General features: G+C 41.1%; 1 protein-coding gene and 1 non-coding gene across 2 annotated transcripts; one reads left to right on the plus strand and one right to left on the minus strand.

Moving 5' to 3' along the window:
* Positions 1-14,577: 14,577 nt before the first annotated feature.
* On the plus strand, positions 14,578-15,341 carry LOC141607135 (uncharacterized). Its single transcript, XM_074426495.1, has 2 exons — positions 14,578-14,923; positions 15,016-15,341. Exons 1-2 carry the CDS (start codon positions 14,578-14,580, stop codon positions 15,339-15,341), a joined length of 672 nt encoding a protein of 223 aa, XP_074282596.1.
* Positions 15,342-25,864: 10,523 nt separating this feature from the next.
* Positions 25,865-25,971, minus strand: LOC141610296 (small nucleolar RNA R71). Its single transcript, XR_012528198.1, has one exon. It is a non-coding gene; the product is annotated as a small nucleolar RNA R71 (small nucleolar RNA).
* Positions 25,972-72,089: the final 46,118 nt, after the last annotated feature.

The following is a 72,089-nucleotide window of genomic DNA, read 5'->3' on the forward strand; positions in this document are numbered from 1 at the left end:
TTTCAAAAGATGGTTTGAGTTGAAATCGCGGCGGCTCTGAAAACAATGTGTTGTTTCTTAAGACGGTTTTTTTTTTAAATTCCGAATCATGGATTATAAAATCGAGAATCGAATAATTTGGAATCGTCATCACAATGGCCATGAAAACGGTTAAGTTTGTTCAAAGGATTTAAAATTGGGTTGAAGATATGAAAACGGTTAGATTTGTTTTCAAACAATTTGGAATCGGATTGAAATTTGAAAACGGTTAAATTTGTTTTCAAAGATTTGATTTTGAATTGAAATTAGAAAACGGTTAGATTTGTTTTCGAACATTTGAAATTGGATTTGAAATTTGAAAACGGTTAGATTTGTTTTCAAATATTTGAATTTTTATTTGGATTTTGAAAACGGTTAAAGTTGTTTTCAATATTTGATTTTGAAATGAAATTTGAAAACGGTTAGATTTGTTTTCAAAGATTTGATTTTGAATTGAAATTTGAAAACGGTTAAATTTGTTTTCAAACATTGAGTTTTGATTTGAAATTTGAAAACGGTTAAATTTGTTCTCAAATGATTTGAGTTTTGATTTGAAATCTGAAAACGGTTAAATTTGTTTTCAAAGATTTGACTTTGAATTGAAATTTGAAAACGGTTAAATTAGTTTTCAAATATTTGATTTTGAATTGAAATTTGAAAACGATTAAATTTGTTTTCAAATGATTTGAAGTTGGATTTGAAATTTGAAAACGGTCAGATTTGTTTTCAAAGATTTAAGTTTGAATTGAAATTTGAAAACGGTTAAATTTGTTTTCAAAGAATTTGAAATAGGATTTGAAATTTGAAAACAGTTAAATTAGTTTTCAAATATTTGATTTTGAATTGAAATTTGAAAACGGTTAAATTTGTTTTCAAAGAATTTGAAATATGATCTGAAATTTGAAAACAGTTAAATTAGTTTTCAAAGATTTGAAATTGAATTGAAATTTGAAAACGGTTAAATTAGTTTTCAAATATTTGAAATTTGAAATTGTGAGGATTGAATTCGTCATTAGGACGGGTTAGAAAACCATTTTAACCTTTGAAAGACGGTATGCAAATCGAAAATTGTGAGAATTGAAATCGTCATTACGACGGCTTAGAAAAGCCAAATTTGATTTCGAAAACGAGATTTGAAATTTGGAAAGTTCCACGGGTTGAAATCGTTATTACGACGGTTTGAAAATGTTTTTGTTTAAAAATTGATTTCGAATTTTGAAAATTCGAAGGTAGAATTCGTCATTACGACGGCGTAAAAGGCTGATTTGAGAATGCAACGGTTAGTGGTAGACCGAGTTTTGAAACGGCCATTATGACGACGTAAAAGGGGATTTTGAAATGGTTTGTGAAAACCAAGGTTTGAAATCGTCATTACAACGGTATAAAAAAGTCTATTTGAAATAGTTATAAAAACCGGGTTTTGAAATGGCCATTATAACGGCCTAGAAAGTTGTTTAGAAACGGTTGTAAAAACCGAGTTTGAAAATTATCATTACGACGGCCTAGAAAGGCGTGTTGAAATGGTTATAAAAAACCGGATTTGAAAATCGTCATTACGACGGCCTAGAAAGGCGTGTTGAAATGGTTATAAAAACCGGGTTTGAAAATCGTCATTACGACGGCCCAGAAAGGCGTGTTAAAATGCAACGGTCGGCAAAAGACCGAGGTTTGAAACGGCCATTATAACGGCACAAAATAGGTTTTTTGAAAGTTTGAAAATGACATGGAAGGACTTATGATCAAGTAGCACATAAGCACTCACAGTTCATTATATTATGCATAATGCTGACACGGGTTTTGGCTTAAAAGGGTGGGTTACACACCAAGCAATCAAACCCCGATTTGCGAGAGGGATACCAATCCAAACAAAATGTGTAAGGAGGGTGCCCTAGCCTCGTGCTCGAAAGTGATGAAAGCTTTTTGACGAAACAGAAATGTGTAACGTCAGTGGTATGCTTGACTCAATCGGGATTCGAAACGCGGGAATGAGAAAACTCACACCGACGGAACGAGCCAATTGGTCGATAAAGGTTAGGTTGTGGGCCCGGACAAGGTACCCGACTTATGACCGTAATATCAATTAATGCACTTTAACCACGACCTCGTTCGAGTTTCACCTCTAAGGATCACAAAGACACAAGTGTCCTAGTTATCCCCAGCGGAGTCGCCAAACTGTGGACATGGGCCACGTCTCGGTCCGTGGATTTGAGGGTCCACCTACCGGTCCGTAGTCACGGGCCACCTGCACGCCCAACCAATCTGTGGACATGCAGCGGTCTTTTGAAAGCCACGCTCGGCGGCGTAAAAATGCTTTCGACCGGATCGCTTTAGATCGGTCGGTTTCGTCTCGGTAAAGGTCTCGAAACGATTAGAGATGTTCGGAGTCGCCACCAAGCATTTGTGGGATGCTTGGAACCCGTTCGAATCCACTTTATACCTAGGTCAACCAAGGCAAAAAGCGGTGTTTGACATAGGTACTAAAGATAAGGAATCGTCCCCCTTTTAGCATTCTATGCCTAAAATGACTCTCGTGCGCCCTGGATAAGGCCATCCACTATCCAAAGGTTTTGAGTAAGAGGTGAGGGTACGTATTGGGAAGCCCTTTAATCGGACACCCAATCCCGCCCGCGTCAACGGCCTCTACTGATCGATCGTGGTTGTTTAAGTGCAAAAGTTGATAGAACGGTGTAAATGCATGAATGCACATCCAAAAGTTTTAACCTAACATGTGAGCTTTCTAAGTCGGTTTGTTAATCCAAATATCAAGCATAAGATTTCAAGTTGGATTTAGATTGATTTGCATGTGAGAACGGAAATTAAACATCCATTTACCAAATTCGGTTTATGATGCTTAACACGATCCATTTATTGAAAAAGGGTGTCAAATGACAAAGTGTAAAAAACGTAAGCTTGTCAATCTGATCCGTCATGTATTCGGATTAACCGTAATCGGGATCGTCCTAGACAAGTGCTAAAAACGAGGCAGAACAGTGTCAGGCAGCCCTGTTAAGGCGCGAGCCTATTGGCGATGTAAGAGGCTCTACCCAGGTTTTGAAATATGAAAGCAGAGGGCCTCTTGGGGCGCGAGCCATGGGGCGAACCAAGGGGCGTCTCCTGGTTGTTAAAAAGGTCGTTTGAAACCGTTTTTTGTGATTAATGATTTGTAAGCATGATTTGCAAGACTCGGAATAATTACTATTATATTAGTAATATTCGTTGTCGGATTTGCATGTTTTAAAAGTATAGTTTACAAATAAAAGTGTAAAATGTTTGATTTGAACTAATTATGTTAAGTTCAATTATTTGTAATTAGTCAAGTTAATCATTGCACTCGGATTAAACCGACATGGTATAAAGAACCAGGGATGATTATGAATTATGACTAATATATTTGCAAATGTAAACAAATGAGAAAAATGGTAAATAAAAGAAAAGGATTTCTTTTTAAAATGTAATTAACTAATTAATATCACCGAGTCACGGATTAAACCGTCATGGTATAAGGAACCAAGGGTGATTATGATTTATGGTTAAAAAGGTTTGTCATAGAAATGATTTGAAACATTTGAAACGGTAAAAAAATCGATTACAAATAAGAAATGGAATAAAGAGGAAAGACGAGAACAAACACGGTTGAGTCTGACCCGATAACCCACATGAGGCGTGAGCCTCTTTTCATACCAAAGGGCTTCTGTCTCGGGCCAAAACTCGGTTTTGGCTTGTCTAACCTATATTTGAATCGTGTTAGGCATTTTTCATGCATGTAAACTCATGAAAACAGTAAGGACATGAAATAAAGTGAGTTGTTTACACCCTCAAACTTACGTGTATTGATATTTTGCGACGTAGACGACTTTAGAGACAAGTTTTCTCGTAGCGACTACTCACGATCAAGAAGTTTAAAAAGAGTGCCTTAAAAAAGGATTTTGCTTTGAAATTGAGTTGAAAATATGTTAATTAAAACATGTTGATTGATTAGTTGAGTTAGTCGAATGGGTCGGTCGAATGCACGGCGACGGTACCAAACAATATGTGTAAGGCTTGTGTTTACGATCGGTAGGTCGTAAACACGTGTCGATTTTGTGACTTAGGAAGTCGAGTATAGAAGTTTAAGGGAGATGTGAGGGGGCGGACTCTCGCGTGAAGATTGTGTCGTGTGATGGTGGGTATTTATAGAGAAACGTGGGATGGTAGGTCGGTTGATTTTACTTGGAGGCTAAGGAGACACCCCATTGAGGCGCGAGCCACCCCGTGACTCAATGGGGTGTACTGTCCCTTTCAATTTGGACGTGGCCTATTCTCCATCCATTGTTGATATGTGGTAATCCAATAGGATGTCGTGTAACAATATGGGCATCTAATAAGATGATTTTGGGTGTTACTTGAGGTAGGTGTTTTGTGTGCTTGACTCGGGTTTAACCCGTGTGAGTCGGGATTTGAATTTCGAGTCGGTTTTTGGCCCGGTGTCGGTTTTGACTCTAATTAGGGTCATTTTAATGGAAATGACATGATGAAAACATTCATGGTATTATTTTTGACATTCGAGATTTGGGTTGACTCGGGTTGACTCAGGTTGACTCGAGTTGCGGGTTTCTGAGTCGGTTTTGGGTCCGAAGACAGTTTTGACTCTAATTAGGGTCATTTTAATGGAAATTACATGATGAAAACATTCATGACATTATTTTCGACATTCGAGATTTGGGTCGACTCGGGTTGACTAAGGTTGACTCGAGTTGCGGGTTTCTGAGTCGGTTTTGGGTCCGAAGACGGTTTTAACTCTAAATAGTGTTATTTTAATGCAAATGAAGTTAGAAACTTTTGAAATCATTTTTTATATTCGAGTAGTGCATTAAACCGTCTCATGCATAGCCAATCCACGCACGCATATCAAAAACACGTTATAGTCCGATCATCATCGGGTGGTTTTTGGAAGGTGCGAATCTTTGGTATCTACACGATGAAAGGTAGGAGCGATGATCCGATTTTTGTTTAAGCGGGTACAACCAAATGTAACGAGTAAAGTGATCAATGAAGACGACATAGTATTCAAACGATTCAATAGAATTTAATGGTGAGGTCCATACATCAGAATATATTAAATCAAGAGGAGCGGAAGAGATAAGAGTATTAGTTGCAAACGGTAATTTGTGACTTTTATTAATTTCGGAAGAGTTGGAAGGACGACAAAAAGCGGAACTAACAATTAAATTTTGACGACAAATAGTAGAAAATATAGTAGTTGATGGATGGCCAAGACGATGATGCCACACCAAGGAAGAAGAAGCAAGACCGACATGAGCCTGAGGAATGGAAGGTGTCCATTCATAGATGCCAAGATTAATTGGACCTTGGAGGAGTGGTGTGGCCAGGGAGGGAACCTTCATACAAAAAGAAGTAGAGAAAAATTCAAGTGAGATGTCGTTATCTTTACAAAGGCACGAGATTGAAATGATTTTACGAGAAATTAAGGGAACATAAAGAACGTTATTAAATTGTAAAGTAATAGACGGGGAGAGTTGAATAGAGAAAGAACCTATATGAGAAATTGGCTAGGAGAAGCCATCACCAATAATGAGCTCATCATTACCATCATATGGAGTGTGGAGGGTAAGAGTGATGAGATCATTAGTGATATGGTGAGTGACACCGCTATCAAGCAAGTATGAGGACGGAGAGGCAGAAGGTGCAGCAGTAGCAGTGTGTGCTTGGGGACGCTACTGACGAGCACGAGGAGGCGGGGGTTGGGGAAAGACAACATTGGGGAATTTGTTTTTTTGAAATCGGTACAATTAGACAAGTAGTCACCCGTGTAGCGACACCATTGACATGTGCCACAAAAATTAGTGGAAGGAGAGGGAGTAGGGAGAATACCAGTAGATTTAGAGGGGACATTGAAGGGAACCATGGTGCGATTTTGAGAGGGACGATAGGTGGAGGCGTGAAAAGATGCAGGCAGAGAGACAAGGACAGAAGTTTGAGCGACAAGAAGCTCATGGTTCAGCAGCTTCTCGTGAAGGGCTTCTAAGGTGATTGGAGTGTCACGAGCCCGGACCGCTTCAATGACAGGACGATATGTGTTAAGGTGAAGGCCTTTAGGGACCCTGTCGATAACATCTTCAATATCCATCGTCATGCCAAGAAGAGAGAGTTCAGTGACACAAGATGTGATATCTTGAATAAATTCAGAGATAGGACGGTCACCTTTGACAATATTGTCAAAAGCGTTGTTTGATTTGGAGACTATGACCCCGAGAGGGGTTAGCATAAGTCGTCTCAAGAATAATCCAGACCTCACGAGAAGTGGTGGCCTTGACTACGAGAGGTGAGACATCAGGGTGAAAGGTACCAAGAAGCGAGTGTTTGAGAAGACTATCTTGGCGTTTCCAGGATTCGTATTTGGGATTAGGTTTGGTTTTGGAGTCGGCAGTGATGGTGGCGGCGGGACAATGGTGGGTACCATTGACAAATTTCAGTAGGTCGAAGCCAAAGAGCAGATCAGCAACCTGCGTTTTCTAGGTCCGGTAATTTTTTGAGGTAAGTTGTGTGCAAGAGGTAAAATTAATGAGAATGAAGGGAGAGAAGAAGGTTCATGAGGATTAGGGAACGAAACACCCGAATTAGCCATGGGAATTCCGCAATTTGTGAGCAGGAAAAAAAAGAGAGATAACGGCCTAGGAAGCAAGGCTCTGATACCATGTAGGAAAAGTATTATGAATTGGATGATTATTATTAACACAATAAGACGATATTTATACAAAGGAGTGCAAACCCTATGCCTTGCTAGTCAAGCTAATAATAATACCTAATAAGGAAAACCTAAACAAAATATCTAGAAGATTATGAAAATAATTACAACAGGAAATACTAACAAAATAATATTTACGTATCTTTAACAGATATCTTGTTTTCATTTTTTTAAAGAGGAAGGGTAGGATTGGAATAATAGGACAAAGTATGCGGAATTTAACAAATACGTAAAAATTATACATTCATATCTTAGTTTAGACAAAGATAGAGCAAGATCGATAAAAAAATCTTAAAACTTACTAAATGTATAGTATTTAGGTCAAAAATACGAAAGACGATGCTAAAAATATAATATTGCAAGGTAAAAAGGAGATGCTAAATCCCGCGCATAATTTTACTAAATCCCGCGCATTTTTACGTCTCATTCCGACTTTACCCCTTTCATTTCTCACAAGCCACACCTACCAAGAGAGACACAAATCAACAACCAAAAAAAAAATTCCCAAACCGATGGACCACCACGCCCCATCTGGAAACCGACCGATGACGAAGAGAGGGGAAGAGCACGTCGGCGATGGTGATTGACAACGTTCGTGGGTATCTCTGACAACAATAACAACACTGAAGTCTGTTATGTCCCTTATTCAAACTTTGCACGGCGGGGTTTGTTAGCATGGAAGAGTGGCTGTGATTTTCCAATTGTTATCACATCATGGTTTTGAAATTTTCAGAATAATCAAACATGTTTTCATTACTGATTTCTGATTTCTTGTAACGCATTCATTTGTTTATTCCAATTTGTTAGTCATAATTAATCAAGTCCTAATTATTCAGAACCAATTAGGTTTGTAATTAAACCCTAATTGTAAAAAAAAGCTCTCTTTTTGGGAAAAAAAATCAATTAGTAATAAAATCGTTGATAAAACGGAGAAATTATGTGTGATATGTGCGAGTTATGATAGATAATTGTCGAACTATTAACGAATTGGTTGATTTTGAGAGAGAAGGGGGAGAAAACTATTTTAATTTTTTTTAAGATTAAGGGCATTAATGGAATATTAGGAGCAAAGTGCGCGGGATATAGTAAACTTGTGCGCAGGATTTGACTTAGCATAACTTCATCTCATTTTTCGGTTTAAGCTAGCATTACTCTTCCTTATTAGAAAAAAAAAAAAAAAAATAGAAACGAGCCGTGCTCGAGTTTCTCGCAAACAGTCTCGTCTCATTAGCGCTTTTTAGGCGAGGGGAGCGAAGCAATACCCATAGTGACAATCATCCAAATTACAAGAGAGTACGTAAACACTATGATAAATTTAAGACAGGATATAGAAGTTAACAATTACAAGTTACAACCACTTACATTACCAAAGTTTTCGCCGAGAGTTGGTGTGCCCTGAGCCCATGAACTAAGTACGGGATACATCAATACATGATTAAAACTCAAAACTAACAAATATTTTTTCATAGTTGTACGTAATATTACTTTCATAAATTTTCAAATTTAATTAACAATAAGTCAATAATAGATTTCACCTTGCACTTAAATGTCTTTCTTTTTTAGGTTCTCAAATTTGTCCGATTGATACACTTCAAACGCAAATGGGATGAGTTGAGATATTTTTTTAATTCTTTATAAAAATAAAAAAGGGACAAAACTATATTTAGGCAAGTACAGGGTACATTTAGGAAATGCTTAAAATTGATACATACGTAATTTGATTACAAGTACGTGTTACTATAAGTCTATAATCGAGTTGTACTGAATCCGAGTAATATTGAATGCATAGAGTATTAGAGTCATCTCATTTCCCGTTTAAGCATTACTCTTTCTTAGAAGAAAAAAAGATGGGAAGAAAAGCGAATATAATTAGGTGCAAATTACAAGAGAGTACAAAAATAACTAAAATCCCAAAGGTATAAGAAATTAAAACATAACAAAAACAAGAAGTAAATGCAAAGTTCTGGCAAGCAACTATTATAAAAAAAAAGAAACAAAAGGAAAATAACGAAGAGATGACATAATAATAAGAAGCAGAGAACTTAATTTGAAAGTGCATGGTTTAGATAGGCCTTAATTAGTAGAGAATATGAAAGTTGTGTAGTTATTATTAATATGTTATCAAGTGGGTTTGGTAATGTTTCCTGAAATAGTTACGGTGTCAGCCACGGTGACGGTGCCTTTAGGTGTTGGCGTCAAAGTGCCACATCCCTTTATTACGTGGCCGATGGCTCCACAATAACTTACTTTATCAGTGTTTAGGTCTCCTGATACAACGGTGTTTCCGATGGTGATATTGGAATCTGGATTTGATGTTATATTGCCGCAACCGCTTATATTAGCGCCCAAGTTTCCGCAGAGAGTTGGTGTGCCCGTGGTTGTGCCATTCAGTGAGATGATTGGTTTGTTGTCATTGGAGACTCCAATTGCCACCAGAATAGCAGCCAATGCCAACCACAACATGCTCGACTTGCTCATCATCATCATATTTACCATTTTCGTGCGTAACTATTAAAATAGAATAAAGTTAATAAAGTAATTTATGATTATGTATATGTTTGAAGTATGTACTAAGGATGTGTGCGTGTCTATATATACTAATATAGATAAGCATCGGAGTAGTGGCTCGGTTGTCGCCATGAAAGTATATATTTGTTGTCGGAATATTGTTATTTGATTTGATTGTGTTGTTGTGATTTTATGTTAGTATTTACGATTATTTGTACGTGCTTTCAACTTCTTAAGAAAACCAAAACCAATAATAGATAGATGCTCCATATCAATAGGAAAGTCCACTATGACCATTTCGTATACATAATTCACGCACGTCCATATTATGCTCTCTTGCCATTTTTTATTAAGATTAATCTAAACACATATATTTTTGTTTTATTACTAGTAGATTGTCGTTATTATGCTCTCAGAGTCTCAGCTACTCTGTATTTACTGTTAGATTTTCAATACTTCGCTCTATGTCATTTGCAATTTGTTGTTAGGATGACTCCAATTTTAGATTTTGGTTTCGCGTACATTTTAATATCATGCTACATATATTCCATGTTTTACTAGGATGAATCCAAATATATATTGGTGCATTCTTTGTAAGAGTGCAAATGAAACACATTGTTGGGACTAAAAATTGCATTTTTACCAGGGCCACGTGTCAAGCAGCGAATGGAGGAAATAATTGGGCTGAGATTGATTACATGGCAAATAGAAGTCCGTTGGGCCACAACAAAGAAACACACTATTGAAAGATATAGTGGTTGGCAGTCAAAGGGGGAGAGGAGGTCAAACCATTGACTCCTAAAAAAGTGATAACAACTCCTAGAAGCCAGGAGGTTGTTTCTAAAAACCTGGCAGAAACTAACCCTAGAGGAGAAGACTATAAAAAGGAAGGAAGCTCAATCAGAAGGGACAACGCAGAAGAGCACAAATAATAGCTACAAAACCTAGCCATCTACCACACGAAAAATCTCTGTGGTTATCATTCGTTGGAGCTTCTCCCATTGTATTCCCTTACTTGCAAATTTATTCCGATCATAGTGCAAATCTTGGTGGGACTCAGATTCCCCCCGCGGTTGTTCCCACAACGGGTTTTCCGCGTCACCAAAATCCCCTCGTGTTGATTTTTCTTTACCGTTTTGCATTTTGCTTTTCGCACCGTAATTTGTTACTTCACTCGCAACCACAAACGATCACTTTGACCCACTTAACGTAAAACGACTAACTGGTAATATTTTACCAAAACAATTTGGCGCCCACCGTGGGGCCTCAGTGATCAACTCTCATAAAACCGAAATTAAGCAATCCGTCTGTCACCATGTCTGGAGCCAGCGCAAGTTCGTCCAGCACCCAGGGGGTGTCCTCCCAAACTTCTGGGGGAAGACCTCTACCAGCGAGCACGGGATCAATCACTGCTCCGTCAGCAGCCAGTCAGATGGCCCCGGTCAGCACCTCCCCGAAAGCCATGCCACCGCCTTTCAAGCCACCCCAAGCGCCCAAGACATCAGCAGCACCCGTTGTTACGAGATCCAGCAGGGAAAGCAGCCCCGAGATCCGTTTCGAGAGACGCATCAGGAGGAGTCCTGAAGAAGTCAGGAGCCTCGTCACCAGACCCGATGCGAGTGGTGCTGGAAGGAATGGATACCTTGCACCGAGCCATCGAAAGCCTGAGGAGGGACAACCAGGACCTCAGGAGCCAGATCGCAACAGTAACCAAGACCTCACCAGCCGCGCTGCCTCCACCTTCCGAGGTCCCAGTTTCAGTCACCAGCGCAGGCCCAGACAGATCCCATCAGAGCTGATCACTAGACTGGACCTTGAAGGGGTACCACCCAGAGGAGCCATCGAGCCCAGTGGATTAGGGTTCCTGTCTTTTGATCGACCATTCAGCTTGCAGCCAACCCCAGGTAGTGCTCTGTCTAATAGCCAGCCGGGAACTAACTCGCAACTTTTTGCAGGAACACCCCTCCAGCAGGTGGCAGGATGGAATCCAGGACCCAGCATCGGCATGAGGAACCCAGCAAGCGGACATTTCTCAGGGGGAACCTGGGTGGGAGGAACCTCTCCTCAACAGGCACCAGAGTGGCAACCAGGAACCATCATCCACGCCACACCTTTAGCAAGTCAGCCAGGCAGTCAATTCCCAGGAGGAGCCTGGTTGGGAGGTACATCTGTTGGCTCCTTTCCGCCTGTCTCTAACCCTCTTGCAGGAACAGGTAGCTTGCTGGAACAGCAATACCAGGAGCTGAGGGACCTGATGTACAGGATTCCTGGAGTAGCGAGACCCCTGGAGAAGGTGACACGAGATAGCTACGCAGATTCCCCTTTCGTGGATGACATCGCCCTTGTCGGTGTCCCAAAAGGATGCGTGCCGCCAGCCATGACGCTCTACGACGGAACCACGGATCCTCTTGACCATATCAACCACTACAAACAAAAGATGATGGTGATCACCGCGACAGGCTCCTTGAAGGAAGCCTGTATGTGTAAAGGGTTCGGATCTACCCTATCCGGAGCAGCCTTACAATGGTTCGTCAGCCTGCCAAACAGAAGTATAACCTGCTTCGCCGACTTAGTCAATGCCTTCCACCAGCAGTTTGCCAGCAGCCGCAGACCAGAAAAACAAACCAGTGATCTGTACCGGATAGTGCAGGGACCTGAGGAAGCCACCCGAGATTTCCTGAACAGGTTCAACAGGGAGAAGGTGGCAATCCCTCGGTGCGACATAGCCACAGCCATAGAAGCATTCCGCCAGGGGCTCCGCCAGGAGTCAGACTTGTATAAAGATTTGACCAAGTACCCATGCACTACCTTCGAGGAGGTGCAGACAAAGGCAATTGCAGTCATGCGGCTGGAAGAAGACTCAGGGCCCAGGAGGGCATCTTACGGCACAGATTCTACATCCAGAAAGGCACCTGTGGAAAAGCAGAATGAAAGAGCCAAACCCTACAGCAAACCCGTGAATAAAGTATCGGAGGGCCCAGGAGGAAAGAACAACTCAGAGCCACTTCCGAAAGTAAGTGAGTATAAATTCTCAACCAATCTTGCAGGTGTACTCAAGGCCCTAAAGGAGATCCGAGGAGTCAGATGGCCCAGGAAGCGGACTGACGAGCGTCCTAACGACAAGAGAGACTCCAGTAAAAGGTGCGAATACCATGATGACATCGGCCATGACACCGACGAATGCTACACCTTGAGAAAGGAAGTCAAATTCCAATACGATCGAGGAAACCTGGACCACCTACTGCCAGGAGGCTCCACCAAAGTTCATTCCACTAACCAGGTTCTGCCTACTCCTCCACCTGTGTGCACTAGAATTGTAAATGTTATTACAGGAGGCTCGGAATTGTGCGGCCTGACCTATTCAGCAGCCAAAAGACACGCCACGCAAACCAAAGGAGATAAGCCAGAGTTTTCCTGCAGAGTCAGCCGCCAGGACCTCCCTGCAGTCACCTTTGATGAAACAGACGCACAAAATGCTCCGGAACAACACCACGACGCTTTGATCATCACCCTCCCCATAGGAAACTGCGAGGTACGGAAGATCCTGGTGGACACAGGGAGCTCCGTAAACCTGATTATGTTGGAAACACTGAAGGTCATGGGGTTCAGCGATAAGGACTTGGCAACAAAAGAGGTACCTCTAGTCGGTTTTAGTGGCGAAACGAAGCACTCTCTGGGAGAAATCGTCATCCCGACCTATGCCAAAGGAGTCAACAAGCAGGTAAGATACTTGGTTATTGATGGGCCCTCTACTTACAATGTGATTCTTGGCAGGCCCTGGATCCACGAAATGAAGGCGGTACCCTCAACTTACCACCAATGCCTAAAATTCCCAACACCTTGGGGAGTGCAAGAGATACGTGGGGATCAGGAGGAAGCCAAGAATTGCTACAAGATAGCCCTAAAACCAACAGCCAGACCGCCAGCATAGCAATTACAGAGCCAGAGCATCCAGGAAGAATACGTCGAGCCACCTCAGGCAGAGCTGGACGAGATCAGCCTGGATGAGCTGCAACCAGAACGAACCATACTCATCGGGTCAGAATGCACAGGTAAAGTCCGTCAGGAACTTGTTCAATTATTGAGAGCTAACATGGATTGCTTTGCCTGGTCCCACAATGACATGGTAGGTATAGATCCAAGTATCATAACACACAAGCTGAGTGTGGACCCAAGATATAAGCCTATCCAGCAGAAGAGGAGGAAGATTGCTCGAGAGAGGAACCAGGTTATAAACCGGGAGGTAGACAACCTGCTCATTTCTTTGGAAAAATCGGGGAAGTAAAGTACCCGAATGGTCATCAAATGTGGTGGTAGTTCCGAAAAAGAATGGCAAGTGGAGGGTTTGTGTCGATTTTACGGACCTAAATAAAGCTTGCCCTAAAGACCCGTTCCCGCTGCCACACATAGACGCCATGGTGGATGCCACAGCAGGCCATGAAATGCTCACATTCCTGGATGCTTGGAGTGGCTACAACCAGATCAAGATGCACCCAGATGATCAAGAGAAAACGGCATTCAGGTCAGAGCGAGGTATCTATTGCTATAACGTGATGCCCTTTGGTCTAAAGAATGCGGTTCCACCTACCAACGGCTGGGAAACACTATGTTCAAAGAACAAATAGGCCGCACCATGGAGGTATACATCGACGACATGGTGGTCAAATCAAAACAAGCTACCCAGCATGTTGAACATCTGGCTGACACTTTCAGCACCCTGAGAAAATATGAAATGAAGCTGAACCCCTCGAAGTGCACTTTCGGAGTCTCCAGTGGGAAGTTCCTGGGATACATGGTCACCCAGAGGGGGATAGAAGCCAGCACTGATCAAATCAAGGCCATACTCCAGCTAGAGTCACCTCAAAAGCCGAAGGACGTGCAGCGCCTGACGGGACGAGTAGTTGCCCTGAACAGGTTCATAGCAAGGTCCTCAGACAGGTGCAGGTTATTTTATGACATCCTCAGGAAGAGCCAGAAGTTCGAGTGGACGGAGGAGCATGAGGCAGCACTCAACGAGCTAAAAAAATATCTGAGCACTCCACCACTACTATCAAAGCCAGAACACGGAGAGCCCTTGTCTTTATACCTCTCGGTAACGGAGGTAGCTGTTAGTGCAGTGCTTGTTCGAGAGCAAGAAGGAATACAAAGATCCAAGATACTATGTCGGAAGTCCCTGCTACTGCGAAACCAGGTACACCTCACTCGAAAAACTTGTACTTGCGCTGGTCACAGCCTCCTATAAGTTGCGACCTTATTTTGAATCCCATACTATCTCTGTGGTAACTAACTACCCTCTTAAGACTATAATGAGGAAACCAGAGTTATCAGGGAGAATGGCCAAGTGGTCCATACACCTGAGTGGCTACGATCTGAAATTCGAACCTCGGACAGCAATCAAGTCCCAGGCTCTGGCAGACTTCGTCTCCGACTTTTCCCCCTCCCTCCAGGTGCAGGCTGAGAAAGAAATCCTCACTCTGGAGGAGGATAAAGGAGAACAGGTGTGGGAGCTGAATGTAGATGGAGCCTCGAATATGAAGGGAGCAGGAGTTGGTCTGGTTCTTAAGTCACCCCAAGGAGACCTGCTGGTCCAGGCAGTTAGGTGCGAATTCAAAGCTACCAATAACGAGGCAGAATATGAGGCCTTGATCTTGGGTCTGCAGCACTGCTCGGACCTAAAAATCGAGCACCTCCGGTATACAGCGACTCCCAACTCATCGTGAACCATGTAAATAACTCTTATGCAGCTAGGGACCCCACTATGATGGCCTACCTAGAAATAGCGCAAGCGTTGAAACTCAGGTTCCAGGCCTTCAACATCAAGCAAATCCCCAGGGACCAGAACGCGGAAGCTGACGCCTTAGCTGCCCTGGGGGCAACATTCAAGGCAGGTACAGTCACCACCGTACCTATCGTCCACGTACTAGAACCCGCAATATCAAAAGCAGAACAGGACAACGAAGGCACAACTGGCTCACCACAATCACAGGAAAAAGGGGTGTTAGCAAACACCACCGACCAAGAAGAGGTCAGTAGATTGGAGGAAGCCTTATCAAGATTGGTTCTGACGTGACACACTTCCAGCAGACAAAAAAGAGGTAAGAAGCTTTAAAATGCGAGCCTCCGGTTTGTCTTGATTGATGGTGTCTTGTTCAGAAATCCCATGCGGGACCCTACCCGAGGTGCCTGGATAAGGAGGAAGCCAGTCTTTTTTGCATGCTATCCACAGTGGTGAATGCGGAAACCATGCGGGCGGGAGCACATCCAACAAGGCCCTCGAGGCGGGGGTACTTCGGCCCACGATGCGCAAGGATGCTATGGAATACGCGAAAAAGTGTGACGCTTTGCCAAAGGCACGCACCGATCGACCACCGGCTGCGAAACCTCGCACCCGATTATTTCCCCCTGGCCTTTTATGAAATGGGAATGGACATAGTAGGACCGCTACCCAAGGCAAAGGAAACAAGGTCTATATGCTCGCCATGACGGACTACTTCTCCAAATGGATAGAGGCGAATCATTCTCTCGGTTACGAGGCCCGGTGATATCTTTTATTAAACGCAACATTATCTGTAGGTTTGGTATTCCATCCGAAATAATATGCGATAATGGGTCTCAGTTTATTGGCAATAAGACAGAAGCATTTTGTGCTAGTTGGAACATTTCATTGCAGAAGTCTACTCCCGAAACCCTCGGTCAATGGCCAGGCAGAGTCCAAAGAATAAAATCATAGTGGAGAACCCGAGGAAGAAGTGGAAGAAATTGGGGGCAAATGGGCGGAGGAGCTACCACTAGTTACGTGGGCGACAGACCACCCCTAAAGTAGCAACAGGGCAAACTCCCTTCACTGGTGTTCGGGTGACGATTATCCTTCAGAGGTCGAGTTCCTACCCACGAGATACGGGTGCCTGACGAGAGGAGCGGAACCAGTGGAAATGGCAAGCGGTTTAGACACGGTGGATGAGCTCGGAACCGGCGCCCGGATCGGGATGGCCTCATACAGCGGACGGTGGCCGGAGCTACAACAAAAATGTAAAGGTCGGGACCCTGCAAGTAGGAGACTTGGTCCCGAGGAAAGTTTTCCAAAACACTAAAAACTGCCGAAAAGGTGCAAATTTGCCTACAATTGGGAAGGACCGTACCGTGGAAAGTATCGTCGGAAATGGAGCCTACAGGCTCATGACAATGGCAGGGCAAATGGTCCCTAGATCGTGGAATATCATCCACCTAAAGAAGTATTACATATAAAGCGACCAGAGCAGTCAGCAACCAGACATGCAATATGACCCCACCAGGTTCCAGGTTTTGCAAAAGTGTCCTTTTCATTTCTAAGAGCTTCAATTTTTCAAATAGAACCTTAAAAATCCTTTTCTGAGCTTCCAAATAAAACTTTTGACTTCAAATTGTAATCAAAATTTCAGTATGCCTTAAACAAATTTAAAATCTAAAGTTTTATCAACAATACGCTTTGGGCTTATTTCAAAATTTGCATGCTCTAGAAGATAGGAGCCTGCGAAAGCTAATCTGGTGGAGTTTCTATATCCCTACACAGAGAAGCACGGACTTATGGCTGAGTACCCACAGATCGGATGAACTAGGCTTCTGCAGTACTCAGCATCCGTGCAAGCGAGGTTCCTCTGAAACAGAGGGGCAATTAGATCCCAGAGCCTCCAATCAACGGAAGCCGGCAATTATACAACGAAAAAGGTGCACGCACGACAAAATAAAGGTACGCCAGAAAACGGCAGAATTTTAACTAAAGCGCCCGAAACGGCAGAATATCAAAGTACGCTCCGCTCCCATGAGCAAAGCCAAAACATACCGAAAAATTATCCGAAAAACTAATAAAGTTTTATGCCACACAGGGCCCAGAAACTAAAATACTGAGAATAGAAAAGGAAGTTGGTTCAGGAGCCTCGTCAGTCCAGCACAACGCGCTCTACCTCTGCAGCAGGAGCCGGAGCATTTCCAGGAGCAGGCTGAACAGCAGAGTTGCCCTCAGGAACCAGGTTGTCAGCTGTGTGGATTCCTCCCTGAATCTCTTCCTCCTCGGCAGCAGAGAAGCTGTCATCCTCCTCCAAAGCGTCGATCTCAAAGTCCGACAGTATTCCCAAGTCAACTTTCTCTGGGAAGGAGTCAGCAAACAACCTTTCTTCCTCCTCTAAATCCCAAGACAGGTGCTTCCCCTCCTTGTACTCCTTGATGCAAGCAATTTTCATCTCCCAAGAAGAGCAAGCAGCAGCGTCAGTTAGGGCCTTGGATAGGTTGGCTTTCTTTTCTTTCAAAACCTTGTTCTCAGACGTCAGGGAGTTGTTAGCTTCCAAAGCTTGAGCAAGCTGCTCCTCAGAATCCTTCAAACTGGCACGGACCGAATCAACCTCCCCTTGGAGGCCAGCCTTCTCCTTTCTCTCCTCGTGCAGCTGGTCCAGAAGCTCCCTCTTCTCCGTCTGAAGGAGGCACACGTCATCTTCCAATTTAGCAAGCTTCTCCCGGATAAGGAGAGATATCTGCAGTGACTGGTGGAAAGAAGAAAAAGAAAAACCCTCGGTAAAAAAAAAAAAAAAAAAAAAAAAAAAAAAAAAAAAAACGCTCTACCTCAAATTCATGCTCAGCTTCCAGATCCGCCATTTCTTTCAGAGGCCTCTTCTCTAATGACGAACGAGGACCAGGAAGCATCAACCGCTCTAGATAAGGCCAGTGTCCAAGAGCCCTAGACCGACCAAACCCCTCTGGAAGCTTCAGAATCATCTCAGCAAGTGGAGCACTGGGAGCTACGGGGGTAAGAGGCTCCCTACCTTCAGGAGGCAGGAACGCCAGAGGTGTGACTTCAGCAGCGGCAGAGTCAGAGGAAACGACAGGCCTCTTCGAGCAAACCGCCTCAGCATCCAGAGAAGAGTCATTCTTCCTCTTGGAAGCAGGCTTGGGGACAACACCAGCGGCCCTTTTCCTCCGTTGGGCCAATATCATTTGTAAAGTAACCTTGGGCCTAGCAGATTCTGGAACCAGAAGAGTCAGGAACCAGAAGAGTCAGGAACCAGAAGGGTCAGGAACCAGAAGGGCCAGGAACCAGGAAGTTCAAGGGACAGGAATGCAAATATCGGAAGAGAGGCATACCTGACATCACGACTTCTTCCTCCTCCTCTCCGTCGACAGAAGGTGTTCCACCAGAAGAGAAGCCGAGCAAGCGATTGAACGACCTTTGATCAGGAGCCAGGCCAAATAACTTGGTCAAGGAAGTGGTCTCGTCGGGAGAAGGAACAAGACGGTTCAGGCCTGCACAGAGAAGCAAGTAAGGAAAGTAAGCGAACAAAAGAAAAACCGTAAAAAGGAAGCAACAGATACCTGCAGTAGATCGCCACTCAGAGAACACATAGTCAACTGGAGGAGGGAGAGAATTAATCTCCACGAAAATAAAACGACGAAACCAATCGGAGTCATTGGGCTTAGGAGGAAAGATTATGCAATGCTCTTCGTTTTCCCGGACACGCAAGGTGACCTGACCGTGCCCCAAAGACCGCACTGTAAAAAGGTGACCCAAATCCCCAAGGTCGATCCCGGAACCGTATAAATCATTCATGATACACAGAGGAATTAGAGTACGCCAGGCGTACGGGGCAACTTGACACACAGCTAATTTATTTAGACGAAGAAAGTCCTGGATTAATTTAGGAAAAGGAAACCTCAAACCCAAGAAGAAGGGATAATAGTACAAGCAAGTCCACCCCGGCCTTCGAAAGTCGGCCCTCTGACCCGGAAGTGGGACATGCACCACCGCATCATCGGGAAGCCCAAACCATTCCTTGATTAAAGCAAGGTCAGCCGCTTCGAAATCAGAGTCACAGGAATGCGTTGGGGTAAGAATGGAGGCCGAGGGAAACGGGTTATGCGAACCGGGATTAGAATCCGGAACAAGATAACTAGAAGACCGAGTACTTTTGCGAGCCATTTGAAAAAATAATAACAAAGAAGAAGAAGTGATGGTACCTGAAGAAGGGCGGGATCTTGAAGATGAAAGAAAGAGAAAGGTTTTGGAAAATGGGGAGTTAGAAAGTGAAAAGAAACAAGAATCAAAGAAGTTATAGAGGAGTGGGAAGCGTGACGGTTGGACAAGTAGTCAAGAAAAAGTAAAGAGGGGAAGTGAGGGGTCATGTCACATTAAAACAGGCGGCTCCCAAGAAAGAAATTCCCGCCCAAGTTCACTTACACGGGAATTTGGGGACAATTGTTGGGACTAAAAATTGCATTTTTACCAGGGCCACGTGTCAAGCAGCGAATGGAGGAAATAATTGGGCTGAGATTGATTACATGGCAAATAGAAGTCCGTTGGGCCACAACAAAGAAACACACTATTGAAAGATATAGTGGTTGGCAGTCAAAGGGGGAGAGGAGGTCAAACCATTGACTCCTAAAAAAGTGATAACAACTCCTAGAAGCCAGGAGGTTGTTTCTAACAACCTGGCAGAAACTAACCCTAGAGGAGAAGACTATAAAAAGGAAGGAAGCTCAATCAGAAGGGACAACGCAGAAGAGCACAAATAATAGCTACAAAACCTAGCCATCTACCACACGAAAAATCTCTGTGGTTATCATTCGTTGGAGCTTCTCCCATTGTATTCCCTTACTTGCAAATTTATTCCGATCATAGTGCAAATCTTGGTGGGACTCAGATTCCCCCCGCGGTTGTTCCCACAACGGGTTTTCCGCGTCACCAAAATCCCCTCGTGTTGATTTTTCTTTACCGTTTTGCATTTTGCTTTTCGCACCGTAATTTGTTACTTCACTCGCAACCACAAACGATCACTTTGACCCACTTAACGTAAAACGACTAACTGGTAATATTTTACCAAAACACACATAAGCATATATTTTTCAAAATGTCCATACTCTCGGAGAATCCGGTATTCCAATGGATGAAAAATTGAAAATTAAAGGTAGAAGTAAAGATTATATATAGGACTGAGCTTATAGGGAGTAGTAAAAAAAGCATTGGAAGAATACTAGGTATAGAAGCTAGCTCCATAGTTGGGAGTGTTTATTGTATATGGAAGGAACGTAATTCTAACATATTCAAGGATTTGGAGCGATCTGAGAGTAGGTGATGCAAAGCATCAAGTTTATCATCAGTGTTAGTATGCTCAATAGAGCATTTCCTGTACAGTCTAAAGAGATTGTACATAGTCGATCATAATGGCTAATTTAGCCTATTAGAGTTGTTGATACTTAGTAGTTATTCTTTTGTATTGAAACTAAATCCATTCTATCCCATTTTGGATGAATAAAAGGATTATACTTTCTTGCATAAATAAAAAAATAAAAATATAATACCATCTGGATCAGGCTTAACAAAATTGGACAAGTATAATTGGTAAAACATGTAATTAAATTTTATAACACTTGTTCATTAATATTTACTCATAACATGCTAATAATAAATAATTTAAAGTATCATTATATGATCATATTTCTACAACTTTCAAGAAATTTAGGTTTTACAATGTCACTATAGACAAATATATCAGTTTTCCGTTTCCTGTTTCTACTAATCAAACTTTTTGCAGGAAAGGGGTCGTACCATGCTTACCACCCTGACAAGCTTCATAGTTGAGATACGCCAAGTCAGGCCCAACAGAGTTAGTCCTGATAAACATGTAACTAACATACTAGCTTGTATCATCACCACTATCCAGATTAGTAACCAGGGAAGAGGGATGGGTCCTAACCCTGAATGTGATCCTTCCAAGGCTGAAAGTCCTGACAGAATAACAACTTTTGATATCATCTAGGGTGATGACCAAATTATGCTTGCGACAAATTAAAGATACTCAACAGAATGCACCACTTTCCAAATCATAGGCATCAATTGGTAAGGAGAAACCTCAATTTTCTTGATGATTTGGATCATCAACGGAGAAAATGGAAGCCTGCAACAACCCTGAATGTCCAGTCATGAATACAGAACCAACCAAGAGAGGCCCAGTCTGACCTGATCGGTGAATTCTCCGGCACCCATACTACAGTATCAGCAGGGATGATCCCTTTGTTCTTAAGAAATTGCTCAAACTCAGGTTCAAGGCAGTTTGGGAGAGCGTATTAATCATTAAGAGCACCAACTGGGGAAAATTTGAAATCTTTGTAAATGATCACCCCCTTCATTTCAACAGGGGGACGAGCTTCCTCCACTAGATTCTCAGGTTGATTCTCAGAAATTAAGTTCAGCGGGTTTAGGATTTGCTGAAGTATCAGGGGTTCCAGCAGTTTTGGATGTAATACCACCGGTTTCTAACCATAGGATACTCGGTCGAGTAGGGCTTACTCGGTCGAGTAGGCTGTCGAGTTTGCTGAGTTTGGGTTTTGGAGTAGTGTCAGTACTCGCCGAGCGTGTTGGTACTCGGTCGAGTAGGGCATACTCGATCAAGTACATCGATTACTCGGCCGAGTAACCAGTTTTACGGGTGAAATTCCGTAGTTTTGATTAAAATAATTGGAGAATTATATAAAGGCGTGTAATAGTTCCTTAATCTTTTCTTAATCATTTCTCTTAAACCTAAAATACGTACAACATTCTCCAATCATCTTAATCACTTCCAAGGCTATATTCGTTCAATTTGAGAGTTTTACATCCCTTGTCCGCATTGATTTCATCGGTAAGTATCGTACTTTTATTGTTGTCGTTTTTTCTATAGTTACTTACCCTAATCGGATAAACTGGGAGTTTAGGGTAGATTTTGATTGTATGATATGGTTATAGGTGACGAGTTCGTAGAGGAGCCTCTCTGACTTGATTGCTGTGATTTGCTTGGGTCGTAATAAGGTAGGGTCCCCCTACTCAGTTGGTTGTGTAATTGGTTAAGTTGTTTGTGATTAAATGTCGGCATGTTATCTCTTTAATTGAGTTTGATGGAGGTTGATTTGGATTATACTGTTGGTTTGTTTTTGTTGTGGGACCATGTCGGGAGATGGTTTTAACCCCATATTCGCCCCTTGTGATTCATGTCACAAGGGGATGTGCACATTAAGGAGATGGGTGCGCTCGTTGCGATGAGCGGGGCTTAAGTGGTACAACTGCGGTCCCCACTGGCAGTGTGGGTTACCTGTTGCGATGGATAACCTGGCAAGCCTACACATTTTAGTGTGTAGTCAGATATTCTGATGATTGTTGGAGTTGGAGTATTGGTTGATTGTGTTGTTTGTAATTGTTTCCTCTGCGTATGCTTAATTTGTTTATACAGTTGACTAGCCCCGTTTTATGTTTTCAAAACTGTGGTGATCCATTCGGGGATGATGAGCAGTTGACTTAACATGTGATGGATGTTGAGATAGCTCGCGGGATATGGATAGGCGGAAGCATCACTTGTTGCGTCGTTTAGCTGTAGCTGAGTTTAGTTTCATAATTTTTGGTTTTGGTTGTACCGTTTTGGAGTTTTAAAACTTGTAATATTTTTCTTTAAGTTGTTTTAATAAAAGTTGTTTCATTATGGTTATGCGTACTACCTCGGGTAACCGAGATGGTAGCACCTTTATATGCTAAGGTAGTCCTTGGTAAGGCACTTTGGTATATGGGGGTGTCACAAAGTGGTATCAGAGCGACGATTTTGGAACCTAAAACCAATGAACAAAATGAACATCGGGCGTCTAATAAAATGAACCCGGGTAAGAATTGTTTGGAGCTACCGCAATATTTTGAGAGACGTCTCGAAACTGCAATGTTGCCCACACAAGTTCGAACCGGTCACTACGGGGTGTGTCGGGGAGTCGGTGTATGCTTGTGTTTATATTTGTGCTTTATAGAGTGATGTGCATGTTGTGGTTCGAGATGAGATGGCATGAGTTGGCCTTATGTGTTGTGGAATAGTTGAGATGATAATATGGCATGATCTGTAGTGATCGTATGTCTTGCTTTACTTGTTGGTAGCAATATGAGAATAAGATGTTTGGTTGTATTTTGTTACTTGACTTGGTTAACTATGTGATTGGGAAGTCGTGTCGGCATGATTCGGCCGAGTGAGGGAGGTACTCGACCGAGTAGAGGGAACTCGACCGAGTACCGGTCAATCGACCGAGTGAGGGTCTATGTATAGTTGACAGTAGCTTCTGGAGTATGACCACTCGACCGAGTAGAGAGGATACTCGACCGAGTGGGGCGTACTCGGCCGAGTACTTCGGGTACTCGACCGAGTATTCTTTATGTGGGTTTCTGATCAGCTTCTGGAGTTTGGGTACTCGGCCGAGTAGTCTTTGTACTCGACTGCGTTGGGCGGTTGCGTTCTTGTTTTGAACGTAGGCTACATGCTTACGTTTACCTTCTTATATCAACTAAAAAATGCCGTCAAAGAGATATCCTACGTACCTTAAGGATTCGGACATGACTCTATGATAAGTGCGTATTTTATATATTTGCACTCCCTATATTAGCTCCATTTTACATGTCATTTAGCACTTATCATAGTGTTATGAGCTAATATTTGTTGTTCTAGTGTATTTGCTTGTCTTAACATGTTTTGTAGGATATTTAAGCCTTTTTGGAGCTAAAATACTACAAGATGAGTTACTAGAATACAATGGCTAAATGAAACCAAGTTTTGGACTAGCATGGAGTATTGGCATGGGTTTGCATGAAGAAATTGGTGGATCCATATGTATAATTCAAATGTTGTCAACAACCAAAATCAAGCCCAACTTCAAAGTCCAAGTCAATGGGAAAGCATGGGATTCCAAAGTTCTTAAGATGCCAAATGAAAGCATTAACCGGGTGATTAATCGCATCATTAATCACAAACATTGGATGCCATTTGCAATTAAGAAGAGAATTAAGGGAATTAACCCGGATAACCACGACCCCGATCGGGGCCGCATGCATCATGAATGCTTACGTTTTCCTTATCCTCTCCTATAAATAGGAGAGGTATTCCAAGGCTTAGGGGATCCAATTATTTACGTCTCATTTTCATATATAGCCTTAAGCAATACAATTCTCTCAATAGTTTTCATTTTAGATTTCATTATAAGTTAATCTTGTAGTTCTTAAACATTTGGTTCTTAATACATTTTCAAGCATTTGGTTATATATTATTCTTCCATTCAAGTTCATCTCCTTAAGGTATTTTCTATATAGTTTACATTTTTACATATCTATTTAGTTTATATTAGTTTATAATTAAAGCACTCTACTTAGATTACTTTAGTTTAATTTCTCTTACATGTTAAAACATTTAGTTCATATAAATCACTCAATCATGTTTATCATTTCTCTATTTATAGTTTACAATTTACACCTTAACATGAGTAGCTAAATCTCTTAGTCTAAGGGCTAGAGGAGTTATGCAAAACAAGTATATAACATGATAAAATAGGTTAATAAAATAATATTGTTCAAATTGCTTCTATGACATGCTTGAGCCATAACGTTCAATCTTTGTTTAAGGACTTATTCAATAGATTAAGTTTGTTCATTCGTTCTATAAGTCGAGAGGCACGGAATTGAATTAGACTAAGCATGTATAGTAGGACGACCTAGTCATGGACGAGAGTTTCTCTAGGACCCGGTCTATGGTTGACATTAATATCGTAAGGTGGGTGTCTCTAAACCTAAGCAATTGACAATACTATTAGTACCACGTTTATCATGATCATATGTTTAGCTTTGTATGTGTGACCCGAACCCCTTAGACTCTCTTTTATCATATAATTTACATTACAATTTTCATTAATCATCAAACAAACCAACCAAACCAAAATCGAAGTCGACCTTGATAAGAATCTACCCATAGCAATTCACAACGTAATTCTCGTTTCCTTGTGGTTCGACCCCTATTACTACATTTATTTGTGTTTAGGGAATTTATCTTTGCATAGGTACGCGATAAGCCTATCAAATTTTGGCATTTTGAATTGTCGATTTTTATTGCATTTTGAATTGTCGAGTTTTATCTTGTTTTCCTTTATCTTGGGAAACACTTGTTCCTTGAGACCGTTACTTATCACTTCTCTAGAAATTGTTGTCTTATGCCCAGGTCCTCATGCAAGAGAGAATTGCTTTCACCGGATTCCGATCCCGAGAGAACCTTTAGGAGAAGACGACGTTTTTGGAAGGAAGTGAAAGAGGCCTCTTCTCCCTTACAAGCCGAAAGTGCTAGAAAGTCTTACTTAGACGATCTAGAAGCCCTTGAAGAGGAGGAGGTTTCAAGTTCATCATCTCCACCACTACCACCATCTACTACCAAAAAGATGGTGAAACTTTCCGATCACTCAAAGCCCACCGCGGCCATGCTTCCGGCCGGTATCACAACCACTCAAATCACCGCGCCGGAATTCGAGATCAAACCGGATTTCATTAGCCTTGTGGAGAGGAAGCAATTTGGGGGAAGTCCTTTGTAGGATCCCAATTTGCATGTGCAAAACTTTTGTGACTATTGCTCCATGATCCGTCAAACGGGCGTCACTCAAGCCCAAATAAGGGAAATACTTTTCCCTTTCTCTTTGAAGGACAAGGCCAAGCTTTGGATCAATAGCCTTGACCGCACCACCATGGGAATCACCAATTGGGAAACTTTGGCTCTAGCCTTCTATAAAAAGTTTTTTCCACCGGAGAAAACTCAAACTTTGAGGAGCCAAATCACCGGATTCTGTCAAGAAGCTCTTGAGAGCTTATATGAGGCTTGGGAGAGGTACAAAGAGCTTCAAAGACAATGCCCACATCATGGGCTAGATGATTGGTTTCTAGCAATAACATTCTACAATGGATGTTGTGCCGAGTCCCGAAGGATTCTTGATTCCGCCAACAATGGGCGGTTTGATCAAATTGACACCGACTTTGCTCATGCCACGATCGAATCTATGGCGGTCCATGATGCCCAATATGTCAATTCCCGAGTTGTGCCATCCAAAGGTAAAGAAGAATCCTCCAACAACTCCGTTTTGGTAGCTCAAATTGCCTTGCTCCAACAACAATTGGCGGAGAGGGATGCTAAAGATTCCCTTCAACAACTCAATGTCGTGTCTTCAACAAGCCAAATCGTTATTTGTGATGGTTGCGGTGGTGCGGGTCATTATGCCGCTCATTGTCGTGCTCCTATCGAAGAGGTAAATGCTTTTCAAGCTTTTAGACAAAGTTCATATCCGCCGGGTACATTTTCCAACACTTATAAGCTTTTAGAAAGATGTGGAGGATGCTCCTCCAAAAGAAGTTGTCCAAATACCATTTCCCCATCGTCTAGCAAAGCACAAGGAAGAAGGTAAGTTCGGTAAGTTCATGGAAATGTGTAAGAATTTACAAGTCAACGTCCCGTTTATGGAATTGCTTACCCAAGTCCCTTCTTACGCAAAGTTTATGAAGGAAATCCTCTCAAAGAAGCGATCCTTCAATGAGGTTGAGACCATTGCTTTCACTGAAGAGTGTAGTACACTCTTACAAAATAAGTCTCCCCCGAAACTTAAGGACCCCGGTAGCTATTCTATTCCTTTCACTATAGGCACATATACCATTAATAAGGCCCTTTGCGACCTAGGTGCTAGTGTGAGTGTCATGCCCTATTCCCTTTGTGAGAAACTTAACATGGGTGCTCTAAAATGCACAAGTACAACATTGCAAATGGCGGACCGTTCTTTAAAACGACCCTTAGGTGTCTTAGAAGATGTACCCGTCAAAGTTGGCAAGTTTTTCATACCCGTTGACTTCCTCATACTTGATATGGCCGAGGATTCACAAACCCCAATTATATTGGCTAGGCCATTTTTACGCTGTTGGAATATGTGTCCTCCGACAATAATGTGATCACAACTGTTGATCATGATGATCACATGTTTAAATCTCATTTTAAAAGAATACGATTGGGAAGTATTTATACTGTCAACTGGTCCACACATATCGGTAATGATTGGCTGACTAGAGTTTGACATTACTGTCGTGCGACGGTGGTGATCAGTTGATCCCCTAGGTCATACCTATAGGGCAACACTCTTAATTGATCATTTAATTGATCGTATGAAGATACGGGTCAATTAAAATATTTAAAATTGACGGACGATTTTGGAAGTAAAATTTACGTATTTCATTATAATATGATTAAATGAGATACGGTCTGAGTAATCGAATTGTTTCATTATTCAGATGAAATTATTGTTTAAAGAAACAATTGAAATTGAATGAATTATTATAAATACAAATTATTGTGATTTATAATTTGTAAAATATTTTGGTACAAGTAATTATGAATTACTACGTCGATTTTTGTACATGACGTATTTTTATTAATACGTTGATTTTAATATGTTAAAAATACATAACAAATTTATGTGACATGTGATATGTGACATATGACAAATTGACATTTTGACAAAGATAAAATGGAGTCCATTTTATCCTATTGACCGAAATATTGGAGAGAATTAGGAAATTATTAGGATAATTGTATTAGTGGTAAACATAATCATGTTTATCTAATACTAGACTTGCATGCCTACATATTCTTGTGAAGGCAACCAAGAGCATGCATTGGCTCCTTTTGTTCCTCTCTCCCACCCGGTTTTGGGGAAGAAAACCATGTTGGTTTTCTTCTTATTTTGCCTTATGTTCACTAGTATACTCACTTGTGACATATTCATTATTCATTCATCTAAAATAAGAAGTTTTAGAAAGATAAAAAATTCCTCTATTCTTCCTCTCTCTCAACCGGTTTTGGGAGTGAAACCAAATAATTTTTGGGTCAATTTTTCTACAAAATTAATATTGTACTAGTATTTATAATATTAATTTTATTAAGAGTGTGCTTTGGGTATTAAGCTTTGGGAGAGATCCTACACTTGGGTCTTTGTTCATCCATTGAGGAAAGCACAAGAACAAGAGAGAAGGAGATCTCTCTTGTGCCCTTATAAAACCGAAAATCACTATGTAAGATGAAGATTTCTTCTTTTAAATAGTTGATAGTTTGCATGCATAAGATCTCTATTTAATTTTATGAGTAAATTAACAAAAACATATATGAATATGTTAGTATATATATCTACTTTTCCTTCAATCGGTATCAAGAGTCTTGGTTGTTTGCATGCAAATCGGTTAAAAGTTTTTCCGAGTTATACGATTAACATATAAAACTTGTTAAATTTGTGTTATTATGATATATCACGAAAATAATTTTGCATGTTAAAGTTTCGGGTCCTAAAATGTTTTTAGGATATTTTGGTTATTTTATGGATTTTTATTGTTCATATTACATAATAATGACATTAAAAATATGATTTTATGAATAAAATGTCATTTTCGGATTAAAATTAGCTAAACTTCGAATTTTCCAGTTATTTTTGGATATGTTGTCACATATATTATTTTGAGATGACCTGTAAATTGTCATAATTTTTGGAGTTCTTATGCTCGAAAAATGGATTTTTCATTATTAAAATCGATTTTAGGTGAAAAATAGGTTAATATGAGATAAATTTCGAATCTGGTCATATAAATTTAGTATGTTGTCACATGCAATTTTACAAGATGTGTCTAAAATAATAGGCTATATTTAAGTCTTTTTGCATGATTTATGGATTTTTGAAGAAAAATAGCATAAATAGTGACTTAATTAGTGAAATATTAATAAAACATACTCCATGACTAAGGAAAAACGTCACATGTTGCATTTTATTATCTTTTTCAGATCTAAAATTGAAAAGTTGATGAATATAATTTTTCCCATGTTTTTATGATTATTTTGTTAAAAATCGATAAACCGCAACATTGTTTTTCCGGATAAATTTCGAAATTTTTAACCTAAGTTTTTTGAACATTATGAGTGTCATGGTATTTTTCCAGAATTTTCATGAGTTTAAATTTCAAATTTTGAATTTATTTGAAATTTTGTGATTTATTTGAAGTTTATAGCTTTTTATTATAATTTTAAGTCCATTTATGAACAAATGTTAGAAATATGAGTTAATTATGGTCAAATAATTAGTGAGGACTAAATTTTGAGTCCTAAGAGGTTAGGGTAATTAACTTATGCATAAATATGAATTTATGTAATTTTTGTGATTATAAAATGTTGAAATTACGCAAATCCGTAAAAACCGAGTAATATACGATATTGGCTATTTAAAGGCGATTTAGCATAAAATTGGGCATGTTCATACATATTATAATGCTGCATTTTCTTTATGATTGTCATAACTTTATTTTATGTAATTTTATTTTATGTAATTTTTACTTAGTATGGCCTTAGTTTTTAATTGGTATTACCCGAAATGTATGGGAATATCGATTCAGTTGTAATTTATTGTGATCTCGTATCACCGTTTTGTAATTTAATAGATTTATTTTATTTTAGTTACAAATGTATAATAGGAAATTATGTAATTTGTTATATAATTTTAATTATTTCGGAGTTCCCAAAGACGGATTTCTTCAAGATGGCGATACATAAAGACGGTGTTACCTCGAGATGCGTGCTACAACCGAAGTTCAAGGGACCAATGGAGTTGGTTTCCGAATGTGTAATAGTTTTTCTTTTTTAGGATGGCCATACTAGGATTTATTTTTATGCTTTGCATTTTATTTATATGTCACATGCATCGCTAAATCGCCATAACTAAAACATGCATCATCTCTCATCGAGTTTATCGACCGTGTCAATTACAATTATCGTAGTTCACCGCTTTTGTTCACTTAAAACGTGATAGATAATAAATTGACATGACCTCTCGCTAAAATAATCAATTGAGACATAGCCTTACCAAAGAGTAGAAACCATGAAAACCTATTTCGTGAGGGAGTGCACTCGGCCACACCGGGGTACAAACCTTGTTACGTAGGGGAAGTGGGTGATAAATGTCTATCCACCGAATTCATATTGATAAGGGATGAATCGGCCACACCGTGCCCAAGTTAATATGAGTTTGGATCATGGACACATTTATTCGAAATTTGGATTGAACTCAACAAAAGTTTTTCGATAAGGGTTTTATCGGCCACACCGTCCCCTTGTTGAATGTGTTTTGGGCTAAAGATAAATGTTAATGTAATATTATCGACCAAGAGTTCTAAAAGTAGAATCGATTAAACGTTAATCCACCGAGTTATATTGATAAAGGATGAATCGGCCCCACCGTGCCTAAGTCGATATGAATTTGGGTCTTGGAATCATTTATAATAGTTGGGTAGAGGTCACTATATAAATGCTCATATCTTGTTAGTTATTTACAAGTATGATATTAAAAGACAAATGTTAATATTTCCTTTTCCTCCATATTTGTAGTTCATTACAATGAATCCATCAAATGCTACCGCACCGATAACTATTGAGTCTTACCACAATGTTTTTGACGACGTTTGCTCCAACAATGATTTCGACACTACTAGAGAACTTCATTTTGGGATAGGTTTGGATGGAAACCTTAACTTCATCACCTCTTCTAAAACACCTACTACTACTACCAGATCTCGTGTGAGCCCGTCTCAGGAAGACTACCTCATACAATCTATAGGGTCTTTGTCTCTGGAAGATACAGATGCCAAAACTAGTGGGACCTCAAGCAATCAAGTTCTTGCTTCAAAGGGCAAAAAGTTCAAGAAGAAGGGAAAGAAAATCAAAAGCTTCAAGCAAGTTAATGATGAGTGCCATTTTTGCTATGGCATGGGACATTGGCTTAGGAATTGTCCCGTATATTTGCGAAATATAAGGGAAGGAATCATCGTTCCAAAAGGTAAAATTCCTAAAGAAATTTATGTTATTGATATAAATTATACTTCCACTACGACATGGGTACTAGATACCGGTTGTGGTTCTCACCTTTGTAATCATTTACAGGGTTTAAGAGATGTGGAGAGGCTTAGCAAGGGAGATGTGGATCTACGCCTTGGAAATGGAGCTCGAGTAGCGGCCGAATCCAAAGGAACTTATGTTCTAGCTTTGCCTAATGGATTTAAGTTGTATTTACATAATTGTTTTTATGTGCCTACACTCTCTAAAAACATTATTTCAATCGCCATGCTAGACATGGACGGTTTTTGTTTTGTCATTAAGAACAATCGTTGTACTATTTCAAGGAATGATTTGGTTATAGGCCAAGCTTCTTCCATCAATGGCATTTACATTTTAGAGACCTCAAATCCGACTAATGATATTTATAACATTCAATCAAAGAAACTCAAATCAAGTGACCCAAGTGAAGCGTTCATTTGGCATTGTCGATTAGGTCACATAAACGAGAATCGCATCAAAAGATTAATTTCGACTCATGTGATTACACCATTTGATTATCAATCATATGGTACATGCGAATATTGCCTACTTGGCAAAATGACTCGTAATCCTTTTAGTGGTAAAGGGACACGAGCTAGTGAACTATTGGGACTCATACACACCGATGTATGTGGACCAATGAGTATCACCGCTCGTGGTAATTATGACTACTTTATAACCTTCACCGATGACTTGAGTAGATATGGGTATATCTATTTAATGAAGCATAAGAGTGAAGCGTTTGAGAAATTCAAGGAATTTCAAAACGAAGTAGAGAACCAATTGAACAAAAGGATTAAGGCACTACGATCCGATCGTGGTGGAGAATACCTTAGCCTTGAATTTGATTCACACTTGAAAGGTCGTGGTATTATATCACAACTTACTCCACCCGGAACACCACAACTTAATGGTGTTGCCGAAAAGAGAAATCGAACCCTACTTGATATGGTTCGATCCATGATGAGTCAAACCGAGTTACCAAACTCGTTTTGAGGATTTGCGATTCAAACCGCAATTAGATCTTTAAACAATAGTCCCACAAAATCCACTGAAAATACTCCATGTGAGATGTGGACGGGAAGGGTTCCCAATATATCCTATATGAAGATTTGGGGATGTGATGCTTACGTCAAGTCTAAGAGCGACAACAAGCTTGCCCCAAGATCCGAAAAGTGCATCTTTGTAGGTTACCCCTAAACCTCACGAGGTTACTACTTCTACAAACCTCAAGAAAACAAAGTGTTTGTGTCTTGCGAGGCCGTCTTCTTAGAAAGAGAATTTATTTCTAAGAGACAGAGTGGGAGAAATTTTGAACTTGATAAAGTTCAAGAGCCACAAACCGAGGTAGAGACACAAGAATATGTTCCTTCGTCGTCTAATGCGGTTGTCCCTCCTCCACTTAGAAGAACGGGCCGAGTTATACGCCATTCCGATCGATATGTGGGACTTATCGAAGAAGATGGAACACTCGATGTATTGCTTATAGAAAGTGACGAGCCCGCCACCTACAAGACTGCAATCTCTAGTCCAAATTCCTCCTTATGGCTTGAAGCCATGAAGTCCGAAATGGATTCTATGCATGAAAACCAAGTTTGGGACTTGGTAGATTTGCCTAAAGGGGCAAGACCCCTTCAATGCAAATGGATATTCAAAGTCAAGAATGGCATAGAAGGACATGACGATGTCTACAAAGCTAGGCTAGTGGCAAAAGGATTTACCCAAGTCCAAGGTCTCCATTATGATGAGACATTCGCCTCCGTAGCCATGCTAAGATCCATACGGATTTTGTTAGCGATTGCTGCATTTCATGATTATGAAATATGGCAAATGGATGTCAAAACCGCTTTTCTAAATGGGCATTTAGAAGAGGAGGTGTACATGATACAACCCGAAGGTTTTGTTGATTCTAAGAATCCTAACAAAGTGTGCAAGCTTAAGAGATCCATTTATGGTCTTAAGCAAGCATCTAGAAGTTGGAATCATCGATTCAATCATGTTATAAAGGAAAATGGTTTCACTCGAAGTGTTGAGGAACCATGTTTATACATGAAATTTAGTGGGAGCAATGTTGTGTTCCTAATCTTGTATGTCGATGACATACTACTCATTGGAAATGATATTCCAATGTTGTCTTCTGTTAAGAAGTGGTTAGGTAACCACTTCCAAATGAAGGATTTAGGAGAAGCACAACGCATATTTGGTATCCGGATCCATAAAGATAGATCCAAGAGGATATTGGCACTAAGTCAAGAATCTTATGTGGATAAGATTCTTCGACGGTTCAGCATGGACAAATCTAAAAGGGGTTTGGTACCTATGGTAACTGGGACTATATTGAGCAAGACTCAATCTCCCTCCGAACCCCATGATGTTGAACGCATGAAGATGATCCCTTACGCTTCCGCTGTCGGATCAATCATGTACGCCATGATATGCACACGTCCTGATGTCTCGTATGCCTTGAGCATGATGAGTAGATATCAAGGAAATCCAGGTGAGAGTTACTGGATTGCTGTCAAGAACATCCTTAAGTACTTGAGAGGGACTAAGGATTCTATCTTAGTGTTTGGAGGAGACACCGAACTCCGTGTTAATGGATACACGGACTCAAGTTTTCAAACAGATAGAGATGACATAAAATCACAAGCTGGTTTCGTTTTCATGCTCAATGGTGGTGCCGTAAGCTGGAGAAGCTTCAAGGAAGCTGTGACCGCGGATTCAACAACGGAGGCCTGAGTACATTACAGCATCAGAAGCTGCCAAGGAAGCTGTGTGGATTAGGCAATTCACGGAAGGTCTAAGAGTAGTACCTACCGCCAATGATCCAATCACTCTCTATTGTGATAATAGTGGGACGATCTTCCAAGCTAAAGAGCCAAAGTCTAGTAATAGATCTAGACATGTACTTCGAAAATATCATGTAATTAGAGATTTCATAGATAGAAAGGAAACTGCGATATGTAAGGTTGGGACGGATGACAACATTGCCGATCCGCTTACCAAGCCTTTATCGCAGGCTAAACATGATGGACATGTTGCGTCCATGGGACTTAAACGTGTACCAAGTTTTTGTTAGATTTTGAAATGAAATAAAAGTGTTGTTTTTGTTCATGTTCATAATCACATTTGTCTTTTATCTTTAATTTATACATTGTTACATCCAAACGGGTTGTAGTGACAATTGAACCCCGTTAAAGTGAACACGTATTAACATAGTATTAGCCCATAGTCATTTGTATGAGGTGACGTCTCGAAGTGACTAGAGTGTGATGCGATTGATGGCAAGTTCAAGTGCCATAGAGTCATGTGAGATGACTAGTCGATCACATAGGCAGACTGTTAGGAACTTTTTTGTCGGGCCTAATGACCGCTTATAGAGTTCTGGCAAATTTATATAGCCTGGTCGTGGCGAGAGCTGCTATAGTATTCAAATGAGTCGATTCTTTTGACTAAAGACTGTTCACCTAAGATGGCACAGTTTTCGATTAACTTTGATTTGTGTTACTACGACCTTCGTAAATGGGGTCAAATGGGCATATTTTGGGTTATGATGGCTGTGGCTAGTCGAAGGGAATGAGTGCAATAGGAATTGTCCACCCCTAGTCAGGGTTATAACAATATCTCAGGGCCACTCGAGGAGTAATGAACTGGAAATGCGTGGCCACGCTCGGAATATATCCATGGTGGATAAATCCGGTCAATCAGTTATTCTCCAGATCGAGGAAACCACTCTCGATATGATCACTTGCAAGTACGACCTGAAAGACACCTTGCATTGAGTGGGACATAGTAATAGGACAAGAGAATTGGTGACGCACATTTGTCGAGGACAAGTGGGAGATTGTTGGAATATGTGTCCTCCGACAATAATGCGATCACAACTGTTGATCATGATGATCACATGTTTAAATCTCATTTTAAAAGAATACGATTGGGAAGTATTTATACTGTCAACTGGTCCACACATATCGGTAATGATTGGCTGACTAGAGTTTGACATTACTGTCGTGCGACGGTGGTGATCAGTTGATCCCCTAGGTCATACCTATAGGGCAACACTCTTAATTGATCATTTAATTGATCGTATGAAGATACGGGTCAATTAAAATATTTAAAATTGACGGACGATTTTGGAAGTAAAATTTACGTATTTCATTATAATATGATTAAATGAGATACGGTCTGAGTAATCGAATTGTTTCATTATTCAGATGAAATTATTGTTTAAAGAAACAATTGAAATTGAATGAATTATTATAAATACAAATTATTGTGATTTATAATTTGTAAAATATTTTGGTACAAGTAATTATGAATTACTAGGTCGATTTTTGTACATGACGTATTTTTATTAATACGTTGATTTTAATATGTTAAAAATACATAACAAATTTATGTGACATGTGATATGTGACATATGACAAATTGACATTTTGACAAAGATAAAATGGAGTCCATTTTATCCTATTGACCGAAATATTGGAGAGAATTAGGAAATTATTAGGATAATTGTATTAGTGGTAAACATAATCATGTTTATCTAATACTAGACTTGCATGCCTACATATTCTTGTGAAGGCAACCAAGAGCATGCATTGGCTCCTTTTGTTCCTCTCTCCCACCCGGTTTTGGGGAAGAAAACCATGTTGGTTTTCTTCTTATTTTTCCTTATGTTCACTAGTATACTCACTTGTGACATATTCATTATTCATTCATCTAAAATAAGAAGTTTTAGAAAGATAAAAAATTCCTCTATTCTTCCTCTCTCTCAACCGGTTTTGGGAGTGAAACCAAATAATTTTTGGGTCAATTTTTCTACAAAATTAATATTGTACTAGTATTTATAATATTAATTTTATTAAGAGTGTGCTTTGGGTATTAAGCTTTGGGAGAGATCCTACACTTGGGTCTTTGTTCATCCATTGAGGAAAGCACAAGAACAAGAGAGAAGGAGATCTCTCTTGTGCCCTTATAAAACCGAAAATCACAATGTAAGATGAAGATTTCTTCTTTTAAATAGTTTATAGTTTGCATTGCATAAGATCTCTATTTAATTTTATGAGTAAATTAACAAAAACATATATGAATATGTTAGTATATAGATCTACTTTTCCTTCATACGCACCGCGGGTGCGTTAATTGATGTAAAAAATGGGAGGTTGACATTGGAAGTGGGTGATGACCGGGTTTCCTTTAGCAAAAACAACACCATTAGAAGCCCAATGTTACAAGAGTCTTGTTATTTACTTAGCACTGTGGACTCTTCTCTTGCCTCTACTCAACTTGGACTCTCACTAATGGATCCGTTGGAGGAAGATATGGGTGTTGTTTGTTTTGTAGGTGACGATGCTAAGGGCACTAATGCTAAGAGTGCCAAAAAGAAAGGAAAATTTTATTTGAAGAATTTCGGGGTCATCTAAGCGAACTATGGGCAAACAAGTCGATTAAACTAGTTTAAGGTGTAGGTTTGTCTTAGGACGGGATTCAATCTCTTGATTATCCTATAGGTGATTACAAACTCTCATTGAGCAACTACCCATTCTAAAACATGCAACAAGACCACCAACAAACTCTCATTTAATGGAGGAATTAAGCTATCAAGACAAAAGGCACAAGCTTTCACTCACACAATTCGTCAAACACCTTGTATGCAATGCAAAGAAAGACAATTTCTACACCAAAGACTGAAAAATATCAACCTATCAAGCCCAATAATCCGATTTAGACTCCCCCTAAACCCTAGAAGGGTAACTACTCACTCATGTTGAAATTCATCATGCTAACAAAAAGAGAAGAACAAACAACATAAAGAGAAGACATGGAAATGATTATAGCAATTATTAGAGATAAACAAAAATGTAAACAATTGATTAACAAGTGAATAAGGGAAGAGATGTAGCAACAAAAGTAAAGGTGATTGCTTTGATTGAATAATATGAAGGAAAACCTCCAAAATCTCCCAATACAATCTTCAAAAATCAAGTGTAAACAATTGATTCTCACTAATACTAACTAATTTCACTAAGGAATTACTAATTATTAAGGAAAGATTAAAGCTTGATTAAGGAAAGATTACAATAATTATGGAAAATTTTCAGATCTAGGGTTGTGTGTACAAAGGGTTTAAGGAGGGGGTATTTATAGTCTTGCCTAAAATTAAGAAGAAAAGAGGAGAAAAGCCCAATTCCGTCAGCTGCTGCGTCCTGCCGGTGGACCGGCTGCCGGTTTGCCTACCGGCAGGGCGGTCAAAATGAACTCCAAGTTTGAATTTTAGCTGGCAAGTGTGTTCTGCCGGTGGGCCAGCTGCCGGCCTGCCGGCAGAACACTGTCTTCAGAATCTTGAAATCCTTTGTAATGCTGCGCTCTGCCGGTGGACCGGCTACCGGTGCTCCTACCGGTAGCGAGGTCAAGATTCTTTTTTCTCTTCTATTTCAAATTAACTCAAGCTGTTGTGTTCTACCGGTGGACCGGCTGCCGGCAGAACACAACACTCAGGTCATTTCTTCATTTTCTTTGGCAAGGCTGGGGGACGTGTTCTGCCGGTGGCCAGACCGGCTGCCGGTCTGCCGGCAGAACACAACATTCAGCATATTTCACCTCTTCTTCATGTAAAGACATTGGAATGCCTTTCTTGCCCCAATTCCTCTATACTCGACTCGGTTCCTGCAAAAGGATACACAAAATCACAAGTACGGGGATTGGGCACAAAATGCAAGGAAAGGCACACGAAACCGACTCGATATGAGTCGGAATGCGTAAAAGAAAGAGGGAAATTAGGTGCAAATAAATCATATATCAATGGTTGAGGAATGCAAAGATAGCTATGAAATGGAGCTTGGTTGGTGGCAAGCTCAATGACGAAACTTGAATCAAATAGCTTCGTACGTCGTGCGGGACATTAAACCAGCGCTTCTTGGGAGGCAACCCAAGCTTTTTATTTGTTTTTATTTATTTTCTGCAATTTATTGTTTTTCGTAGATTAGAAATAAAATGCTCGACTTGACGATGTTTCTTTTTGCGATTTTTAGGTGAAAATGAAGGGAGAAGAATTAGAAGTAAATTTGGCACGCTTCCCCATGCAGGAACCCCGTTCGGGGACGTGGTTTTCCAAAAAAGAAGAAGGAAATTAAATCATATGCGAAAAAGAGTCAAAACCCGGAGGAGTAGTCGACCCCGATCGGGGTTGCCAGCCCCGATCGGGGTCGTGGTTCTGTGATTTCCTGGCCTTTTCTTTATACGGGTAAAAAAAAAGGGGATAGAATTCTTTCGATCATTTTCACACCCGATGGTACTTTCTCTTCTTTTCTCTTCCATATTTCTGCGAAATTTTTGCTTTGTGCTTGCTTGTATCCTAATTTCCTCTTTGAGAGAAATTTTTGCTTTGTGCTTGCTTGTAACCTAATTTCCTCTTTGCTTATCCTAATAATGGATTGTTGCTAATGATTTATTCTTCCATGATGGGATATTAGCTACATGAGGATGTCTTGACATAGTAGGTGGGAGATAGAAAATGAACCGAATAGGCTTGATCCTGACTTGTGGCAAGCTACAAAATGGTAACGTAGAGCCTCTTTAGACCGATGCATCCATTTCCGGTCTTTCTTAGGTGAGTGTAGGTGTCTCCTTATAATGTGTGTTTCATCAAAACGCACAAGTATGGTTCTCATGTCATCTCTTGGTAAGCATGAATTCATTTGTTATAGCATTTTGGAGCCATTCACATGATATTTTAGCCTTTTTGACCCCTTCACAAAATTTATCCCTAGCTACATCATTAAAATTGCCTACCCTTGTTGAGCTAGTAGCTTAGTTGGATAGTGTTTGGGTGCTCATTGGGATATGGTTTGTTGTTTGAAGTCATGTGAGCTTGTTCTTAATGCTCAAGAAAGGAGAAAAGAAAAAGAAGAAAAAATGAAAAAAGTTGAAAAAATTGAGAATGAAAAAAAAAATGAAAAAATGAAGAAAGAAAATGAATTAGAAAAAGCATGAAAAAGAAGTATACATTGAAAAGAAAAGAAAGAGAAGAAGAAGAAAAGATGTGAGAAATTCTCAAGCATTAATCATTTTATTTTGGAGAATTTTCTTATGATTTGAATTGAAAATTGGGTTATAAATGGGATTGAGCATCCTTGCATTTTGGTAGTTGCTAGCTTGACTTAGCTCCACATTACCATAACTCTTTTGTTCCCCTTTCTTACCCATGTTTATTTGCCTTCTTCCTACCCATTTGACTTCTTTATCATGCTTACATTTGATTGTTTTTGCTTGCTAGTTTTGACATGTTTACCATATTAGATTGCGGGCACATTGTTATAAGTCGAGGATAGTTGAGTGTTCATTCACAAAATTGTCCTATTCACATATAAAAAATTTGAGTGTCCCGTGAGAGTCCATAAGTAAAAAAGATCATGCAAGAGCTTAAAGGTTCATTCAAAGTTTTCTATGCTACGCTGTCGTGTAAATCTCATCCATGTTTTGCTTTATCCCTTGCCCATGTTGTTTCGGGTTTTTAAATCATTATGCTTAGCTTGTTTGGGATATTGCAATTGATGGGATTTGGTTTCTTGCTTGAGGACAAGCAAGGGTTTAGCTTGGGGGAGTTTGATAAGTGCGTATTTTATATATTTTCACTCCCTATATTAGCTCCATTTTACATGTCATTTAGAACGTATCATAGTGTTATGAGCTAATATTTGTTGTTCTAGTGTATTTGCTTGTCTTAACATGTTTTGTAGGATATTTAAGCCTTTTTGGAGCTAAAATACTACAAGATGAGTTACTAGAATACAATGGCTAAATAAAACCAAGTTTTGGAATAGCATGGAGTATTGGCATTGGTTTGCATGAAGAAATTGGTGGATCAATATGTATAATTCAAATGTTGTCAACAACCAAAATCAAGCCCAACTTCAAAGTCCAAGTCAATGGGAAAGCATGGGATTCCAAAGTTCTTAAGATGCCAAATGAAAGCATTAACCGGGTGATTAATCGCATCATTAATCACAAACATTGGATGCCATTTACAATTAAGAAGAGAATTAAGGGAATTAACCCGGATAACCACGACCCCGATCGGGGCCGCCCAACCCCGATCGGGGCCGCATGCATCATGAATGCTTACGTTTTCCTTCTCCTCTCCTATAAATAGGAGAGGTATTCCAAGGCTTAGGGGATCCAATTATTTACGTCTCATTTTTATATATAGCCTTAAGCAATACAATTCTCTCAATAGTTTTCATTTTAGATTTCATTATAAGTTAATCTTGTAGTTCTTAAACATTTGGTTCTTAATACATTTTCAAGCATTTGGTTATATATTGTTCTTCCATTCAAGTTCATCTCCTTAAGGTATTTTTTATATAGTTTACATTTTTACATATCTATTTAGTTTATATTAGTTTATAATTAAAGCACTCTAATTAGATTACTTTAGTTTAATTTCTCTTACATGTTAAAACATTTAGTTCATATAAATCACTCAATCATGTTTATCATTTCTCTATTTATAGTTTACAATTTACACCTTAACATGAGTAGCTAAATCTCTTAGTCTAAGGGCTAGGGGAGCCATGCAAAACAAGTATATAACATGATAAAATAGGTTAATAATAATATTGTTCAAATTGCTTCTATGACATGCTTGAGCCATAACGTTTAATCTTTGTTTAAGGCCTTATTCAATAGATTAAGTTTGTTCATTCGTTCTATAAGTCGAGAGCCACGGAATTGAATTAGACTAAGCATGTATAGTAGGACGACCTAGTCATGGACGAGAGTTTCTCTAGGACCCGGTGTATGGTTGACATTAATATCGTAAGGTGGGTGTCTCTAAACCTAAGCAATTGACAATACTATTAGTACCAAGTTTATCATGATCATATGTTTACCTTTGCATGTGTGACCCGAACCCCTTAGATTCTCTTTTATCATATAATTTACATTACAATTTTCATTAATCATCAAACAAACCAACCAAACCAAAATCGAAGTCGACCTTGATAAGAATCTACCCATAGCAATTCACAACGTAATTCCTGTTTCCTTGTGGTTCGACCCCTATTTACATTTATTTGTGTTTAGGGAATTTATCTTTGCATAGGTACGCGATAAGCCTATCACTCTAGATGAGGTTCCTTGGTTGATCGAGCAACACGACGCTCTTACTGAGGCTCTCAGAAATGTGGGAAGGCGAAGGAAGTGGTCGTCGACGCCACTAAGATGAGCACCACTATCTAGCGCTTTAATCCCACTACCTATGAGGGCACAAAGGCGCCTACCTTGCTCGGTAACTTGTATCGAGATATGGAGAGTGTTCTTGAGGTGGTGAACTTTCCGGAAGAGTTGAAGGTGGAAAAAGTTGCGTTCTACCTAAGGGATGAGGCTGGAGCATGATGGAATAGAGAGAAAGAGGGGACTCGTGAGTATTATAGGAACAAGGGTGAACCTGCTATTCCGTGGGAAGAGTTCAAGAAGGCTATGAGAGCCCAGTTTGTTCCCGAGCACATTCGGAATAAGATGAGGGCCGAGTTCAGCACTTTCCGTGTGACTGAGAGCATGACTGTGGCGAAATATTACAAGAGGTTCAATGAATTATCATGCTACAAGAAGATTTGGAGCTGAGTCAATTGAGGCTGAAAAACCAAATGATCCCCCTCTTGAACTGATCTCCATCTTCCACAGAGAATTTGAATTCAAACCCACAAAAGCTTTAAACGATCAACAGTCTCTCCCAAATCGTTTGAAACCTGAATTTGAAAAAGTCTTGAAGGATATGGGAATTATCCCTTCTAATTCCGAAGTCTGGGTCCCTGAAGATTCTCCTGCCAGGGCAGACTGGTCATGTCCTAGCTGGTTCTGCATCCACGATTGGGGCTTCATGGCTGGTTGCAAGCTTCCTTTCTCTCGACTTATGGTGGATGTTATTAAAGAAATTGGTGTGCCTTCCTACCAACTGATTCTCATGGTGTAGAAGGTGGTCTGCTCTGTTGAATATCTCTGCAAAAAGTACAATATTTCCTTCTCTTTAGAGGACTTGAAGGCATGCTATGCTGTCAGGACCAACAATCCTAGTCGGATCAGTTTTAAGGTCACGCTTACGACTGCTCCTTTACTCAACAATCTTGAGAGTGGCCATGACAAGAACTGGGCTGCTGGATACATGTTCATCAGGACCAATTATGTGGGTCCTGATCTGGCGTATTTGAATTATGATGCCTGTGTTGGTGGTGAGTACCTTGAAATTTTTTCTTTGTCCTGCATGTTTATTTGTTAGTTTTAAAGAGATTAAATAAATTTAAATGACTCATACCTCTCTTGCTTGAAATTGATGATTGGTCTTCTGAAATTGAGTACCCTACTGCAAATATTTCTGCCTTCCTTGCAATTCCTCAAATGAAGAGGACTTGTCCTCTCTATTGTGGGGTTGGTCATCTTCCTCGTTGCCTGAAGACTGAAGGTGTTACTAGAATGCCCAGGCCTTCAAAGACCGTCATCGCTTCTACTTCAGGCAGTAAGTCTTTTTATTCCTTATCTTTGTTTTGTCTTTCTTCCTATTTTGGCCTTTTGGTGATAGCCTGTCTTTATTGCTAATATAGTGCCTCGTGTTATAGCCACTAGATCATCCACTCGCTTTGCTAGGTTTGGTATGGCTGATCTTTCTGCCAGGTTGGCCAGGGTCAAAGAGGAGAGTTCTCAGGGTAATGGCGATATTGGGCCTGTTATTGACTTAACTAAGTTGTCTGCTGCTCCCAAGGTTTCTCCTGCTCCGGTTGCCCCTGCTGAAACAAGTTCAGCGGCCCAGAAGAGGAAGGTGGTGGAGGTTGATTTATCTGCCCCAGTCAGGGAGGTGCGAGTCAGGGTGGATAATTTGGAGGCTACCAGGGTGAAAATCAGTGACTATGCCACTTACAAATCTGATGTTATGCTTACCCTGGATCCTATTGAGACTGCTTATCAGGCAGTTGCTTCAGTAGATCATGCTGTTAGCCTTTTGGCAGGTGCCTTGGCTGATGTGAGAGAGGTACATATATATATTTACTTTTATTTTTTGTAATATATATTATTATTATTTTTTTATTAGAGGTTTTTATTATGATATAGTATTTATACTATTTCTGTTTCTGTTCAAGGTGTTGCAGCTTGTCTCCATAATGTTTATCACGCTACCTCTTTGGTGGCCAGGATTGATCTTATGAGATCTGATTGTGATAAGCTGAAGTCTGAATTGGATCTTGCTCGGGCTGATTTGGTAGCAGGGGTTGCTAACTTGGCAAAGGTGCAGGCTGAGAGGGATGCTGCCAAGACTGAGGCCAACTCAAATAAGCAGCTTTTGCAGGAGGCACTGGACAGGATTGAGGAGCTTACCCTGGAGAGGGATGATTTGGAGTTCAATCTTGATGATGATTCCTTGTACTTCTATATCAAGGGGAAAGTGGCTCCTATGTCGGAGCCTGTGGAGGCCAGCGCAAATTGGAACCCTGAAGCTGAGATGGCCTTTGTTGCTTCTAAGTATCCTGACCTGCATAATATGCGTAATGAACAAGAGGTCGACTCTCCAGGGGAGCAAGATGTTGAAGCTGATGAGGAGCAGGATGTTGGGGCTGATCAGGCCAAAGATGGTAGTACTGATGCTGTCTCCAAAGGGGAGCAGTAATTTTATATTTTCTTGATGGTATTGGCCCATCCAGAACGGAATGTCCCTGGAACGAAAATTTTAATTTCTCGTTTTTCTGTGCTTAACTGGTCAGGGAGGTTATCCCTGGCCTTGACAATTATTTTGGTGTCTTTGCCCAGGGGGTAAGGGCTTTTTATAAATATGATGGTAGTGGCCTTTCTTGGCTCACTTTATTTATTTTTTGATGTCTTACTGTTTCCTGTTTTTGATTTTCTTTTGTCAGAATTTCCTTAAACCTGCAAACTTTATTTCTTCAGACCTGTTAACCTGTTAGATTTCTAAACCTGTTAACCTGTTTTTTCAGTATTTATCCCTGTCTTGTGATTTAAAGCCAACGTAAGCCATTCAATCACATATAGTTTATACCATAGCAGTTGAAGGGGTGGGAAAACCGGCCTGTCAGGAGGGCTTATGTCCCCTGCCTGACTGGAGGGCTTAGTATTCGGCTTGTCGAGAGGGCATTTAGACTGATGGTCGGGATAAAACACCCTTGCACCGTCTTGCTGCGTCCAGCCGGTTGTAGATGTGTGCAGCAAATAGTCAGGTCAGGCAATATATATAGGCATGGATTGCATATAGAACATGTGAGAAACATAGTTTTTCAGGTAGCATGTCAAGGAGCAACACTGATAGTAAATATATGATTTTTACCTGATCAAGCCAGGATAGAATTTATACATGGAACAATTTCAAACGAGTTACATTCCAGGATCTTGGGATCATCTCCCCTTCTAATGTTTGAAGCCTGTATGCTCCTTATCCGACAACTGAGTTAATTAAATAGGGGACTTCCCACGTAGGGGCTAGCTTGCCTGCTGATTTTTTCTTTCTTATTCGGAAATTTTTATTGTAAGTTCTAGCTACTGCTTGTTGATATGATGTCATCCTGATTTTGGCAGCATCTCGTAGTTCTTCTGCCAGGACCAGGTTGTCTTGCATCAGGTTGCTGTTTGTTTCTACATTGTTCAGGCTATATCTTGATGTTGGCACCCGGACTTTTGCAGGAATGACAGCTTCATAGCCATACACCAAAGAATAGGGTGTTTGGCCTGTTGATGTCTTTGGAGTTGTCCTGTCTGCCCATAGTACTAATGGAAGTTCTTCAGCCCTCGTCTTCTCTACATTTTCTTCTTTAAGCAGCTTATGACTACCTTGTTGCTTGATTCAGCCTGGCCATTAGCTTTTGAATATCCAGGAGTGAATGTAACCAGATTGATGTTCCACTCTTGGCAAAATGTTTTAGTCTTTCTCCCCACAAACTGGGTCCCGTTACCACACACTATCTCTAATGGTACTCCATATTTGCAAATAATATTCGTCCTGATAAAAGATATTACTTCCTTTTTAGTTACTTGCCTGAAAGAATCAGCCTCGATCCATTTGGAGAAGTAGTCAGTTATGGCTAACATGAATACTTTCTGTCCTGGAGCTACAGGTAGCTTCCCAACAATATCCATGCCCCATTTCATGAATGGCCAGGGTGCAGAAATTGAGTGAAGGAGTTCAGATGGCTGGTGTATTATCGGTGCATGAATTTGACAGGCTTCACATTTTGAACAATATTCCAGGAAATCAGCCCTCAGTGTTGGCTAATAGTAGCTTGTCCTAAGTATTTTACTTGCCAGGTGTTTTGTGTGGATTTTGCGCAAGGCGAAATCAGGTCAGGGTAGAGTTGTGTAAGGTTAACTAGCTCTTGGTAGTATGTTGGTCATGTCCTCAGGGTACAATAATAAGCTGTAAATGAAATAACAACAATAACAATAAGACAAGCAATTTTGTACGTGGAAAACCCTTGAATGGGAAAAAACCACGGGCACCAAGCCAGGAGAGGATTTCACTATGTTATTTGGGAGAATAATTATATGATTATGACAATCTTTGTATTTCTCTAAGTATTGCGTATGCTCCTTCTTGTGTGTGAATGATATCTCCTCTAGTATCTTCAAAGTGTTCCTTATATAGTCTTCTTCCCTGAACGGCTGCTTGATCCGGTATTAAAGGCAGAATATTCTCCATAATTGCCAGTAATAATGGCTAATTATTCCTCCCTTAATTACTGCATTTACTGCGTAATCTTCACACTTAATGCTGCGTATACAATTCCTTTATTATACGCGTATATGGTCTAATATCGTCCTGATATTTTGACCGTTGTCCTCTCCATGGCCTGGCGCCTATCTTCATGTGCCCTGATAGCCTGACACCCTGACAGCCTGTTAGTCAGGTTCAGGTGAGATACTGATCAGGAAGGTTTGCGGATTTCCAGGCCTAACAATTGCCCCTTATCTCCTCATTTGCAGTATGCCAGGACGGAAAAATGAGGAGATAATTTTATTATTGGTAAGATTACCCAACGGTTAAGTTTTTCCTGATAAGATTCCTGTAACGGCTATTTTACTGCAGTTGCTGATGCGTGTTTATTTACTATAACTTTCTTAATGATTATCCACTTCCTTTGCGGCTGAAACCCTAATCCTTTTCATTATAAATACCTGTGTGCTTCATTAAGTTGAACTCACCAACGCAATCTCTTCTCATCTTCTCTCTTTAACAATCTTTTTCTTCAGTTTTCTTAATTTCCAACTTCTTCAATCCTTAATCAATTCTTTATAATCTTTTAAATAATGGCTGCGAAGAAAAAATCTATCAGGGCAACGGTTCCTGCAACTCCTCCTCAGAATCCTGAGGAAACTTCTTCTGAAAATTTGCCTGCTTCTTCTGCTGCTCCATCTCCCGCAGTAAATAAGCCGAGTGATCCTCCATTGGAGATGATCTCAATATCTCATGGTGATTTCCAATTCAAGCCTACGAAGGCTTTAAATGAGGATCAGTCTCCTGCAAACCGTTTGAAGCCTGAGTTCGAGAAGATTTTGAAGGATAAGGGGATCATCCCTGTTGATGCTGAAGTCTGGATCCCTGAGGATTCTCCTATCAGGGCCGACTGGGCTTGTCCTGGTTGGTTCTGCATCCATGACTGGGCTTTCAGGACAGGCTGTAAGCTTCCTTTTTCTCCTCTTATGGTTGAGGTTATTAAGGAGATCGGTGTTCCATCTTATCAGTTAATGCAAATGGTGTGGAAGGTTGTATGTTCCATTGAGAATCTCTGTAAAAAACACAATATCTCTTTTTCTCTTGACGATTTGAAGACATGTTATGCTGTTAAAACAAACAGCCCTGGCCGTATAAGTTTTAAGGTCAGGGCGTCTACTACTCCTCTTCTGAGTAACTTGGATAGTGGCCATGATAAAGGCTGGGCTGCTGGGTACATGTTTGTCAGGACCAATTCTGTGGGTCCTGACTTGGCGTATTTAAATCATGAGGCTTGCGTTGCCGGTGAGTCTTTTGGTTTCTTTCTTTGCCCTGCATGTTTTATTTGTTAGTAAAAAATAAAAATGAAATTTATAATAAGCCATACCTCTTATGTGTGCAGTTGATGACTGGGTTACTGAAACTGAGTATCCCACTCCCAATGTTTCTGCTTTCCTCGCTATTCCTCCTTTGGAGAGGTCCTGGCCTCTTTGTTGTGGGGTTGGTCACCTTCCTCGCTGTTTGAAGGCTGACGGTGCTCCCAGGGCGGCTAAAGCTTCAGGGGCTGCTAGTGCCACTACCTCAGGCAGTAAGTCTATCTTAATCTTTCCTTTCTTTTTACTTAGGCTTTCTGATAATGTTTGGTTTATATTGCTGATATAGTATTTCGTGTTGCATCCACCAGGTCGTCTATTCGCCTTGCTAGGTTTGGTATGGCTGACCTCTCAGCCAGGCTTGCCAAGATTAAGGAAGAAGGTCCCCAGGGAAGCGGGGACGCTGAGCCTGTTATTGACGTGACTGAACAGTCGATCTTTGCCAAGGTCACACAGTACTGCTACTACCCTGAAACAAGTTCGGCCCCTAAAAAGGAGAATTGAAGATGTTGATGTTTCTGCCCCGGTCAGGGAGGTGAGAGCCAGGTTGGATAATATGGAGGCTGCTAGGGTGAAGATCAGAGATTATGCTGCTTCTAAATCAGATGTCATGCTCACCCTTAACCCTGTTGAGACTGCTACTCAGGCACTCGCTTCAGTGGATCATTCAGTTAGCTTCTTGGCTGGCGCCTTGGCTGCTGTGAGGGAGGTAGGTTGGCACAATTTCTATATGTGATTTGTTTTGGTAGTTTTCTATTGTTGGTATAAATTACTCATATTTTTCTTTGTTTTTTTATCAGGGTGCTGCAACCTATCTCCATAATGCCTATCAGGCTACTTCTTTGGTAGCCAGAATTGATCTGATGAGATCAGATTATGATAAGCTAAAGTCTGAGCTGGATTTTGCACGAGCTGACCTGGCTGCTAAAGCTGCTGACTTGACAAGGGTGCAGGAGAGGAATGCTTGCTAAGACGAGGCGTTTCGAGAAAGCGGTACATTGCGGGAGGCCCCAGACGAAAATGGGGAGCTCACCCAAGAGAGGGATGACTTGGAGTTTAAGCTGGATGATGCTTCCCTCTACTTCTATATCAAAGGAAGGGCGGCCGCTATATGTCGAGCTGTCAAGGCCAGGGCCAAATGGGACCCTGCAGTGAGATGGCTTTCGCCGCTGCTTCAAAGTATCCCGACCTGCACAATTTGGAGAATGAACAGGAGGTCGACTCCCCAGGGAGCGGGGACGTTGAGGTTGATCCGGCTAAGAGTGGGAGCGGAGTTGTTGATCTTTGCTTCTTTTTTCTAAGGAGAAGCAGTAAAAATTTATTTTCAGTTGGTATTTTGGCCCATCCAGGGGGGATGTCCCTGGACAAACATTATTTTTATTTTCCTGTTTTGGGTCAGGGAGACTCTCCCTAACCTTTATGAATATTTTGGCGCCCTTGCCCCAGGGGGTAAAGGTTTTTTATTGATATAGACATGGTGGCCTTCTTTTGGCTGATTTCACTTTTGACTTTGCTTGATTTGTGAGTTTCATTCTGTTGGGCCTGTCGAATATTTCGTTTGAATGACCTGCACATTATTTTCGTTTTATATTGTTATTCAAGAGTAATTCAACCAAGTATAGTTTTTTTGCTATAATGGTTGAAGGGGTGGGAAAACCGGCCTGTCAGGAGGGCTTATGTCCCACCTAGGCGGAGGGCTTGGTATTCGGTTTGTCAAGAGGGCATTTTAGACTAAGTGTTTGGGAGAGAACACCCTTACACTGTCTTGCTGCGTCCGATCGGTTGTAATCCGTGGCGATAAACCTAGTCGAATCGAGCAATTATTTCATGCCGATTGGTCCTGACTTTTTACTGTATCTGGTGGCGGTTACCAACTCGTCAGGCACAGTTAAGTGAAAAATTTTTGTTTTAGGAATGTATAGTAGAGTAGCCCTCAATCCTGAATATTTATACATATAATCTTTTATCATGTGTAATTGTTCAGGATTCAAAAAGTAAATAGATAGGTTAGTTTGAACATATATAAAATACAGACAGGGCATGTAAAACATGTAGTTCATCACATAGCATGTTAGGTTGAGTAGTGATTGAATTTATACCTGATTGTGGCCTGATCTTTACATATGGAATAATTTTAAATGAGTTACATTCCAGGATCTTGGGATCATTTCCCCTTGTAGCGTTTGGAGCCTGTATGCTCCTTGTCCAACAATTGAATCAATTAAGTAAGGGCCTTCCCATGTGGGAGCCAGTTTTGCACGATTTTTTTCTTTTTATTTGGAAATACTTTGCGTAAGACAAGGTCTCCTTCTTTAAAGACCCTGACCCTGACGTTTTTATTGTAAGTCCTGGCGACTGCTTGTTGATATGATGCCATCCTGATTTTGGCAGCGTCTCTTAATTCTTCTGTCAGAACCAAGTTGTCTTGCATCAGGTCTTTGTTTGCTTCAACGTTGTTCATGCTGCATCTGGATGTTGGTACTCGTACTTCCGCATGAATGACAGCTTCACAGCCATACACCAGGGAGTAAGGTGTTTGGCCTGTTGCATTTTTTGGAGTTGTCCTGTCTGCCCATAGTACTAATGGAAGTTCTTCAGCCCATCTGCCTCGTCTTCTTTTCAGCTTCTTTTTTAGGCAGCTTATGACTACCTTGTTGCTTGATTCCGCCTGGCCATTAGCTTTTGGATATCCAGGGGTTGATGTTACCAGGTTGATATTCCATTCTTGGCAAAATGCTTGGGTTCTTTTCCCCACGAACTGAGTTCTGTTGTCACATACTATTTCTGATGGGACTCCAAATCTGCAAATAATGTTCGTCCTGATAAAGGATATTACTTCTTTTTCGGTTACTTGCCTGAAAGAGTCAGCCTCAATCCATTTGGAGAAGTAATCAGTCATAGCTAACATGAAGACTTTTTGTCCTGGAGCTACAGGCAGTTTTCCCACAATGTCCATGCCCCACTTTATGAATGGCCAGGGTGCGGAAATTGAATGAAGGAGTTCAGATGGCTGATGTATGATTGGTGCATGAATTTGGCAGGGTTCGCATTTTGAAGAGTATTCCGGCGATCGGCCCTCGGTGTAGGCCAAGAGTGCTTTGTCACGAGAACTTTGCTTGCCAGGCTCTTTCTTCCTTTGTGGTTGCCACAGTGTCCATCATGTATTTCTTGAAGTACTAGTTTGGCTTCGTCAGGCTCCAAGCATCTCAGGTAGGGTCCAGCCTGCGATCTCTTGAACAGGGTGTTATTGATGATAGCATAAGTTGAAGCTCTAATTTTAAAAGCCCTTGCCTCATGTCTTCCCTAAGGCAATATTCCTCGGAGAAACCAATCATAATAGGGTTTAGTCCAAGAGTTATTGTCTGATTGACGGATTGACTGTTCGGGTTTGCTTTGATGGTGCTCTAATAAGTGCACAATTGGTATTTTGTCGAAAACAGTGGGGGTGAAATTTGAACCTAGGCTGGCCATAGCATCAGCCTGGGTATTCAGGTCTCTTGATATTTGATCTGTGTCAAATAAAGCAAATTTAGCGGTAAGGTTTTTTGCATATTCTAAATACGAAATCATTTTTGCATCCTTAGCCGTATAAATTCCCTTTATTTGATTGTCAATTAAGAGTTAATCAGTTTTTACCTTTAGGTTTTGAACACCGAGGTCTAGACATACCTTTAAGCCTGCTATCAGGGCTTCATATTCTGCTTCATTGTTGGTAGCTTTGAACTCACAGCTTATAGCCTGAGCTATCACGTCTCCCTGTGGTGATTTAAGTACTAGTCCTAACCCTGTCCCCCTGGCGTTGGATGCCCCATCTATGAATAGGGTCCATTCGTGGTCTATGGTTTTATTTTCTAGTTGGTTGACCTCTTTTATTAGGTCTGGTTCCGGTTAGGGCTAAAATCGACCACAAAATCTGCTAGGGCTGCGATTTGATCGCGCCCGGGTTCAAAAGAGACGTCATATTGTGCTAATCATGTCTGACCATTTGGCCATCCCGCTGCGAAAGTTCGAGGCTTACGCAGAGCATTTATTGGGCGGGTTGGTCCCGACTATAATGGAGTGACTTTCAAAATAGGGTCTCAACTTGGTACATGACATAATTAAAGCTAGAACGTATTTTCAAGTAGTCCATACCTCAACTCGAAGATCTAGCGAGGCTTTTAATTACATAGTAGACTGGATGTTCTTGCCGACCGTCTGTTCTTTCACCAGGATCTACAAGAGTGTTGTGTCGTGTGATGAGATAGGTATCTTGAAAGAGGTTCTCCCTTTTAAAGGCTTAGCCGATAAGGGTGGAGATGACAAATAGGATTTTAGATCCTGAAAAGGCGCCTCATGCTCATCCGTCTCTGGAATTGTTTATTTTTCTGAGGAGGTTATAGAATGTTTTGCATCTCTCGGAGGATCTTGGTATAAAGCGGTTCGGGGTAGCTACCCGGCTGTTAATTTTTGGATATCCTTGACGGACTTGGGTGACTTTGTAGTTCCGGATAGGCTTTATCTGCATTCGGGGCTAGCTTCTATGCCTCTCTTTGTGACCATATATCCAAGAAATTTTCCTGCAGAGACTCCAAAGTGGCACTTTGTAGGGTTCAGCTTCATGTTATATTTTTCTAATATCTCAAATGCTATTTCTAGATGCTTCACATGATCTTCTGCATTCTTGGATTTCACCACCATGTCGTCTATGTATACTTCCATGATGTCACCTATCTGGTCTTTAAACATCATGTTGACCAGGCGCTGGTACGTTGCCCCTGCATTCTTCAGGCCGTAAGGCATGGCAGTGTAACAGTATATGCCTCGTGTTAGGCCCAGTTTAGCCTGGTCTGACTCCAGCCTGGTCTGACCTTATTAGTCTGACTGAAGTAACCTAGGATCGGACAAGTCTGACTACTATTCAACTATTGAAGAATATTATAGCAAGAAAGCAACTAAATCCTGGAAGAAAAGCCGATGGTGAGTACAGTAGTAGCGCACACGACACCCGGCAGGCTGGATTAAGAAGAATAACAAGAAATACAGTTATACAAACTAAATGACCACGTCCTATTCTCAAGGAAGACCAAGTCTAACCACAAGACTATATCACTCCCATGAATCAAGACGTGATTAAGGAGAAAAGCTAAAAACAGTTAGAGAAGAACGGGTCAACCGGATTAATAGGAAATGTGCCCTATTAATCAGGTAACAGCTCCGACTATTGAGAAGAACGTTGAGATTGAATACAACGTTAATATTTGTAGAACTATAAATAGCATGATCGAGCATTTGTAAAAGGGGAGGGTGATTCATTAGTAATCTATTAATTTATCTCTTACTATTTCCTGTATACTCAATTACATACACGAGTTTGTGCTCAGCTTATTAAATTAATACAAGTGATATCTTTTATACTTAGTCCTTCTTTGTTATTTACTCATAATATTATTCCAAACTTATAGAACTAGATACCCTAATTACTCTATAATTAAGCCGGATCCTTTCAGGAAAATCCTGCTAAAACAATTGGCGCCCACCGTGGGGCATCTAGTTCTTCAACCAATAAAATTTCCTTTATCATTTTTTCATTTAATATTCACACACAAAAATGGTGGAACTCACCGCAGAACAACAATTAGCGGCTGCCCTGGCCAAGATCAAAGAATTGGAAACAATCCAAGAGAAGGCGGCCCGAGCGAAGCGAGAAATCAATAGGTGAAGGAATCGAGTCTAGCACGAGGAAAAAATTGGAAAATCAGGCTTCGGGCTCCAAGACCAGATTCGAACCAGGAACCCCATTCTCATCCATTATCAAAAACATTGACTTTTCTAATTTTGGAACCCCGGAGAAGGATACATTATCCGGTACCCCAACCATTTCCAATGATGAAACAAACAAAACTGAAGCGTGAATAATGATGGCTATGCTTCAGAAATCCAAAAACTCCACAACAAAATAGAAAATATACAGGTGCCGGACCACATGTGGTGAAGTAGAAGTTGACGACTTTGCGATTCACCATTTGCAGATGAAATTGCAAAGATTGATCTCCCCAAGAAATTTACTGTTCCATCCATGAGAACTTATGATGGAACCTCTGATTCACAAAATCATGTTGCCATATTCAAACAGAAAATGTTGGCTGACTCAATACCCAGTGAACTCGGGCAAGTCTGCATGTGCAAGGGCTTTGGTACAACCCGACCGGAGCGACATTATAGTGGTTCATCAATCTCCCAAATGGAGGTATCAAGAATTTTGCGAAATTAATCAATGCCTTCAATCAACAATTCGCGAGCGGCAGAGATATGGCTAAGAGACCCGATAACTGCTTCGAGGGTAAAACAACTTCCTGAAGAATCTCTCAAAGAATTTCTGGCCGTTTGTCAAAGAAAAGGTGGCCATTCCCGTGTGTGATGAAGAAACGGTGGTGGAAGCCTTGAGCAAGGGGTCTGCTTGACGGTGACATCTATGCGGACGACCAAGAAAGCATGCCCAACCTTTGCCACTTTGTTCGGTCCATCGCCTTAGAGCATGTCGATTAGAAGAAGATCTCAACTTGAGAACGAACTCATCCGTGAGAAAGCAAGTCTATGGACAAACTAACGGAAAAGCTCCTACCGAAAGGAGGCAACCCCAGGATCGGCACCCTATTCCAGGCTGAAAGATCCAAGTCAACATGGCACAAGAACACAAAGGTAACCTTTCTAGCTTACCAACTATTCCTGAATATAACTTCTCTATTAATACTGCAGGATTAATTAAACGCTGAAAGCCTGGGAGATACGGTCGGATGGCCCAAGAAATCGACAATCCCGGAAAGACCCAACGAGATGGTGTGACTTCCATCGTGGGACATCGGGCACACCACGAAAGAATGCATCCAGCTCAGGAAACAAGTGGCATATCTCCTAAAGAAAGGCTTCTTGAAGGATTTAATCCAGGCACCAAAGAACAAAGATGAAGGACAAAACAAGAGAGATCCGAGAAACGGCGAGACCCCTCCTCCTCCTTCCCCCCATCTATGAAGTCAAATTCATAAATGGAGGATCGAAAATCGTGGTCCGACCAGCTCACCGCCAAAAGAATATCCAGGGAATCCAGACTTCAACCTCCTTCCAGGCCCAAGTCATTGCCCGCTATTACCTTTGATGACTCGGACTGCAGGGGAATATCGATCTACACCATGACAGCCTGGTAATCACCATGCAAATTGGCACAGCAAAGGTATCAAGAATCCTGATAGACGGAGGCAGTTCAATCAACCTGGTGATGCTTGACGTCCTTAAAGCTATGAAGATAGACGAAGGAAAGATCATCAAGAAATCCAGCATCCTGGTTGGATTCAGTGGAGAAACAAAGAACACCTTGGGAGAAATCAGCCTGCCAACCTATGTGGAAGGCGTGACTTCATATGAAAAATTTGGAGTAATGGATTGCCTATCCTCGTATAATGTAATCCTGGGCAAACCATGGATCCACAATGTCAAAGCAATCCCATCAACATACCATCAATGTGTGAAAATTCTAACAGAATGGGGGATAACCACCATCAGAGGAGAACAGAGGACGGCTCAGGAATGTTACACTCAGGCTTTGAAACCCTCAAAGTCAGGTAAGTCCCTTGCATAGCAATTAAAGTCACCTGTCAGGGAAGAATATGTAGCACAATCACAGATGGAAACAGGAGAAGTCATATTAGACCCGCATTCCCCGACAGAAAGTACTTGTAGGGTCAGATGCACCCGACTCAATCAGACCAAATCTGGTCAGCTTTCTCAAAACTAAAATGTCTTGTTTTGCTTGGTCACATTTTGATATGACTGGTATAGATGCTGATGTTATTACTCATAAGTTGAATATTGACAAATCCTTTAAGCCTGTACAACAAAAGAGAAGAAAATTCGCTGCAGAGAGGCATGAAATCATCAACCAAGAAGTTGACAAGCTACTGGACATGGGAATGATCAGGGAAGTAATGTACCCTGACTGGCTTGCAAACGTAGTAGTCGTCCAAAAGAAAAATGGCAAATGGAGAGTCTGTGTAGACTACACCGACTTAAACAAAGCCTGCCCAAAAGATCCATTTCCCCACACATCGATGCAATGGTAGATGCCACTGCGGCCACGAAATGTTAACATTCATGGATGCCTCCAAATGCGGATTCAATCGGATAAAAATGCACCCAGCAGATCGGAAAGCACGGCTTTCATCACCGAAAGAGGTATATATTGTTATCTTTGCTATGCCCTTTGGATTAAAAAATGCAGGTGCAACCTACCAAAGGCTAGTCAACATGATGTTCAAAGACCAGATAGGAGACACCATGGAAGTCTATATAGATGACATGGTAGTCAAGTCAAAAAAGGCAGAAGACCACGTCAAAGACCTGGAAGTAGCCTTTCAAATACTGGAGAAATTCAATATGAAGCTCAACCCACAAAAATGCCACTTCGGAGTCTCAGCAGGGAAATTCCTGGGCTATATGGTGACAAAAAGAGGAATAGAAGCTAGCCCTGAACAGATCAAAGCTATTCTGGAGCTAGAACCACCAAAGACGGTCAAAGACATACAAAACCTGACTGGAAGAATAGCGGCCCTGAACAGGTTCATTTCAAGATCATCAGAGAGGTGCAAATCATTCTATAACCTGCTAAGAAAGAACAAGGACTTTCAATGGACCCCTGATCATCAGGCCGCCTTTGAAGACCTAAAGATATATCTATCCTCTCCTCCCTTGTTGGCAAAACCAATCAAAGATGAACCCCTGACAATATACCCTGTCGATCCACGAGAAACTAACTTTGTCGGTGCGGTCTTGGTAAAAGAAGCAGACGGACAACAGCACCCTGTCTATTATGTAAGTAAGAGCCTACTAGATGCAGAGATCAGGTATGGCCTGCTTGAAAAATATGTTTTAGCTTTAATTATGAGTTGCACAAAATTAAGACCATACTTTGAAAGCCACCCTATAATAGTCAGAACCAATCTTCCTATCAAGTCTGTACTTAGGAAGCCGGAATTGTCCGGACGAATGTGCAAATGGTCAGTCCAGCTGAGCACATACAATATAACATTTGAACCAAGGACAGCAATTAAGTCACAAGCATTAGCAGACTTTGTGGCTGATTTTAGTCCGACCCTAGAACCCGACCTAATAAAAGAAGTGAATAAACCGACCAAATGACCAAACAGGACCTAGAATGGACCCTATTTGTCGATGGTGTAGCCAACATGAGGGGCACGGGATGGGGTTAGTACTAAAATCGCCACGGGGGGATAAGATAGTACAGGCTATAAGCTGTGCATTTGAGGCTACCAACAATGAGGCAGAATATGAAGCCCTAATAGCCGGATTAAAGGTATGTATTGACCTTGGTGTGCAAAACCTAAAGGTACGTACTGATTCCCTTCTTATCTCCAACCAAGTAAATGGGATATATCTTTGCAAAAGACTCCAAAATGATGCTTTATCTGGATGTTGTTCAAATTTTAAAAGGAAAATTTCGAAATTTCAATATTGACCAAATTCCCGGGGATTTGAATACCCAGGCCGATGCTTTAGCCACCTAGGATCTAACTTCGATCTCTAGACTTCGACAAAATACCCATCGTACATTTACTAGAACCTGCAATAAATAAACAAGATGAGAGTTTCCCAATTTATATTACCAATTCTTGGACTAAACCCTACTATGACTGGCTACAACAAGAAATCCTTCCCCTAAATAAGCAAGATGCCGAGCACTAAAAATAAAAGGCGCCGTACACTATTATTGACAACGTGCTTTTTAAGAAATCGCAGTGGGCCGTACCTCGGATGCCTGGAACCACAAGAAGGCTGAACAGATATTATCGAAAATCCATGAAGGACACTGTGGAAATCATAAAGGTGGAAGAAGCCTGGCAAGCAAAGTACACGAAACAGTTATTATTGGCCTACCCCGAGAGCCGATTGCACGGAATTCACTCTAAATGTAAAGCTTGTCAGATTCATGGACCATATATCCATCAACCATCTGAAGAACTACATTCCATATCCGCGCCCTGGCCGTTTATGAAATGGGGCATGGACATAGTAGGAAAACTACCTCAAGCACCCGGAAAGAAAGTTTTCATGCTAGCAATGACTGATTACTTCTCCAAATGGATAGAAGCTGAATCATACAGGCAAGTTAAGGAGAAGGATGTCATAGCATTCATAAAACACAACATCATATGTAGATATGGCATCCCCTCTGAAATAGTATGCGACAATGGCACGCAATTCGTGGGAAAAAGAACAAGAAGACCTTCATGTGCTCAATGGAACATCAACCTAGTAACATCCACACCAGGATATCCAAAAGCCAACGGTCAGGCGAGAATCCGAAGAATAAAGTGGTAATCAGCTGCATAAAGAAGAAGCTGGAAAGAAGAAAAGGCAGATGGGCTGAAGAGCTTCCCCTGGTCCTCTGGGCTGACAGAACCACGCCTAAAAATTCCACAGGACAGACCCCTTACTCCTTAGTCTATGGATGTGAAGCAGTAATCCCGGCTGAGGTAAAAATTCCATCAGCCAGATACAGCATGAACACAATAACCAGCAATATACCCCTAATGGAGGACAGCCTGGACCTAACAGAAGAACTAAGAGATGCAGGCAGCATCAGATTAGCAGCATATCAGCAAAGGGTTGCGAAAAGCTACAACAAGACTGTCAAAGCCAGGGTATTCAGGGTAGGAGACCTTGTCCTCAGGAAAGTCTTTCAAAACACAAAAGAAAAGAATCTTTGGCAAATTGGCCCCAACCTGGAAGGTCCCTACCTGATTGATTCAATAGTCGGCCAGGGAGCTTATAGATTACAAACCCTGGACGGCGAAATGATCCCAAGAGCTTGGAATATTGCACATTTAAAACTATTTCACATATAAAATATATCTCTCAATCCAGGTATAATTTTTCACCTTGACATTTCTTGCCTGGCTTGATATGAAACTACATGTATGATACTTGCCATTATATGAATAAATGTCGTATATGATTTCTTCAAATTATGTGCCCAAGTACTTATCGATGTTCTCATGTTTACTTTTACCAAGTAGAATCTTCAATACTTGTTTTACATACTGCATTTTATTTAAAACAAATCTTAAAGATTGGGGGCCACCCCCATCAATATCCAACTGATATCCAATTTTCAGTTGCAAAACAGGCCTTTAAATACTGAGCTTCACTTAAATATACAAAACTGGAAAACTCCTTCCTGATTGGGTCATAAGCCCTCCAGACAGGCAGGGGACATAAGCCCTCCAGACAGGGAACAACCCCACCCATAACAAAAAAATATATATATATTAAATCGCGGCGGATCCGGCCAAAAATGGCGCTCGATCCGGTCGGATAATCTGGTCGATCCAAAGACACATCCGGCATTACAAAAGCACCTCGTCAAAACACAAAAAGAAACAAACAAAGACCAAATATTTATTCATTCAAAATAGTCGGCCCTACCACACACCTAATAATCATCCATTCCAGGAACATCCCTCCTGGATGGGCAAAAAACAAAAAATATAATAATAAAAATTTCTAAATATTCATTCCAGGGACATTCCCCCTGGATAGACCAAAACCTAAAAGAAAAATCTAAGTTATTTTTGAGCGATGAATCTCACAACCATCCACCATTTCTGGTCGTCGATTTTGCCTTGGAAGGAGGAGAATCCACTTCTTCTTCTTGACCCATATTGGCCAAATCGGATCGAGCATCCAATGTTGTCTCATCCCGGTCCGGATCCCAATTAGCCCGGTCGATTCCGGATCCCTCATAGCATCAACCCGGCCTTTCCCGAAGAAGTGCGAAGATCGACCATCCGCGCCTCCACCAATTCCTTTTCAGCAGACAAGCTCCTCATTTTTCTCAACGATCTTGCATTGCCTTTCTCGGCCTCCAACTCTTGTCGACAACCTTCTCGGCATTTTTGCGGCCACCTCACAAACTATAGCAGCCCTAGTTGCCTCTCTAGCTTGCCCCCCAGTGGGATTGAAGTACTACCTCCTTACTCCTGGATGTATGCAGGTCACGGTTAAGGTTATCCAGTTTTTCCTCCAAACTAGTAACCCTGGCCTGGCATCCCTGAGTGACAAGCGTAGCCAACCCGGCATCCAATCCCTACATATATATAAAATCAATCAGCCAAGTACAAGGCAAAACAAAAAGCACGTGAACAATTAAAAATATCCCTTTACAACTAACCTCCTTAGCACAGGGAAGCAAGTTCAGCGACCTTTGTTACAAGAGAAGTCGAATAGAAACCACTCACGGTAGACGACTCAAGGGTACTAGCGGACAAGAGCTGGCCGCTCATTTTTGCAGAAAAACTCATTTATCGTGCCCGGCATCATCCATGTCATCAATCCTAGCAGGCACTTGCCTTATACTCCCGATTGGGCCGAGCCTGGATAGGCTCTTTCTCTCCCTCCTCCTCTTCGAGAATAACATCTTCCCTCTTCCTTTTCGGAGCCTGGACGACCTCTGGTGACACTATCCTGGGTGGATCTTGAGAAGGCTGGACATCAGAAACCAGGATATCAAGCGTTTTGTCACTCCCACTAGCCTCCTGGCTCTTGGACTGTTCAGCAATCCTAGCCACCCCAGCCTTCAAATCCTTTGCAGAAAAGCTGGCCAACCTAGCAGAAGACCTAAATACTGAATACATAAAGAATATACGTAAGTATCAGACGAGAAATGACAAGAAGATAAAAGTTAACATAAAGACATATAGAAGACGTACAGGAAAGAAGCGGTAGAGCTAGGCTTGCCTTTGGGTACTCGACCCCGATCGACTTGGTCTTCATATACCGGGCAACAATTCCTGCTCAAACTAGCTGGCCAGGTCCTCTCTTCCTCGGGAATAGCAAGGAAAGCCTCTATCCCGGAAACGACTTCCTCATCAAGAGGATCAAAGCTCCAATCGGGAGGCTGCAAAAACCGTCAAAATTACACAGGTGAAAATCAAAATCTATTAATTTCATGTAATATATATTGCAAAATAAGAGTACGGGGAACCTACCACTCTCGAGGGAGGATATCTCGGATAATCAAAGCCGATCCCAAAGTCTCGGTCCGGACAAACAGAAAGTCTTTGCCCACTTTTATCATCTCCAGAGTCCAGGTTAGTAATTAATGGAGACATTTTCGATTTAATTCTCAAATTAAAACGACCATTAACTGGATTTTTCATATGATAAATTGCCTTGATATCATTAAGAGTAATTGTGAGATTGTGCTTAGCACACAAATTTTCAACAGAATGGATAAGTTTCCAAACCATTGGCATAATCTGAAAAGGTGATACTTCCATTGCACGAATGGTATCAATCATTAAAGGAGTAAAAGGTAACTTACGACCTGCTTTGAACGCCCATTCAAAAATACAAAACCAACCAGGTGACACCCGATTAGCTCGATCGGACAAGATTCGAGGATCCATACCTCCGTCGACTCAGGAATTATTTTCTTCTCCCTTAATATCTTGTCATAATTCGTTTTCAACAAGTTCTCCTCGGAAAGTAAGGATCCAAAGATTGAAGGGCGGTGAACACGAGTCCTGGTACTTAAAAGCCACGGCACGACGCGGGAGGATCAACTTCCATCACCTCTTCCTCCCCGAACATCGTGGGTTCGGGCTCAGCAGCCAGCAGGTTTTAGCGGGATGAAGGGCGTTTTTTGGCTCCCATATCTTTTATTGTTTGATTTATTGTGATGAAGTTAAATTATCGAAAAAGTATAAATTAGCGAGAACAAGATTCTTTGAGAAATAGGGGAGAATTTCAGAAGAAAATTTAGCAAAGAAAGTGGAGGAAAATTGGTGAAGAATAATCTCGTCCCAAATACCGTATTTATAGAAGATGTATAACGGCATGGAAACCCTAGAAATTGCAAAACTGTCGGATGACATCACTTAGCCGTTGCGGTGTTCAACGGTAAATAGGAGTCTAAGAGTCACTTTGAATAAGTATGACTCTTCTTATTGTTTAACCGGTAAAGTTGACATCTCACCCCTGGCCGATCCGGCTTGGGTAAAATGTCAAGGGGCAATTGTTAGGCCCAGTTTAGCTGGTCGACTCGGCTGGCCGACCTTATTAGTCTGATCAAGTAACCTAGGACCGGACAAGTCTGACTACTATTCAACTATTGAAGAATATTATAGCAAGAAAGCAACTAAATCCTGGAAGAAAAGCCTGATGGTGAGTACGAGTAGCCTGGCACGACACCCGGCAGGTGGATTAAGAAGAATAACAAGAAATACGATTATACAAACTAAATGACCACGTCCTATTCTCAAGGAAGACCAAGTCTAACCACAAGACTATATCACTCCCATGAATCAAGACGTGATTAAGGAGAAAAGCTAAAAACAGTTAGAGAAGAACGGGTCAACCGGATTAATAGGAAATGTGCCCTATTAATCGGTAACAATGACTCCGACTATTGAGAAGAACGTTGAGATTGAATACAACGTTAATATTTGTAGAACTATAAATAGCATGATCGAGCATTTGTAAAAGGGGAGGGTGATTCATTAGTAATCTATTAATTTATCTCTTACTATTTCCTGTATACTCAATTATATACACGAGTTTGTGCTCAGCTTATTAAATTAATACAAGTGATATCTTTTATACTTAGTCCTTCTTTGTTATTTACTCATAATATTATTCCAAACTTATAGAACTAGATACCCTAATTACTCTATAATTAAGCCGGATCCTTTCAGGAAAATCCTGCTAAAACACCTCGGTCTGTAATGAATGCAGTACTCTCCTAGTCAGCAGGGTGCATCTTTATCTGATTGAATCCACTGGAAGCATCCATGAATGTTAGCATTTCGTGGCCTGTTGTGGCGTCTACCATGGCATCAATATGAGGCAGAGGGAATGGATCTTTAGGACAGGCTTTGTTCAGGTCAGTGTAGTCTACACAGACTCTCCACTTTCCATTCTTTTTCTGCACAACAACTACGTTAGCCAGCCACTCAGGGTACATTACTTCCCTGATCATCCCCATATCCAAGAGTTTTTCTACTTCCTCGTTAATAATGGTATTTCTTTCAGCTGCAAACTTGCGTCTTTTCTGCTGTACAGGCTTAAAAGATGGGTCAACATTGAGCTTATGGAATTTTACCAGTTCAGGCCTGACACTATTATATCAGCGCTAATTCCAGTCATATCAAAATGTGACCAAGCAAACCAAGATGATTTATTTTTAAGGAATTTTACCAGTTTAGGTCTGACACTATCTGGTGCGTCAGATCCTATCAAAACATACCTGTCAGGGTACTCAGGGTCTAGGATTACCTGATCTGTTTCCATTCTGGGAGGTGCCACATAAGTGCTCCTGACAGGGTACTGTAATTGCTATGCCAGGGACTTTCCTGCCTTGGAAGGCTTCAAGGCTCCTGTGTAGCATTCCTGGGCTGTCTTGTGATCCCATTTGATTGTGGCTATGCCCCACTCTGTTGGTATCTTGATACACTGGTGATAGTTGATGGTACGGCCTTGACATTGTGAATCCAGGGTCTGCCCAGGATAGCATTGTAGGATGATAGGCAGTCAAGGACTCCAAATTTCTCATAGGATGAGACTCCTTCCACGTAGGTTGGGAGGTGGATTTCTCCTAAGGTGCTCCTGGTTTCACCGCTGAATACTACTAGGACGCTGGATTTCTTGATGATTTGATCCTCGTTTATCTTCATGGCTTTCAGTACGTCAAGCATGATCAGGTTCACTGAGCTGCCTCCATCTACTAGGATCCTTCTTACCGTGGCTGTTCCAATCTGCATAGAAATGACCAGGCCATCATGATGAACATCAGGGATTCCCACCAGGTTACAATCATTGAAAGTGATTGTTGGGACAAGATCCGGCTTGCAGGGTGACACAGTCCTTAGTGTCCTGACTATCTTCTTTGCTGCTGAACTTGTCAGGCCGCAAATCTCCGAACCGCCAGATATGAATTTTACTTCATAGATTGGTGGTGGTGGAGGGAGACTACGATCCTGCTTGTGCTCCTGATTCTCCTTATCCTGGTTTGCGTTCCTGCCCTTCGTCTTGATCAGGTCTTTTAAGTACCCTGATTTTAACAGGTAGGCTACCTCCTTCCTCAGGGTGAAACAATCATCCGTGGTGTGTCCAATATCCATGTGAAATTCGCACCACTTTGAATTGTCTCTTCTGGGATTTAGATTTTCTAACTTCCTGGGCCATCTAACAGCTGATCCCATGTTGTCAAGTCTCTGGATTAATCCTGCAATATCAACACTGAAGTTATGTTCGGATATAGGTAGATAAACTTTAACCTTACCTTGATACTCATGGGCCAGGTTAACTTCTGACTGATCTGGCCTGGAATATGGGGTAGGTCTATAATTGTTCCCCTTGTTGCTTTTCCTATTGCTTCTTTTATGATCCTTTGGTCTACTGGGTGATCCAAGTTTGTAGCTTTTATCTTCTTCCAGCCTGATGAAAGCAAGAGTCTTGGCATGAACATCTTCGAAGGTGTGGCAGGGATACTTAGTGAGTTCGCTGTATAAGTCACTGTATGGTAGTAACCCCTGTCTGAATGCCTCCACTGCTGTTCCAACGTCACACCTGGGATAGACACTTTCTCTTTGTTGAATCTTGCAAGAAATGTCCTGAGAGTTTCATCAGGCTTCTGTGTAACTCGGTAAAGGTCACTGGATCGTTTCTCCAACTCCCTGCTACTTGCAAACTGCTGGTTGAAACTATTGATCAGGTTGGCAAAGGAATGGATGCTGCCAGTTGGTAGGTTGATGTACCATTGCAGGGCAGGGCCAGTCAAGGTCGTTCCAAATCCCTTGCACATGCAAACTCGTCTGAACTCGCTGGGAATAGATGCAGCCAGCATTTTCTGCTTGTAAAGAGCCACGTGATTTTGTGGATCCGTGGTTCCATCATAGACTCTCATGGATGGAATTGTGAACTTTTTTGGTAGGTCTACTTTTGTTATTTCGGCTATGAAAGGTGAATCAGCATAGCTATCAGGGGCGGCTTCTTCCATGCTGGCAGGTACTCCTGGTATCTTATCGAATTTTTCGTTGAGTTTCTTGATCTCCTGAACTACTGCCATCATGATGGCTGCTGCAGATTCATCAGGTTTCTCTTTATCATCATCTTTTGGTTCATCATCACCATCTACGTTAATGACTTTAGGAATACTTGGGCTCCCAAAACTGGAAAAATCAATGTTCTTAATGATTGATGAAAACGGGGTTCCTGGTTGGAATCTAGAGCCTGCCCCTTGGGTTTTTTCCAATTTTTGCTTCAGGGCCGACTCAGATTCCTTCAATTGCAGGATTTCTGCTTCAGTTTGGGCTACTTTTTCTTTTAGGCTTTCCAACTCAGCGATTTTTTGGAGAGCTGCATTCAATTGTTCTTCAACAGTGGGTTGGGCCATTTTTGTAGGTTTTTGAGTTTTTGTAAGATAAGAAAAAAGGATTTAAGGAGCTAGATGCCCCACGGTGGGCGCCAATTGTTTTGTGTGGATTTTGCGCAAGGCGAAATCAGGTCAGGGTAGAGTTATGTAAGGTTAACTAGATCTTGGTAGTCTGTTGGTCATGTCCTCAGGGTACAATAATAAGCTGTAAATGAAATAACAACAATAACAATAAGACAAGCAATTTTGTACGTGGAAAACCCTTGAATGGGAAAAAACCACGGGCACCAAGCCAGGAGAGGATTTCACTATGTTATTTGGGAGAATAATTATATGATTATGACAATCTTTGTATTTCTCTAAGTATTGTGTATGCTCCTTCTTGTGTGTGAATGATATCTCCTCTAGTATCTTCAAAGTGTTCCTTATATAGTCTTCTTCCCTGAACGGCTGCTTGATCCGGTATTAAAGGCAGAATATTCTCCATAATTGCCAGTAATAATTGCTAATTATTCCTCCCTTAATTACTGCATTTACTGCGTAATCTTCACACTTAATGCTGCGTATACAATTCCTTTATTATACGCGTATATGGTCTAATATCGTCCTGATATTTTGACCGTTGTCCTCTCCATGGCCTGGCGCCTATCTTCATGTGCCCTGATAGCCTGACACCCTGACAGCCTGTTAGTCAGGTTCAGGTGAGATACTGATCAGGAAGGTCTGCGGATTTCCAGGCCTAACACCAGGCTTTTTCCTCCTTTGTGGTTGCCACAATGTCCATCGTGTATTTCTTGGAGTACTTGCTTAGCTTCATCAGGCTCTAAGGATCTCAAATATGGTCCAGCCTGCGATCTCGTAAAGAGAGTGTTCTTGATAATAGAATAGGTTGAAGCTCTGATTCTAAAAGCCCTCGCTTCGTGCCTGCCTTGAGGTAATATTCATTGGAGGAACCAATCATAATAAGGTTTCGTCCAAGAATTATTATCTTGATTGACAGGGTTGACTTGTTCAGTTTTACTGATAGCTGGCTCTAATAAATGAACAATCGGTATTTTATCAAAGACTGAGGGGGTAAAATTTGAACCTAGGTTGGCCAAAGCATTAGCCTGGGTATTCAGGTCTCTTAGTATTTGATCTATATTAAATAAAGCAAACTTAGCGGTAAGATTTTTTGCATATTCTAAATATGAAATCATTTTTGCATCCTTTACCGTATAAGTTCCCTTAATTTGATTAGAAATTAAAAATGAATCCATTTTTACCTTCAAGTTTTAAACACCGAGGTCTAAACATACCTTTAGGCCTGCTATCAGGGCTTCATATTCTGCTTCATTATTAGTGGCCTTGAACTCACAGCTTACAGCCTGGGCTATCATGTCCCCATGTGGCGATTTTAGCACTAGTCCTAACCCTGTCCCCCTAGCATTAGATGCTCCATCTATGAACAAAGTCCATTCTTGGTCTGGGGTTTTATTTTCTAACTGGTTAACTTCTTTTTTAGGTCAGATTCTAGGTTAGGGCTAAAATCAGCCACAAAGTCTGCTAAGGCCTGTGATTTAATCGTTGTCCTGGGTTCAAAGGTAATATCATATGTACTGAGCTGGACTAACCATTTAGCCATCCTACCCGACAATTCAGGCTTGTGCAGGATAGATTTTATAGGTAAGTTGGTCCTGAGTATTACAGGGTGACTCTCGAAATAAGGTTGTAGCTTAGTACAGGACATAATTAAAGGTAGAACATATCTTTCAAGTAAACCATACCTCATTTCATCATCTAACGGGCTTTTACTTACATAATAGACAGGATGTTGTTAGCCTTCTTGTTCCTTTACCAGGACTGCACTTACTGTTGTGTCAGTGACAGATAAATATACTGACAGGGGTTCCCCCTTTTCCGGTTTAGCCAGTAAAGGTGGAGATGACAGGTACAACTTAAAGTCCTGAAAGGCTACTTTGTGCTCAGATGTCCAATGGAATTGTTTGTTTTTTTTAGCAAGTTGTAAAATGTTTTACATCTTTCAGAGGATCTTGATATGAACCGGTTCAGGGCAGCTATCCGACCTGTCAATTTTTGAATGTCCTTGACAGACTTGGGTGACTGAAGTTCCAGAATGGCTTTTATCTGTTCAGGGCTGGCTTCTATGCCTCTTTTTGTCACCATGTATCCAAGGAACTTGCCTGCAGAAACTCCAAAATGACACTTTGCAGGGTTGAGTTTCATGTTGTATTTTTCCAATATTTGAAATGCTATTTCCAAGTGCTTCACATGATCTTCTGCATTTTTAGATTTTACTACCATGTCGTCTATATAGACTTCCATGATATCTCCTATCTGATCCTTGAACATCATGTTGACCAAGCGCTGGTACATTGCCCCTGCATTCTTCAGGCCGAAAGGCATGGCTGTGTAACAGTATATGCCTCATTCTGTAATGAATGCAGTACTCTCTTGGTCAGCAGGGTGCATCTTTATTGGATTGAATCCACTGGAGGCATCCATGAATATCAACATCTCGTATCCTGTCGTGGCATCTACCATGGCATCAATACGTGGCAGGGGGAACGGATCCTTAGGGCAGGCTTTGTTCAAGTCAGTGTAATCTACAGAAACTCTCCATTTACTATTCTTTTTCTACACAACAACCACGGTAGCTAGCCACTCAGGGTACATTACTTTCCTGATCATACCCATATCCAGAAGTTTCTCCACTTCCTCATTAATTATTGCATTTCTTTCAGGCGCGAATTTTCGTCTCTTATGTTGCACAGGCTTAAAAGATTGATTAATGTTAAGTTTATATGTAATTACATCTGCACTAATTCCAGTCATATCAAAATGAGACCAAGCAAACCAAGATAATTTATTCTTAAGAAACTTTACCAGCTCTGGCCTGACACAATCTGGGACGTTAGACCCAACTAGAACATACATGTCGGATACTCGGGTTTTAGGATTACCTGATCTGTTTCCATCCTGGATGGTGCCACATAAGTGATCCTGACAGGGTATGGTAATTGTTATGCAAGGGACTTACCTGCCTTGGACGATTTTAAGGCCGCTGTATAGCATTCTTGGGCTACCTTGTGTTCTCCTTTGATTGTTGTTATGCCCCAGTCTTATGGTACCTTGATAAACTGATGATAGGTTGATGGTACCGCCTTGACTTATGGATCCATGGCTTGCCCAGGATTGCATTGTAGGATGACAAGCAATCCAGGACTCCAAATTTCTCATAGAACGAGACACCTTCAACATAAGTAGGGAGATGGATTTCTCCCAATATGCTTCTGGTTTCTCCACTGAACCCTACCGAGACACTGGACTTCTTGGTGATTTATTCTTCACCAATATTCATGGCTTTCAGTACATCAAGCATGATCAGGTTCACTGAGCTGCCTCCATCTACCAGGATCCTCCCCATTGTAGTAGTTCCAATCTGCATTGAGATTACCAGGCCATCATGATGAACGTCAGGAATCCCTACCAGATCACAATCACTGAAAGTGATTGATGGGACATGATCTGGTTTACAGGGTGATATAGTCCTTGGCGTCTTGGCTATCTTCTTTGATGCTGAACTGGTCAGGCCACAAATTTCCAATCCACTAGATATGAATTTTACTTCATAAATTGGGGGTGGTGGAGGAAGGTTGCTGTTGGGCCCTAAATTATCCTGCCTGACCTGATATAGGTCAGGCAACAGCCAAGGACAACTTCCAGACAAAAGATATCTAAAATCAGGCATTACTTCAACACGGACAGGCACCGAGCAGGAGTTGATAAAAGACGAAAGATAACCAAAGAAATTTAAAAAGGAGAAACGCCAGGCCACTGCAGGCGACAAATGGGCAGTTGATATATGTTCCCTACAAAAAAGGAAGACCAATTCCAAAAAGCTATGATAAAGGAAGCAGTCAAAACAACGGCTAAGAGAGAAGCAACCATCTCCGGGTAAATAGGGCACATTCCCTATTTACCAGGAAAACCTAAACGGCCTAAAAGGAAGGAAGAAATCGCCTATAAATAGAAAAGAAGAGAAGATAAGAGGCATTATCAGAGAGATACTCACTTTTACTTATATTCTTTGTATTCTTAAGCAATATATTCGCCTATCACACCTGATACAACAATACTCTGTCAGGCTATCTAAAATCATAGTAACAATCACTCCTGGCTTGGTGCCCGTGGTTTTTTCCCTTATTCCCAGGGTTTTTCCACGTATAAATATCTTTGTGTCATTGTTTAATAGTTCGTTTTACACTTAATTATATCAATCAAAGAGTTATTCGAGTTAGATCACCCTACATATAAATCCCTGCAGGACACTCTAGATCGAAAAAAGCCCCGCCAAAACAATTGGCGCCCACCGTGGGGCATCTAACTCAAAAATAATCAAAAGCCCACCACCAAATACCACAAAAAACTACGAAAAAATGGCGGGAGATAGCGTTGAGCAACAATTAGTCTGCTTGCCAAACAACGATTGTTGGAGATGGAACAACTGAAACAAAAAATGATCCAGTTTGAAGCGATGGCAAAATTGAAAGAATCGAATCCGGCCCTAAAGATACGGTTGGGAGAAAAAGCTTCAGGATCAAAATTGAAAGTCCAACCTGGCACACCATTCTCCTCCATCATAAGGAACATTGACTTCTCCAATATTGGCACCCCAACTCCATCAAAATCCAAAGCGGGAGAAGGAACGGTTCAGAGAACTCCAAAATCAAGAAACCTCGTCGAAGAGACTAACACGGCCATTATGATGGCTATGCTCCAGGAAATCCAAAAACTCCACGAGAGATTTGAAAAGATCCCAGGAGTTCCTACCTCAATTGAAGAAGCAAATCCAGAGAGCTATCTTTGATTCACCCTTTGTGGATGAAATAGCAAAAATAGACTCGCGAAAGAAATTTGTGATTCCCTCAATGAGAATCTATGATGGAACCACGATCCACAAAACCATGTTGCCTATTACAAGCAAAGGATCTTTGGCGACATCAATTCCCAATGAACTACGTCAAGTCTGCATGTGTAAGGGATTTGGAACAACTCTGAACGGACCTGCCTTGCAATGGTACATAAACCTGCCAAATGGAAGCATCAAGTCCTTTGCTGACCTGGTCAATTCTTTCAATCATCAGTTTGCCAGCAGCAGGGAACTAGAAAAGAGATCTAGTGACCTGTACAGGGTTAAACAAAGGCCTGGAGAATCCATCAGATCCTACATGACAAGATTCAACAAAGAAAAAGTTTCAATCCCCAGATGTGATGTTGGAACAGGCCGTTGAAGCTTTCGGGCAAGGGCTACCCCCGGGCGGTGACTTCTACGATGCAATGACCATGAAGCCCTGTCATACCTTTGAAGATGTCCAGGCATTAGCCATAGGCTATATCAGGCTGGAAGAAGACAAAGGCTACAAGGCGATAATGCGACAACAACTCGGGATATGACAAAACCAACAAAAAAGCTTTAACCACAAAGGAAGCAGTTCCAGGCCATCTCCCTACACAAGACCTGACAGATAAGAAGTCAACTATACACATGAACAACGAGGTAACTCCTATACTTATCCTCCTGTCCAGGAATATAACTTCTCTGTTGACATTGCAGGGGATCGATCAAGAGACTTGACCATATGGGAGACATTGTCAAGTGGCCAAAGAAGTCAGACAACCCCAACTCAAGGAAGGACACTACCAGGTGGTGCGAATTTCACATGGACATAGGACACACAACAAAGGAATGCCTGGGATTACGAAGACAAGTGGCTTACCTGCTAAAGAAAGGATACCTGAAAGACTTGATGCAAACAAAGAACAGGGAAGACGATGGAACAAGAAAAAACACAGAAAGGCAACAACGTGACCTACCCCCTGCACCACCCATTTATGAAGTCAAATTCATCAATGGAGGATCGAAAATTTGTGGCCTGACCATTTCACTGCTAAGAAAATTGCCAGGGAGTCAAAAATGAAATCTCCTTTTAAACCTACCAATTTACCTCAAATTACTTTTGACGACACGATATGCGGGGCATTCCAGGACCTCCACCATGACACCTAGTGATAACCATGCAAATAGGGACTGCACGTGTCATGAGAATCCTGATAGATGGAGGCAGTTCAGTAAACCTGATCATGCTTGATGTCCTTAAAGCAATGAAGATTGATGAAAGTCAAATCATAAAGAAGTTTAATGTCCTAGTAGGATTCAGTGGAGAAACAAGAAACACACTGGGAGAAATACACCTGCCCACATATGTGGAAGGAGTATCTTCATATGAAAGATTCGGAGTCTGGACTGCTGTCATCCTATAATGCCATATTGGGAAGACCACGGATCCACAACGTAAGGGCCATACCCTCCACCTATCACCAATGCATCAAAATACCAACAGAATGGGGAGTAGCAACCATAAAAGGTGAACAAAAATCTGCCCGGAATGTTATCTTGAGTCACTGAAGCCTTCCAAGGCGGGTAAGTCCCTCGCCTTTAGCAATTACAAGACCACTGTTAGGATAACTCATGTGGCGAAAACCAAAATGGAAACGATCGGGTAATTTTAGACCACTGAGTACCCTGACAGGCATGTCTTGGTAGGATCGATGTCCCCGATAATATCGGGCCAGAATTAGTAAATTTTCTTAAAAGTAAATCTTCATGTTTTGCCTGGTCACATTTTGATATGACCGGAATAGATGCCAATATTATTACACATAAACTAAATGTTGATGAGTCTTATAAGCCTGTCCAGCAGAAAAGAAGAAAGTTTGCCGCTGAAAGACATGCTATCATTAATAAAGAAGTAGACAAACTATTGGACATGGGGATGATAAGAGAAGTCATATACCCTAGCTGGCTAGCCAACGTAGTAGTGGTACAAAAGAAGAATGGCAAGTGGAGAGTTTGTGTAGATTACACAGACCTCAATAAAGCCTGCCCAAAAGACCCATTTCCACTCCCACACATAGACGCAATGGTAGATGCTACAGCAGGACATGAACTCCTGACATTCATGGATGCCTCAAGTGGATTCAATCAAATCAAGATGCACCCATCGATCAGAACATCTTTGCATTTATCACGGAAAGGGCCATATCTTGCTACACAAAGAATGCCCTTTGGCACGAAAAATGCGGGAGCAACATACCAACGCCTGTTTAATACAATGTTCAAGGATCAAATAGGAGACACCATGGAAGTCTATATTGATGACATGGTAGTCAAATCAAAGAAAGCTGAAGATCATGTCAGGGACTTGGAAACAGCCTTCAAGATCCTAGAAGATTTCAATATGAAACTTAACCCATCCAAATGCCATTTTGGAGTATCCTCAGGAAAATTCCTGGGGTACATGGTGACCAAAAGAGGAATAGAAGCCAGCCCGAACAAATAAGAGCCATACTAGAACTGGAATCCCCAAGTCGACCAAAGATATTCAAAAACGACGGGACGAGTTGCGACCACTGAATAGATTCATTTCCGGATCATCGATGGGTGCAAGGCATTCTATGACCTACTCGGAAGAACAAAGCATTCAAATGGTTGCACGAACACGAAACACCTTCCAGGAGCTCAAAATATACCGAC

The sequence above is a fragment of the Silene latifolia genome, chromosome 10, assembly GCF_048544455.1.
Source record: "Silene latifolia isolate original U9 population chromosome 10, ASM4854445v1, whole genome shotgun sequence".
In the NCBI taxonomy this organism is placed as follows: Eukaryota; Viridiplantae; Streptophyta; class Magnoliopsida; order Caryophyllales; family Caryophyllaceae; genus Silene; species Silene latifolia.

Excerpts from the sequence above, each read along its gene's own strand:
- LOC141607135 (XM_074426495.1), top strand. The coding sequence starts at position 14,578 with ATGAGGAAACCAGAGTTATCAGGGAGAATGGCCAAGTGGTCCATACAC. Across the intron at positions 14,924-15,015 it reads ATATGAGGCCTTGATCTTGG|CTAGGGACCCCACTATGATG; the intron begins GTCTGCAGCACT and ends ACTCTTATGCAG.